Source organism: Triticum aestivum, chromosome 3D (assembly GCF_018294505.1).
Source record: "Triticum aestivum cultivar Chinese Spring chromosome 3D, IWGSC CS RefSeq v2.1, whole genome shotgun sequence".
In the NCBI taxonomy this organism is placed as follows: Eukaryota; Viridiplantae; Streptophyta; class Magnoliopsida; order Poales; family Poaceae; genus Triticum; species Triticum aestivum.
Genome location: NC_057802.1, coordinates 481,076,759 through 481,145,750, shown reverse-complemented (window position 1 = coordinate 481,145,750; position 68,992 = coordinate 481,076,759). Strand labels below are relative to the sequence as shown.

At 44.9% G+C, this 68,992-nt stretch overlaps 3 protein-coding genes and 1 pseudogene across 3 annotated transcripts; 1 reads left to right on the top strand and 3 right to left on the bottom strand.

Annotated features, from left to right (window-relative positions):
- Window positions 1-10,949: 10,949 nt before the first annotated feature.
- On the top strand, window positions 10,950-18,653 carry LOC123075015 (protein SUPPRESSOR OF GENE SILENCING 3 homolog). The gene is made up of 6 exons (XM_044497710.1): window positions 10,950-11,172; window positions 13,955-14,745; window positions 15,654-15,951; window positions 16,931-17,175; window positions 17,765-17,922; window positions 18,203-18,653. The coding sequence occupies exons 1-6, from the start codon at window positions 11,091-11,093 to the stop codon at window positions 18,426-18,428; spliced, it is 1,800 nt and encodes a 599-aa protein (XP_044353645.1). The 5' UTR covers window positions 10,950-11,090; the 3' UTR covers window positions 18,429-18,653.
- Window positions 18,654-19,923: 1,270 nt separating this feature from the next.
- Window positions 19,924-20,817, bottom strand: LOC123075014 (acidic endochitinase-like). Its single transcript, XM_044497709.1, has one exon. It carries the CDS (start codon window positions 20,815-20,817, stop codon window positions 19,924-19,926), a length of 894 nt encoding a protein of 297 aa, XP_044353644.1.
- Window positions 20,818-29,028: 8,211 nt separating this feature from the next.
- LOC123075013 (acidic endochitinase-like) lies at window positions 29,029-29,903 on the bottom strand (annotated as a pseudogene).
- Window positions 29,904-37,385: 7,482 nt separating this feature from the next.
- LOC123075012 (acidic endochitinase-like) lies at window positions 37,386-38,279 on the bottom strand. The gene has a single exon (XM_044497708.1). The coding sequence runs from the start codon at window positions 38,277-38,279 to the stop codon at window positions 37,386-37,388; it is 894 nt and encodes a 297-aa protein (XP_044353643.1).
- Between the last annotated feature and the right edge of the window lie 30,713 nt (window positions 38,280-68,992).

The window sequence follows — 68,992 nt, the reverse complement described above, 5'->3', positions numbered from 1 at the left end:
CGGAGGGGGCATTGATCACGGAGGGCTTCTACATCAACACCATAGCCCCTCCGATGATGTGTGAGTAGTTTACCTCAGACCTTCGGGTCCATAGTTATTAGCTAGATGGCTTCTTCTCTCTCTTTGGATCTCAATACCATGTTCTCCTCGATCTTCTTGGAGATCTATTCGATGTAATCTTCTTTTGCGGTGTGTTTGTCGAGATCCGATGAATTGTGGGTTTATGATCAAGTTTATCTATGAAGAATATTTGAATCTCCTCTGAATTCTTTTATGTATGATTGGTTATCTTTGCAAGTCTCTTCGAATTATCAATTTGGTTTGGCCTACTAGATTGATCTTTCTTGCAATGGGAGAAGTGCTTAGCTTTGGGTTCAATCTTGCGGTGTCCTTTCCCAGTGACAGCAGGGGCAGCAAGGCACGTATTGTATTGTTGCCATCGAGGATAAAAAGATGGAGTTTATATCATATTGCATGAGTTTATCCCTCTACATCATGTCATCTTACTTAAAGCATTACTCTGTTCTTATGAACTTAATACTCTAGATGCATGCTGGATAGGGGTCGATGTGTGTAGTAATAGTAGTAGATGCAGAATCGTTTCGGTCTACTTGTCGCAGACGTGATGCCTATATACATGATCATACCTAGATATTCTCATAACTATGCTCAATTCTATCAATTGCTCGACAGTAATTCGTTTACCCACCGTAATACTTATGCTCTTGAGAGAAGCCACTAGTGAAACCTATGGCCCCCGGGTCTATTTTTCATCATATTAATCTTCCAACACTTAGTTATTTCCATAGCCGTTTATTTTACTTTGCATCTTTATTTACTCTTTATTATAAAAATACCAAAAATATTATCTTATCATATCTATCAGATCTCACTCTCGTAAGTGACCATGAAGGGATTGACAACCCCTTTATCACGTTGGTTGCGAGGTTCTTGTTTGTTTGTGTAGGTGCGTGGGACTCGCGCGTGGTCTCCTACTGGATTGATACCTTGGTTCTCAAAAACTGAGGGAAATACTTACGCTACTTTACTGCATCACCCTTTCCTCTTCAAGGGAATACCAACGCAGTGCTCAAGAGGTAGCAGTTGTCATTTGATAATAGGATCACATCATTAGGAGAATGATGTGATGGACAAGACCCATCCGTTTGCTTAGCATAATGATCGTTCAGCTTTATTGCTATTGCTTTCTTCATGTCAAATACATATTCCTTTGACTATGAGATTATGCAACTCTCGGATACCGGAGGAATGCCTTGTGTGCTATCAAACGTCACAACGTAACTGGGTGATTATAAAGATGCTCTACAGGTATCTCCAAAGGTGTTTGTTGAGTTAGCATAGATCGAGATTAGGATTTTTCACTCCGAGTATCAGATAGGTATCTTTGGGCCCTCTTGGTAATACACATCATAAGCTTGCAAGCAAACGACTAAGTAGTTAGTCACGAGGTGATGTATTATGGAACGAGTAAAGAGACTTGCCAGTAACGAGATTGAACTAGGTATGAAGATACCATGATCGAATCCCGGGCAATTAACATACCGATAGACAAAGGGAATTACGTATGTTGTCATAACACTTCGACCGATAATGATCTTTGTAGAATATGTGGGAGCCAATATGAGCATCCAGGTTCCGCTATTGGTTATTGACCGGAGAGGTGTCTCGGTCATGTCTACATAGTTCTTGAACCCGTAGGGTCCGCATGCTTAATGTTCGATGACGATATTGTAATATATATGAGTTATGTGATTTGGTGACCGAATGTTGTTTGGAGTCCCGGATAAGGTCACAAACATGATGAGGAGTCTCAAAATGGTCGAGAGGTAAATATTGATATATACGACGATGGTATTTGGACACCAGAAGTGTTTCGGGGGTACCGGGTACTTATCGGTCACCGGAAGGGGTTCTGGGCACCCCCGGCAAAAAATATGGGCCTTATGGGCCAAGAGGGGAAACGCACCAGGAGCAAGGGGCTGGTGCGCTTCCCATATGGGCCGGCCTAGGAGGAGAAGGAAAGAGGAGAAGAGAAAGGAAAGAGTGGAATAGGATTCCCCCTTCCTTCCCTCTACCCCCTCTTTCCTTCCCCCTCCAACAAATATGGCAGGGGGGCGCGGCCAAGGGCAGGAGCCCAAGTAGGATTCGGACCTACTTGGGGTGCCCCTTGGCCTCCCCCCTCTCCCTCCCACCTATATATATGAGGGGGCGCCTAGCACACCGCAGACAATTGCCTAGCCGTGTGCGGCGCCCCCCTCCACCGTTTACACCCACGGTCATATTTTCGTAGTGCTTAGGCGAAGCCCTGCGGAGATCACTTCACCATCACCGTCACCACGCCGTCGTGCTTACGGAACTCATCTACTACCTCGACGTCTTGCTGGATCAAGAAGGCGAGGGACGTCACCGAGCTGAACGTGTGCAGAACGCGGAGGTTTTGTACGTTCGGTACTTGATCGGTTGGTGCGCGAAGAAGTTCGACTACATCAACCGCGTTGTTAAACGCTTCCGCTTACAGTCTACGAGGGTACGTAGACACACTCTCCCCCTCTCGTTGCTATGCATCTCCTTGATAGATCTTGCGTGTGCATAGAAATTTTTTGTTTTCCATGCAACGATTCCCAACAGATGCAACCAGAAAGTTTTGTCGATCCTAAAGGTGCTAACAAAGTGTGCAAGCTCCAGGGATCCATCTATGGACTGGTGCAAGCATCTCGGAGTTGGAATATACGCTTTGATGAGGTGATCAAAGCATATAGTTTTATACAGACTTTCAGAGAATCCTGTATTTGCAAGAAAGTGATTGGGAGCTCTGTAGCATTTCTAATATTATATGTGGATGACATATTGTTGATAGGAAATGATGTAGAATTTCTGGATAGCATAAAAGGATACTTGAATAAGAGTTTTTCAATGAAAGACCTCGGTGAAGCTGCATATATATTGGGCATCAAGATCTATAGAGAAAGATCAAGACGCTTAATAGGACTTCCACAAAGCACATACCTTGAGAAAGTTTTGAAGAAGTTCAAAATGGATCAGTCAAAGAAAGGGTTCTTGCCTGTGTTACAAGGTGTGAAGTTGAGTCAGACTCAAAGCCCGATCACTACAGAAGATAGAGAGAAAATGAAAGTCATTCCATATGCCTCAGCCATAGATTCTATCATGTATGCTATGCTGTGTACCAGACCTGATGTGTGCCTTGCCATAAGTTTAGCAGGGAGGTACCAAAGTAATCCAGGAGTGGATCACTGGACAGCGGTCAAGAACATCCTGAAGTATCTGAAAAGGAGCAAGGATATGTTTCTCATTTATGGAGGTGACAAAGAGCTCGTCATAAATGGTTACGTCGATGCTAGCTTTGACACTGATCCGGATGACTCTAAGTCACAAACCGGATACGTATTTGTATTGAATGGTGGAGCTGTCAGTTGGTGCAGTTCCAAGCAGAGCGTCGTGGCGGGATCTACGTGTGAAGCGGATACATAGTTGCTTCGGAAGCAGCAAATGAAGGAGTCTGGATGAAGGAGTTCATATCCGATCTAGGTGTAATACCTAGTGCATCGGGTCCAATGAAAATCTTTTGTGACAATACTAGAGCAATTGCCTTGGCGAAGGAATCTAGAATTCACAAAAGAACCAAACACATCGAAAGACGCTTCAACTCCATCTGTGATCAAGTCAAGGAGGGAGACATAGAAATTTGCAAAATATATACAGATCTGAATGTAGCAGACCCGTTGACTAAGCCTCTTCCATGAGCAAAACATGATCAACACCAAGACTCCATGGGTGTTAGATTCATTACAATGTAATCTAGATTATTGACTCTAGTGCAAGTGGGAGACTGAAGGAAATATGCCCTAGAGGCAATAATAAAGTTGTTATTTTATATTTCCTTATTCATGATAAAAGTTTATTATTCATCCTAGAATTGTATTGATCGGAAACCTAAATACATGTGTGAATATATAAACAAACATTGTGTCCCTAGTGAGCCTCTACTTGACTAGCTCGTTGATCCAAGATGGTTAAGGTTTCCAAACCATGGACATGAGTTGTCATTTGATGACGGGATCACATCATTAGGAGAATGATGTGATGGACAAGACCCATCTGTTAGCTTAGCATAATGATCGTTCAGTTTTATTGCTATTGCTTTCTTCATGTCAAATACATATTCCTTCGACTATGAGATTATGCAACTCCCGGATACCGGAGGAAGGCCTTGTGTGCTATCAAACATCACAACGTAACTGGGTGATTATAAAGATGCTCTACAAGTATCTATGAAGGTGTTTGTTGAGTTGGCATAGATCGAGATTAGGATTTGTCACTCCGAGTATCGGAGAGGTATCTCTGGGCCCTCTCGGTAATACACATCATAAGCATGCAAGCAAACGACTAAGGAGTTAGTCACGAGGTGATGTATTACGGAACGAGTAAAGAGACTTGCCGGTAACGAGATTGAACTAGGTATGAAGATACCGACGATCGAATCTCGAGCAAGTAACATACCAATAGACAAAGGGAATTACGTATGTTGTCATAACGGTTCGACCGATAAGGATCTTCGTAGAATATGTGGGAGCCAATATGAGCATCCAGGTTCCGCTATTGGTTATTGACCGGAGAGGTGTCTCGGCCATGTCTACATAGTTCTCGAACCCGTAGGGTCCGCACGCTTAACGTTCGATGACGATATTGCAATAGATATGAGTTATGTGATTTGGTGACCGAATGTTGTTCGGAGTCCCGGATGAGATCACGGACATGACAAGGGGTCTCGAAATGGTCGAGAGGTAAAGATTGATATATAGGACGATAGTATTCGGACACGGGAAGTGTTCCGGAGGGTACCGGGTACATATCGGGTCACCGGAAGGGGTTCCGGGCACCCCCGACAAAAGATACGGGCCTTATGAGCCAAGAGGGGGCACGCACCAGCCACAAGGGGCTGGTGCGCCCCCCATATGGGCCGAAGCAGAGGAGAAGGAAAGAGGGGAAGGGAGAAGTAAAGGGGGGATTCGGCCTCCCCCTTCCTTCCGTCCTCCCTCCTCTTTCCTCCCCCCCTCCGGCAAATAAGGAAGGGGGGCGCCGGCCATGGGGAGACCCCAAGTAGGATTCGACCTACTTGGGCGCCTCCTGGCTGCCTCCCCTCTCCCTCCCACCTATATATATGTGGGGGGGGCGCCCCTAGCACACCGCAGATAATTGCCTAGCCGTGTGCGGCGCCCCCTCCACAGTTTACACCCCCGGTCATATTCTCACGGTGCTTAGGCGAAGCCCTGCGAGGATCACTTCACCATCACCGTACCACGCCATCGTGCTGACGGAACCCATCTACTACCTCGACATCTTGCTGGATCAAGAAGACGAGGGACGTCACCGAGCTGAACGTGTGCAGAACTCGGAGGTGCCGTACGTTCGGTACTCGATCGGTGGAGCACGAAGAAAGTTCGACTACATCAACCACGTTGTGAAACGCTTCTGCTTACGGTCTACGAGGGTACGTAGACACACTCTTCCCCTCGTTGCTATGCATCTCCATGGATAGATCATTGCGTGTGCGTAGATTTTTTTTGTTTTCCATGCAATGTTTCCCAACAGATTACCCAAGATCAATATGAACATGCATAACAGGTTGGGATCACGATCGTTACAGTCACCGAGTTGCAGTGGAAGAAGAACGTGTCGGTGTAAATCATACTTGGAGTCCCTCGAACCGTTGATGAACGATCCCTTGTACAGCCCATGAATAGTCCATCGAACCGAAGACCGAAAGCACAACCTCTCTATTTGGTTGCAAGCGTGCAGCCTTCACGATCCAGCAGCGCTTCGCCGTCCAGAGCTAATCGTCACTGAAGAATTAGAGGAACGAGATTAGAACCACACATGGCTTCTAATTATGAGGACAAGAGGATTAGGCTAGCTCTAATTAGTCAATTAGAACCAACTAGAACTAGAACTAGAAGAACTATAGGAGGCTCCAAAACTTGTGTGTTCAGTAGAGCAAAATCCCCTAGTATATATAGTGAGGGGGAAGCCACTAAGGAGGGAAAGACCCTCCTTGGGGCACCGGCTAAGAGCAACTCTAGCAGACCCCGCATCCTCCCGGCCCGCAAAACGTTTTTGCAGTTCATGAAAAAACGCCTTTGCGGGCTGGCGCGGATGGCCACAGATGCAGACCCCGCATAATGGACCCGTAAAAAGGATATTTCCGGAATATGCTTTTTTACGGGTTGGGATTGCGGCGTCTGATCTGGCGCAGCTCCTCCCGGCCCGCAAAACTTAAATTTGCAACTTAATTTGATCTAGCATATTGCATTGCTTTGCTTTATTAACAACATTGGATACAAAGACATCACCAAATCTTTGCTAGAATAGCAAGACCAAAGAAAACAAGAACTACAAGTATGCATTTTAGAAGATTTCCAACTTCCATAACTGCTCCCACTAGTTGGACTAATATCTTCTCCATGCATTCGTTGTTGATCTGTGGATTCTTGATTTTGCATTCTTCTTTCTTCATCTTTGGTTCGGAAGAAGTAGATGTTGCTTCCCCTCTAGTTGCACATGCAGCCGCATCATTGCCTTCGATTCTACTAAGGAGTGCACTAACATCTATTAAGTTTCTTTCTATCAACAAATCAATGTATTGGCCTTCCCAAAACCAAAATGAGCATCCATCGTCCTACACAAAAGAATGAGCAAGCTCGAAGTGAGCTACCGCAATTGAACTAAAGAATGAACTATGAAACGAGCTACCGCAAGTGCACGTACCCCGTCGTTTTCGCATAAGAACACCCATCCGGGGTGCTTCGGCGTGCCCGAAGTGAGTCACACCACTTTCTGCGTGCAGTCGTCACACTCTATGAGCGGCATCGACAAGCCACAAAGACGCTGCGCGAGCGCCGAGCCCAGTGGACGGCCGGACGAGTCCATGCCCACAAACCTTCGGCGGCGGCGGGCGGACGAACCCGTACCTGCATGCGGCGATGCGCCCTTGCCTGGGCTGCGGGAGAGGCTCCCCGACCACTCCATCGCTTGGGGCAGCAACCGGCGGCCGAAAAAAGCCAAATCCGGCGGCCCGCGATGAAGTGCCGCAGATCTACAAATCCGGCGGCCAGCCGACGCAGGGGGGAGGGGGAGGCCTCGTGCGCGTGGCGGTCTTCCGGCGTGCTCCTGCCGGCTGCGGTCGCTGGAATCTTGGGCGGCGGCCGGCGGCGGCGCGGGGGGGGGGGGAGGAGAGGTGGTTGGTGGGAGAAAGCGCAGGATGAAATGTCCCCCCACCAATCGCTCCCGCTTATATGCAGGGCACCGCAGCCGCGAGGGTAAACCTGCGTTTTCCCGGGTTGGGCTCGGGATTTTGCCGCGCCCCCTAAAATTTTTTGCGGGCCGGGGCGGGATGCGGGGTCTGATCGGGCTGGTTTTTCCACCCCGACCCGCATTTTGGCGGTTATTTTACGGGTCGGGGCGGGATGCGGGGTCTGCTAGAGTTGCTCTAAGGGGGAGGAGTCTAGTAGGACTCCTCCCCAAGTCCAATTCGCCCCCTTACACCACTTCCTTATGGGCCCTTGTGGCCCATAATTCCCTCCACCTCTTGGCCTTTTTAGACCCGTCTGATATTTAAATTAAATATAAAATTTTCTAATTATTTCTAGACCATTATATATATATATATTAACATCTCAGGAAACATTTCCCACCTATATATAATATAATGGTAATACCCGGTATTACCCGATATTCACTGAAACCCTTCCGCTGACCCCAACACGCTTCCGGATTCTCTCGGAACTATTCCGAATATTAATGAAACAATTCCACAAATGTATTCTCATCACTCCCGTCCTACTAACACTCAGCAGATCATGATTGACTTAAACTTGTGACCCCGTAGGTTCGGCAACTCATAGACATGAACAAAACCGTTCGTTCAATGATAGATAGCGGGACCATGGACATCCATATCAATCCCTATGAAAACACGAATAATATTCGTGTGAACCTATGGTTATCATGTGATGTTCCCTTTGCTTCGTGATACTTCACAAAACCTAGGATTTCGGTATCCTCCTGAGTCATCACCATGCTCACTATACCGAAATCCTCGTCACCGGTTTTGTTCTTCTCTCTCGTTATTGTGTTCCGGTATCCCTGTGATGAAGTTAGCTGTGTTTGGCCAGACAATGATTGATGCGGTCACACCGAGAGGGTTCTAAAAATATCTCTCCATCGTTGGAGGAGCAAATCCCACTCTTGAGTTATCCAGTCCCTTGTCAAACTTTCTTATGTGCCTATAAGTTGTCATTATGATCACCGTGTGATAGGTGACGTTTAACAACCCCAAAGCCCATCATACGATAATAAGTGACTATGATACTCTCATGGTCTAATGAGAAAATTCATATGTTAACACTCAGTGTTATTACAACTGATGACAGACGATATTAACTCAATTCATAACATACAAGATTGGGTCGATTCAATACGATCGTTCTTCCAACGTCCTAATCTCAATGTTGTTTTAGGACTATAGTTACACTTCACGATATCGTAAGATCCGGAAAACGTGATCACCAACAACACTTGAGCTAGTCCTAGAGGTAAGACTAGGAAACCTTTTATTTAACTGTTTATCATTCCACAGGTGCATATGAGTTTTCCACTGAATCGCATATTCCAGAATCATAGCAGTTATAACATGAAGTATAAACTCTATAATTATGAATATGGAAATATAATAATACTAATATTATTGCCACTAGGGCATATTTCCAACAGACATGTACCAGGAATAACCAACATGTTGATAGAGTCGACTTCTTTCTTTGAAAAACTTCAAATGTGCTACATCTGAATTAGAATGATTCAGTAAACTTCCCTCGCAACAATAACTACAAACTGGCTATCAATGGCAACATCCATGTCAATAAAATTGAAGAACCATACTTGATTAAGTGAAAGGTATTCTTAGAATTCAAACCATCTTTAGTCGCAATTTATCAAGGTTTAGGGTTTACAGAGAGGTAGATGCGATCTCCTCCACCGCTGCCCGTGCCTAGGTAGACAAGAAGGTCTTCAGCGTCCTCCTTAGGGTTTCACCCCTGTCTTGGGCCTTGTGGGCCGTGGTGGAGTATGAGGCCGGGCTCCCTCGGATGAGCCACCCTCGGTGTATGACACTATCAGTTGCCGCTATCCTTGGCCTCCACACATGGCCTGACTAGCAGAGTGCTCACCACACATGAAGAAGAAGATCATTCCAGAGAGGTCGAATCACATGGGGAAAAGAGAGAGACCAGTTATCATGCTGCTAAGGCTTTAGGATGGTCAAGTTGATTGCATTGGAAGGAAACTCGGCAGAGTTGTGGTCGATCCGATCCTCATAGCCTTCCCCAACCTCCTGATGATGCTCCTCCGGGGCACCTCCTTCTTTGCAGTGTTCTGGGCCTGTACCTGCTAAGCCACCCCTCGATCGGATATGGAACACTGATGTGGGATCCCCACCAGCTTAGGTCACCGATATCGATGTCGTCACCCCCCACACTCATGACGATGTTGAGGAGAAGAAGGGGAAGATGCGAGGGGTAGGAGTAGAAGGTTGTGTGTGGGAGGAGAGGGGAGGAAACAAGAGGGAGGCATCGTATTAAGTGGGCTTGATGGCTTCATGTGCAAACAACTTCCAAGAACCTTCCTTTTCCCTCTCAGCCAACGTATGGAAAATGGTCCAATCAAAATGACCAAGACGAGAGGAAGGAACGAGTAGACCTGTGCATGTTTTTACCCTTTATCGCTAAATTGTTGATGATGATGAGGCATAGCCTATAGGGCACCCAAGAAGTCGCAGTTAATGGGTTTAATGCGGTGCTTTGGTGGGCCCTTGTAGGTGGTGCGGTTATGTGGTATCTATTAATCAACCAAGTGAACCCATACATATGTGGGAAAACTTCTTGTGCTGGTGACCCCGTGTACTAATATTGGTGAGGTTGCACAGAGCTGGTGTGTTTTTGTAGGCCGGTTGTTGTCGATTCAGGTTTGACGATTTGTCAAATCATTAATCTAGACCAAATCCAAATCAAATATCTTGATCGATTGGAAGAGCTCTAAACTTAGGGAGCATAGTGAATTTTAAAAAATAGTGACAGGTGACTTACATGCACCATAATGTTGGATCACGGAAGTCAGATACTCCCCCCGTCTAGATGCATAAGTCACATTAGGAGAAGCTCCGCAACCTAGGTGGTTAAGGATTGGGCGAGGCAAAAATTTGAACATAAAACCATCCAATAGCTGTACCGCGTGACCAGCCAGAAAATAGCAATTAATTCTTAATTGATAAGGATGACCGTTTGGCTAGCCCATGCAAATTAAATCCCTCGCATGCTAATCGGCTTGATTCCCTTGACTAATCAGCGCCTTCTTTCTGTGCATGCATAGGTTGTTTATTTAGCAATTAGTCCCTAATTAATAGCTGGAGGAGAGAAAACGTGGGTGGCAAAACGAAAACGAGGTTGGAAGAAAACAAAGAAACAATGAATGTTACGCGCCTAAGTGATTTGGGAATATCTGGTTTTCGTAAAGTGACTTATACCCCTAGACGAAGGGAGTACTCTTTGGCGAAGGGGCACTGAAGGATGAGAAGAGCGACATTTCCCAAGGATTGATCATGCTGACTACACCCTTTGATTCTTCACCAACTTAGTAAAAGTCAAAGGCGCGATGAAAAAGAAACAATCCCGCGCTGGCAAAGAAAAATATTCTTCCCCTGCAAAAAGAAAAATATTCACACTGTGAAACGAAGCGGGTTTGCGTGGAGGAGGAAGACCCCGTCAACCGTCGAGCGCCACCCCGCCAACTGAAACCTGGGGCGAACCTCCCGTCCCCACTGGTCAGTGTGAGGGGTGCGCCCGGCCGGGATGCGAAGCGGGCGAGGGCTCCCCCAATCAACGGGCAGTGTGTTCCGCTGGGCGCTGGCTATATAGAAGGCGCGTCCCCCTCCGGCCGCTACGGTGGCCTCCCCCCTCCCTCCCCTAAAACCCACGCCGCGAGCCGCGGAGACGCCCGAGATGTTCGGCGGCGGCGGGCCTCCCGGCAACGGCGGCAGCGGCAGCGGCAACGGCAACCCTGGAATGGCTGCCCGCGGAAGAGGTGAGGTGCTTGCCCGTACGCGTCGTCCTTGCTGTTACCTTTTTCTCAGTTGTCCGTTCGTCTCCTCCGCAAAAGATGTTGCGGCCGGGTTCGTGTTCCCCTGTTCCGCGTCTCCGGGGATCGCCGGATGTCGGTCGATTTGGCTGGTGGGGTGGGCGGATTATTCCTATACGGGTCTTGGTTTCGCTCGATCGCGGTGAGCACTGACGAGGAGGGGAGGGAGGGGCTCGGTAATGCCGATTCGTCTGGGCGTTTGGTTCATCTGGCTGGGAGTTTTATGTAGATTAACCGGTTTCTCTCTGCTTGCCGAGTAGTGGGTTTTGGGCGATGATATCTAGCCAGTTACTACTGCCTTTCCTGGTATGCAATTGAACGCCGCCGGTATGTGCCTCCTCCGTCGTCTGCTCCAGTGACTAGAGGGGGTGGGGCCCCGGTGGTTTGGCTCCCGCCGTAGATAGGGTAGGCTTTGTCTGTAGGGCGGCGCTGCTTCTGACGGTGACCGCAGCGGTGCATCCAAGAATGATGCCCGACTCAAGTCTTGTCTTGCTGGCGTCCATGCCGGTGTCGATGAGCCGTGGGCTCAGTCTCCATCGACTCTTCGGGCCTGAGGGTTTAGGTCTTCGGCCGGTGGCTGTTGTCGCTCACATTGTTACCGGTGAGCCAGCGTGGATAGCAGTTTTAGATCTGGGCTTGAGGCTTGATGGCGCAGATCTGGGGCTTGAGGATTGATGGCGGCGGATCTGGCGCTTGAGGATTGATGGAAGATCTGGCGCTTGAGGATCTGGTGATTGACTATGATGATGTCGATGGCTGACGGTGGCTATGAGACTCATGGAGGGTGGGGATGATCCCAGGTCGACGCACCACATCGACAAAGCCCTTGCCGATGGCTGGCTTCGTCATCCGCTCACAACGACCTTCTGGGCTATTGCTTTCCTACGAGCCCGGCGCCGGTTAGCGGCGGCAATGGCAGTTTCAGGATTACGTAAGGACTCCTTTGTACTTTTCTTTTCCTGGGGAGGTTTTTCTGCAAAGTTCGGTGGACACGTGTTGTCGCCTGAACCGTCTAATGGTTTCCTATTAGTCCGGCGACGGTTAGCAGCTGCAATGGTAGTTGCTAGATTACCTAAGGAATATTTTTTTACCTTCCTTTTCTTGGAGAGGTTTTTTTGCGAAGTTCTATGGGCATGTGTTGTCTCTTAAGCCTTTTGGTCGGTTCTGAGTTTGTGCTGCGGTTACCCCCAAAAAAGATTATGTGTAAATAATCAACTGATCGTGGTATAGTGGTACTGCCTGGTTTGGGAAAACTACCACTGGACTTTGATTCTGTTTTTGCCCCATGCCGGGCAAAAACCTTCCCTGTCTTTTCTTTCGCCGCTCAAGTGATATGGAAATCTTAAAATATTTGATGCATTTACTAGTAAAATCATTGAATATTAATAGACCATCCGTGAAGCCCCTCTAGAGAAGTGCCACCACATGCAATTTGTGTTGTACTCCCTCCGTCTAGGTGTGTAAGTCATCTTACGGAAACCAAATAATCCCAAAACACTTAGGCGCGGTACATTAACTCTCGTCTCGTTTCTTATTTCGTGACATATCAACCAATAAGAGATGTGGGTCATTCATGCTTTAAATGACTTGAGACTACCAAACACGACATGCAGTGGTTAGTTCATTGCATGCTATGTTATTAATTAGCAAAATAACATTAATTTATCTCGTTTTTCCCTCCACTTTGGTCACGGTGCACAACCTAAGATGACTTACACACCTAGACGGAGGGAGTACTGGTTATCAGGTCTCAAACAAAAAAGAGCGCCGCATAATCTTCTCTTTTCTGTAAATTAAGCTATGCATATTAATTTGGTCTCCTGAAAATTAACGGCGTAGGCCTTCTCTTTCTAAGTTTAGTGTGTGAGCAAAGTTTTATTTTCTTGAAAAGTTTGACCAAGACAAGTTAGAGTCTTTTTCTGGCGTAGACCACAGTATTGGGGTTAGTATAAGGGTGATACCTGACTCTCTTCGTTACTACAAGAAATCATCTTTTATTTAAGAAATTACATCGATAGCACCACTCTATGTGCCATATTGTACACTATTACGTTGGCTTTGCTAAGCTCAACTCGAAGAAAAGATTCTTCTCATACCACATCATTAATTTATCAGTTATGCAATATTTATATTTGTTGCGATTAATGTACCTGTTGGCATTTGTACCTTATTTGGCGTTTTTACTTTATATGCTACTGAGAAAAAACAAAAACTGTGTTATTGACACATCTGGAAGATAAATGGAAACCGGAAGGTATTTATTAGCAATGAGATTGGGTGATGCAGAGTCCTGCTGCTTCCCTCAAAAAAAGATTGGGTGATATAGTTATATATTTTCTTATAAAATTATTAAATTAAAATAAGTATGTTTTTGCAGCAAACTAGGCAAAATACAGAGTCTGCCATCTTAAATTTCGCAAAAACCATGGTGTAAGTGCTTGTTTTAGTAGTCATGGTCTCAGTTGATATTTAGCTTTGTTTTGGCACGCGTTGATATAAAATTAATCCACAAATGAGCATAAGAATATGGTTGCTATTCAGTTACCACTCCATCGAATGTTTACACCATTTTCTACATGTAAGTCCAGAGATCAATTCCTGTACCAGGTTCCTATAGTAAAACTTTGATTTACAATTAAGTTTTCCACACTTTTTGAATTGTTGTTCTGAAAAATATGTATCGATTGTTCTATCTAATCATGATTGCATAATCATGTCCTACATCCAGGGGAGGTTTGGAAGAAGAAATCAGGCCAGGCACCTGGGAGGGGACAATGGCCACCATCAGTCTCCTCCTCAAATGCTTCACATACTACAGCATGGCAAGCTTGCAATGGCAGTGGAGGATCTTCACTTCCTTTGAGGAACTATGGAACTCAACCTTCTGATCGTAGGCCTGCTGCCGGAGACAATCGGGGGCCATCATCACAAACATATCTGAGAGAAAATCCAGTTGTGTGGCCAGCTCTGGCAAATGGTTCGCAGTTGTCATCCAGGTCTCATCCATATGGCCCTGAAAGTAATAAGGACGATGTTCCTTCATCTAGTTTTGACCCTGAGGACAGTTCTGAAGTTGAGGATTTGTCAGATGATGACATTGATGATGATATGAGCGAGGAGACTGATTCTGATGAAAGTGAAAAAAGTTTCGAGACTCGAAAAAAGAATAAATGGTTCAAGAAATTCTTTGAACTCATTGATACTTTAAATGAGGAGCAAATACATGATCAGACTAGGCCATGGCATTGTCCGGCATGCCAAAATGGACCTGGGGCAATTGATTGGTTCAATGGGCTACAATCTTTAGTGAGACATGCTAGAACGAAGGGCTCTAGAAGGGTTAAGCTCCACAGAGAATTTGCCACATTGCTAGAACAGGAGTTAGGAACTACGCTGCTACCACCTGGTGAGCAATTTGGGAAATGGGAAGGATTGCGAGGAAGCACTGATCGCGAGATTGTATGGCCACCAATGGTTATTGTCATGAACACTTTACTGGAACAAGATAATGATGACAAGGTGATGTATTTTCTTCCTTCTGGTCATGAACCTCTTCCACATCAAATACAAATATGTCTTTCTACTGTGTTGATATGGTAGAGTTGGTGAATCCGTTGCACTTTCATGTATGTGCCTTATGGTACACTATTACGTTGGCTTTGCTTAGCCCGACTCGTAGAAAAGATTCTTCGCATACCACATCATTAATTTATCAAGTATACAAATTTACATATTCATTTATTTATATTTGTTGCTGTTAATGTACTTGTTGGCATTTGTACCATATTTGGCATTTTCACTTTATCTGCTACTGAGCAAAAACAGAAACTGTGTTATTGACACATCCGTAAGCTAAATGGAAACTGGAAGGTACTTATTAGCCTCATATGTGCTATCCTAATTTAGCAATGAGATTGGGTGATACAATTATATATTTTCTTATAAAATTATTAAATTAAAATAAGTATGTTTTTGCACCAAAATAGGCAAAATACAGATAAGGGTCCGTTGTCTTAAATTTTGCAAAAACCATGGTGTCAGTGCTTGTTTTAGTAGTTATGGTCTCAGTTGGTATTTAGCTTTGTTTTGGCACGCGTCGGTATAAAATTAATCCACAAATGAGCACAAGAATATGGTTGTTGTTCAGTTACCACTCCATCGAATGTTTACACCATTTTCTACATGTAAGTCAAGAGATCAATTCCTGTACCAGGTTCCTATAGAACATCTCTTTAATAATTATGTTTTCGACATCATTTTCTACATGTATTTAACTTTGATTACAATTATGTTTTCCACACTTTTTGAATTGTTGTCCCGAAAAATATGTTGGTTGCACTTTAATAGAACATCTCTTTAATAATCTTTCAATGATCAGCGATGATGATTATTGTATTCTGACATTGCTATACTTTGATGCTCTCTAGTGGTTAGGCATGGGCAATGAAGAGCTTCTAGAATATTTCCATGAATACGATGCAATCAAAGCACGACATGCCTATGGTCCAGGTGGGCACCGTGGCATGAGTGTGTTAATATTTGAAAGCTCTGCCGTGGGTTATATGGAGGCTGAACGTCTGCATAAGCACTTCGTCGGTGAAAGAACAGACAGGGAAGCATGGCAAGCTCCGTCTGAGCGTCGGTTCTTACCTGGTGGAAAAAGACTCTTATATGGTTTCTTAGCCAACAAAGAAGATATGGAGATTTTCAATAAGCACCACCCAGGTATACTGTTTAACTTCTTTTCATGCATTTAATGCTTTTGCTTCCATACGATCGCTCAGTTATATGGTAAATACCTGTTTGATGCTGAAATTTTGTAGCCTTAAATTCTCTGCCACCAATGATAATTGCTGCAGATGCAACATGATACACCTGTCAAGCTGCATATTTCTCTGTTCTTTCCTGCATTGACATCTTAACTTTATGAAGGAACTTGACATTTTTATTTATGTTTCGCAATTGACAATACTTGGACCTCATCCGAACTTCAGAACGTGTATTTGAAGCAGAATACACCCGATCTGTTAAGTTTTCCGATGTATTCGATTACTAACTTTTGGGGCTTGGTAGCATTTGCATTATGATCGTGTGATTGTTCAGATGGCATGTTTTCTTCATTATATTAGTAGTAGAAGCCAATATGCAACGGGTAGCTTGGGATAATTTGGAGAAGAGGGATAGATCCCTGACCCTCTCTGTTCACCTATGTATTTGCAGTTTTTTGTCTGATCATGGCATCCTTTGTTGTTTGTTCATATAATATGCATAGATTCTGCATCTATGTGGCAATTCATAGCTCATCTGTATCATTTTTGTGTGTATACTATATATGGATACCTTCTCTAATGGCAAGGGCCTGGTCACATTATATTAGTAAAAGCTATTAGTAACAAGAAGCCAATTACATCCGTAAGAAGAAACAAAGGCAGCTTTATTCTGTTTATTATGAAGACGTGGCCTGCAAGTTCAATACACACTGAAGCACTGTAAAAAAATGTATCACCCACACAATCTGTTATGCATCTACTGAACATGACCTTCAATACTAGCTGATGCTCTTAGCAGATACTCCCTCAGTAAACTAATATAAGAGCATTTAGATCACTACTTAGTGATCTAATGGCTCTTATATTTCTTCACGGAGGCAGTACATTGCCTATTGTACTATACTTTTAACATAAGTGCTTTATTATATTTTCAGGAAAAAGTTGCCTGAAATACGATATGAGATCTTATAATGAAATGGTAGTGGTAGGTATGAAACAAATGAGTCTAGACAATCAGCGACTGAATCATATGAAGAACAGGGTGGTGAAGACAGAGAAGCACTCTAAAGCTGTAGAAGAATCGCTTGGTGTCGTCACTCAGAAATGTCGAGAGACTAGTGAAGAGAATAAGGTGCTCATGCGTCGGATTAAAGAGAAGCACTTGGAGCATGAGGAAGAGGTAATGGTTTCTCAACGGTTACACCAGTATATATGACTGAGTGCAGATTTTCTTATCTCTACGGGTGTATACAACAGTATTAATTAATTTAAAGTTTGCATTATTTATGTCTCGGCACTATGCAGCATTAAACTGTCCGTGTTAAAGCAATCCATATTTAGGTCGAACTAATACATGTATATGCATGTCAGCCATTGAGTATTAGTGGTTGAGTGATAGTTACATCTAAGCAATATTGACCTTGTTCTGAATTTGACTTTATTAAGGTGTCAAATGTGGATGCGCCGCAATGAAAGTTATGAAAACATGCAAATCTCAAAACACGAAAATATGGATATAGCAAATATATTTCTCATATATATAATTTTGTGAACCTGCATATGAACATTAAACATACCATTTATTTCCAAACTCTATGCATGCCAATGACTTGAAATAAGATAGGCATGCCCAACATTAGATTGAAACTTCCTGGTGGTTCCAATTTTTTTCTATGCAATACAGATTTTTTCCAATTTGTCTTGTGTTGCTCTTTTCCTTGTTACGATTTCATCGCCTTTTTTCACCTTGTGTTTCCTACACTTTGCAGATGACGTCCCAGGAGAAGTTTGTCGATGACCAGATAGAAAACCTTTACAACGCCATGGAGGAGAAAGAAAGTGAATATGAGGAGAGACTGCAGGAGGAGCGTGCAAAGGCTAGACAGTATGATGTGGATTCGGGGACTACCGAAAATCGCAGGCTTAGGTGCGTAACTGGTACTTGACTGGATGATTCTATTTTGTCGGTCTGCGTCACAAAATATGACCGAGTCCATGATTCCTCTTGGGGTGTAAATTTTTTTTTGATGGAACACCCGTATTCCATTTTTGACACGGCAAGATCAATCTTTTTTTTAGGATATAATCTTCAAATGTGTGTTTGTGGATAGAATTCTCCTGATCAATATGCCATGTATTACTGGCTTCTCGTACCCATCTCAAAATAGCGAAACGCTATCGTTTTTAATCCATCTTACCCTCTGCAGGAAGGAGGAAGTGCAGCGTTTCATAGATTGCCAGGCTAAGGGCGTGGAGGAGTTTATGTCCAAAAGGGACGAACTGTTAAAGGCACACGAGAAGAGGAAGGTGCAGCTCAAGAGAGAGTATATGGAGAAGGAGGTGGAGCTCGAGAAGGAGCTCGATGCCGCTCTCACGGTTCTGATGGAGAAGCACGAGCCAGACACCTTCAAGGCTTCTAGCTCCAGCTTGTGAAGATCGCCATACAATTTCAGCTCAGAGCATTTTAGGCCCGACTAGGAGACCTGGACCTATGTGGGTGTCTTGTGGCCAATATCATGAAACTTAAACATGCAGGAATGTCAAGGTCTGTAGCGTGTGCTACCAACATGTAATGACCGCGTCGAAACCTTAAATTTGTTGGGATTATGTTGTTACTTGCTCCGTCGAAACCTTAAATGTGTATGTATTATGCTGTCATCTTGCTCTGCTTCCACCCTCTGCTTCAAAATCAAATCCACCCCCCTCCCCCCCCTCTCATTTTCTAACTAACCTCTCGCCAAGAGTTTCTTGTAATTCCGTTAGAGAAAAAAAAATTGGCACAGGACTAAAAATCATACATATGTGCCACTATGCCCAGTCCATGAACGCCACTTTCTAAGACTGCTGCCTGAACGAGAGTTCATTCTAGCCAAGGCCAGACCTTGACTTTTCACCCTGAAGAACACAAGGCCATGATGGTGGGTCGTTGGAGCTTCACAACAACACCTCCAAGGGAACGACATCAAAAACATCGTCACCGACTATCATTGGAGTCGAAGTTGGGGTTTCACCTTGAACTCCCTCTCTCGCTGACAGTGCGGCCGGCCAAGCCGACCAATCAACACTACTCAAGCTTCTGGACACTTGTATGCCGCCAAACATGTCGTTGCTATCGTCCACGGTCCACCATGCTTGCATGACAGGAGACACCTCGAGCCACCGTCCACGCCGACATCGAGATCAAGAGCGCCGTTGCGCCTCCTCATGCTTGGAGTCCCGCTCCTGTGCACAAACACGACACCAAGTCAGCGTGAAGCCTATTGTGAGATCAACCGGATCTATGCCCAGTGTCTCCCGCCACATAAGCTGCAAAACCAAATCACATTAGCTGCTACAATACCACCACGAGACCAGATTCACAAGCCCAGCCATGCATGCCGGCGAGCCGACCACCGCCGCCAACAAAAGAGAATGCCCCGTAGTGGAGGCCAGTGGCAGCGACGATAAGAGGGCAAGGAGGAGTCTAGTGGAGGCGACACTAGGGTTTCCACCTGGTGTTGCATGGGAGAGAGACACAAGGGGGAGGGTGCTTTGGTTGTGTTCAAATACAGCTCTCTCTCTGTATATATGTCTTAGGAGCCAAGTTAAACATATACCAAATGTAATCTCTTGTACCCGTCTTGCATATATATAAGCACGTACGAGTCCCTACTACTGGATACATCAAACTCTTTACCTAATTTCACAAGGTGAAAATACTGACACTTCCGTACTGCATACGACATGTCACAGAAACAATGATGAGCTAACAACACTAACGTCTAATTCCAACACAAGAATCACACCTCCGGTAACAAATTCGAGATATGGACAAAGAATATGCGCACACAAATACATTAGCACAAAGATGAAAAGACCAAAGAATAACATCGTACTTACAAAGATACCCACATGTAACACACTGCTCGGGAGAACATATTCGTGAGAATCACACGTTGCTCTTGATGGCAGAGCTGTAGCCCGTGCGGTCGTCATAGAACTTGGACCATAGCATTACACCACCGTACTTTGGAGAGCCCTTGATGAGCGGCAGCACACGCGAAGTGAGCTCTCCGGCAGGGACGAACCCCGTGGCCGCCGCGTCCTTGGAGGCCGGCAGCCCCAGGAAGATCTTCCCGGCCGGCACTGACTCCCACTTCTTCCACGCGTCCATGAAGTCCCCCTGTCCCGCACTGAACTGGCATTCCTCGTTGTTGTAGAACTGCACCCACACGTAGTCGAACAGCCCCGTGCTGATCGCACCGCCGTCCCATTCATCCGGGAACGGGCACTGCGGTGCCGCGCTCAGCAATACGGTCTTGCCTCCGTTCTTTCCCAAATTCTTCAGGTCAGTGGCGAGATCGTTCCAGAACTTGGCGCTGCCTTGCTCGATGTCAAAGTCAATGCCGTCGAGCGCGACGTCGCCGAGGGGACCGGACGAGGATGCACTGCCCAGGTAGTTGTTCCAGAGGTACAAGGCAACTTGCCGTGCATCGCCGGGAGAAGAGAGGCCATAACTACCATCGCCGCCGCCGATGGAGAGCAGGACTTTAACGCCGCGGCTCTGGCACGCTTTGATGTCCTTGCTCTGGCCTCTGCATCCACCGGAGGAAGGGTCGCAGTGGCTGGCAAGGTCGAGCTGCGGAGTTTGGCCCTTGCCGAATTTCGGGAGAAAAGCGAGGATGACAAACTCGTAGTTTCCGGACGCGCACGTCTCGGCCAGCGACGCCTCGCCGTCGTTCTGGCCCCAGTACACAGCGATGCTGCCGGCATGGCAGGTGGCAAGGAGTGCCACGAAGAGGGTGGCAGTGAGCTGGAAAGGGGTGAGAGAACGGCTCGCCATTGCTGGGATCAATCGGCGCGTGGCTGTGCAAGTAGCCTAGCCTAGTACAGAAACGTTGGAGACTAGTGAGGAGACGCGCTCTGTGTTTTGCCTTGTCATTGCTATGGCGCATGTTTGGATTTTATAGTGTCCTGACGGAGCGTCATGGACGCTTTTTTAGTGGCTTTCGTGCCGTCTCACGTCCGCTTCTGCATCTGAATTTAATTACCTACGGTAGTGGAGTGGTTACGGTTAAGTAAAGGTGAGGGTAGAAAAGTTCCGTTTGCGGTGGGTTGTTTCCTTGCTTAATTTACTCGGACAGATTAGTGAAACTGATTGCGTTCAAATCGCAAACGCTGCACCGTACTCAACCGAAACTCCTCTGTTTCCTGTCCCGGCATAGTGCCGGACAGAACGTATACGCAGCTTGAAGCACCCTCGACAGCTTTGTAAAAGAAAGAGTAAAATGCATTGTCGGTCGGCCGTCACCGTACTTTGTTGAAAGTTCACTTTGGTCATCGTACTCAAGAATACGATTAATATAGTCAATATATATGCCTTTCATTGATTATACTCAGTGGCCATATAATCACTGAAAGGCGTATATAGTGACCGTAGTGAGCTTTCGACACAGATATGATGACTAGATGCATTTTACTCTAAAAAAATTGAACTTGAGGCAAAAGATTTGCCTCGATGCAGCAAATAAGAAAGAAATTGACATAATACACCATGCAGAAATAAATTAGAAGAAAAGACTTTTTCCTCCGAAAATATGGCCCAAGCATCGATGACATGTTTTTTTCGCATTCTTCTTTCATGTACCATGTGTGCCCTAGCCAATCTTTAATCATGTGTCAAATTCTCAATGCCTAGCAGCATTCGAAAAGGAGTCTGGCCACCCATTTTTTGTCATTCTTTTGCATAAGGAGCAAAGACAACAAATACAGGTCACCTTCGTTCGAGCCAATCGGCCATCCAAACACGATTTTTGGATGATTAACACAGGGAAACAATTTCCCAAATCTACGAAGGATGTCATTCGTACAAGTCGAGGTTGCTCTAAAAATTGCACATTGTAGGATGAGGCCGTAGAGTATTAACAAGAAGGAGAAAGCTCCAAAAGAAAAGAGCCACATGTATCTGTATTTAGTTGATTTTTTTTTGCGAGGCAACATTTAGTTAAGCAAGATGATACCCCGACACGTTGTTGTGAGAATGTTTTGCAATATTTCAATGTGATTTGATTGTATTGAACATGAAAATTTGGAGTAATAGTATGAGCACTAAACTAAAGATACGTATGATTTATTGTGTCTGATTGTTGTATAGTTGTAAAAATATGTATTAAATATAAATGGCATAATAGAATGACAATTATCATGCATGTTTGCATGTTGAGTAAACTTTTTTTCTATGCATGGTTGCACGTTAAGGTATGTATTTTCTCATGCATATTGCCTGCTGAGGTGACATGTTTGAATGTCAAGGGAAATAGGCTAGCGAAGACCGAAGACTAGCTATTTAGATATAAAAGATTTGGAAGTCGATGACCCAAATCTTCAAAAATTCCTCAATATGATGCCCCAGAAGCCTTCGGTCTAGTCATTTTGATGGACCTATGCATTTCCTTAAAGCACATTATTAACTCACTAGTTTTCCCCTCTTTTTTTTGCAGATGGCATAGATTGGTGGAGTGATATCTTAAAGTCAATGCCCATTAGCCCACCCACACCCCAAAAGTAAGCTCCCCCTTCCATCCATTTTTACGGTCATTTAGGTGTAGAAGGGTTCCATGTCAGCATCGTCTGAAGGGTTTCCATTCGATTTTGAAGGTAGTTATGTCATTCGAACATGTGCTCAACATATTAGTGCACATTGTGGAACCAATCAGGATTTAGGTAAGCTAGACTAATGTAAAAAGAGTTTTCTACCACGTAAACCAATAATATCATTCTATTATAGACCACAAGATTACCACTAGATGCGCAGACCCAGTAGAAGTAGAGATGATGACTAGCGTCGGTGTTGCGTCCTCTGGTTTCCCTCTGGTTGTTTGTCCTAGCATCACAAAAGTGATGCCTAAAATTATCACGTGTATGAGGTGGAACATAACATGGCAGATTGCTAAATTCAATCACAAGACTTGGGTGTGGAGTTGGTGACACCTGGAGTTTCCCAAATCCCTTATCAACCAATCAATCAAGTAGCTCTTAACCAATCCATACTTCTCCATTTATATAGATCATCTTACATGCGCCGCAACACCCATAACCCAATGGAAAACGCTTGAAATCAGCCGGCAGAGTTAACGCACGCGTTGACAGTCTTCGCGACCGTCCGATCAGTGCATGATCGTGCGGTGTACAACACCCCTCCCTGTCGCACATGTGGTTTGCAACATCGGCCTTGTTGCAAACAACGGAGCACAACACATGGCATGTTGCAGACCGACCAATCCATCTGCCTACTTGTTGCTTCGCCCCATCCACAACCACCGCCAAGTCAGGGAGATGTGCCCCCCGATGGTCGATCTCCGGCGACCACCAGTGAGGTCGCCCGGCCCCACCACACGCCTCCTCTCCTCCTTGTCAGGGCCATTGGAGCCGCCCCTTCCTCGACCCTTCAGTCGAGCCCCGCCTGTAGTTCGTCGACGCTCGAGCACCTCCATGTCGGATCTCCACCGCCAAATGCCTCCCCGCCACTCGATCAACTGATCCGGCGAGATCCTACACGCTGGCGCAGAGCGCCGCCAACCTTGTTATCGTACTGTCACGCAGGCAGCAGCCACAACCACCGCGTCGGTGATCTGCGCTCTCCCTTCTCGTCCCGGTCGTGGACCGTCTTCAGCCCGCCACAGGAAAAAGGTTAGGGAAGGTGATGTTTCTACAACATGAGCTATGTTGCTACTTTTTTTGCAACAAGGGTATTGTTGCAGGAATATAGAGAAGAAACCGAAGATACTATTGCAATTTTTTGCAACAAGGGTCTTGTTACAGGAATATTTTGCAACAAAGGCCTTGTTGTAGGAAAGTAGATAAGCGGAACGATCTGGAAAATAGAAAAAAAGAAACGATCAGACGACTTGTGATTCGGTCGATCTTTTAAAAAGATCAGCTGGCTAGCACGGCCCTAACCCAACATGACTTCATTCACTTATCTACTCAGATCGAATCAAAGTGGGGGTTGTCCCCTTAAGTGTGTGTCCCCATATGTTCTTGATCAGTTACACATGTCATGAGCAGCCTATGTAAACTCAATCGACCCTCGAGTACCTAGTTAGGCCCGAGTACACTACTCGAACTCTGACTTAATCTAAATTCGACCATAGTTGGTAGTGGCCCCTAGCAGGATGTGCCAACCCACAAAGTGTTCACAACCTCTCGCAATGTGTCATATGCTGCCTCGGGATATATGTTGCCGAACCCACTGTGAGTATTTGGAATCCTTGTCAAGCAGCTCAACATCGCTCGGTCTCATGATATAGATTCCTTGATAAGGTTAGCACTTAAAGTTGGTTACACAGCCATGCATCTTTTTAGTCTAGACAATCAAGAGGCCCTAGAGTCATCTCTCCAAGTCGAAGGGAAAAATCCTATCTTGGTCGGCCATGCCTCGCGGAATGCTTGGCAGCAAGCTCTAAAGTCACCTTTATGACTATCTAGTTACGAACAAGTGTTGATAGACCCTAAGAAGGTCTATTCACATCCCGAGAATGTATGATGACCTCAGGTGTAGATCATGGCATAACACAATACTTTAGACCAACACAAATGACAATTCACACTACATCCCAAAATAGGTATGTCTCACTCTATGTTCTACCAACGCGAGTCTTATTATCATATTGGTATCACATATACTCATGACCTATGAAACAAGGTCATATCCTCAATGGCTAGCGATTGTTATCATAACATCATACAACAAAGAGTTTCACAAAAGATAAAGTATTCACCAACCTATATCAAGATGATATTGAAGTACAATATTAGTAAATCATGGATACATGGGAACAAAATCATCTCTATAATAGCCTCTAGATTATATGCCCAACCGAACATGTGACTTAAGGCCAAGGTTTGATAAATAAAGATGAGGCAACCCATTTTGTCTATGCTATGCAAATAACTTTCTCATATGGTAAAACGACCACTCATGTTCTCTTATATTACACACATCTATAATTTTTGTTGTTTGAATAATGTTTTGGCCTTTGTTGGCTAGTTCAGTTGTATTGTAAACTTTGTACTCCAGAAATTTTTGAAAATAAATCTGGCTGGTTGTTCTCCCTTCATCATCCCATGAAATATTAGAGTCTCTTTTGTCTCTTGAGATATGCAAATGACTTGTTGATGTCCTGCCAGTGCACAAGAATAATCGAATCACAATTCCAGGGAAGTATCTTCCAAAAAGTTATTCTTCTTCAAATGAATAATAACTTTCTTGTAGTTCTAGCCACTATTGAGAAAAGGGGCTTTAGTCCGGGTTGGCAATGGCCTTTAGTTCCGGGTCACCAACCGGGACAACTAAACTAGGACTAAAGGCCCCCACTCTTTAGTCCCGGTTGGCCACAACCTGGAACTAAAGTCCCTCCACGTGGCCGCGAGCGCGTGCTGGGGCTGGAGGATCTTTAGTCCTCGTTGGTGACACCAACCGGGACTAAGGGCCCTCCACGTGGTTGCGAATTAGCGCCGGGGGCTGGAGGACCTGCTCAGGACTGACCAGAGGGTTCCCGGGGACATATTGCCATGCTACATCAGCCACGGGGACTTCCTTGGTGCCCAGGAGTTGATCAACACTGATACCAAAGTCTCTAGTAGCGCCGGTTACCTTATCGGTAATCACCTTCAGCGGGGGGATCGATTGCATTACCTGTTCTCCGAGCTGGGGAACTATTTTCCCGCTTTTATTACTACTTCTACGTCTCGACTGCTGCATTTGTTCCTCATATGACTTCCTAATAGAGCGGTCATAGTCTGATGGACTACTCTCCACATGTGCCGGGGTCGCTCAAGAAAGTCCACAAAGTGCTTTACGATTTTCGTAGGTATTATCTCCTTTGGCGGTGGGGGCGGTTTTGGTGCAAAATGGGACTTCCCTACGGAAACCACGACCACTCTAGTTTCCCCATCAGTCATATCGTAAGCTAACTTCTTTTTGGCAGGGGGCTCGTTGTTGGCTTTCTTCTTTCATGCTTTCTTCCGCTTTTGGCCCTACTGCTGGGACATAGGAGGTGGAGTCGGCTGACGCGGCGTAGATCGATATGGTGGACTCACGCTGGGGCCCCTCTCGAGGTGGGGTGGACTTAGAGGTGTATTGCTACTCGGAGGAGTCGGTGGCCTTGACGCCGAGTTTGGAAACACGATGCATTCCTTTCTCCATACAATGACACCATGTATGACTTCTGCCAGTGTATGCTCCCCTTCACCTCCAGGAATGTCAAGCTCTAGTGAGTCATATCCCGGCAGAACTTCATCCACCCCGACACGAGCATACCCAGCTGGAATCGGATTGCCATGGATGGTTGCTTTAGGTGCATTTGGTAAAGCAAAGCCGGCCGCCACCTTCATGGATATGTTCTTCATTTTTTGGTGTAGCTCACAATTTGTCCTCTCTTTAACATCATCCATGGGGTAGAGAGCTAGCAGTGCATCATTGGCCCGACCCCCGTGGAACCCACGCTGCTTTTCCGCATAGATGGGATGGTACTATCCAATGTTGGATTTGCTTGCTCCTGTCGTGTAGACGCCATTTGCTGGCTAATTCCGTGCAGTTGCTCCTGCTGCCGCTTTAAAATGTGTTCCAACTCCTCGTTCTTTGTTTCTACCTTCTGAAGCCGCTCTGCATCCTGCTTCTTTTTTCTCTGACAGCTTATATAAGTGTCGGGCAATTCGTTATCCTTTGGAAGCATCTTCTTTATCATTTTCAACAACTTTTCAAATCCCTTATCAGATACACCATTCTCTGCCTTCCATTGCAGCAATTCCAGTGTGGTACCCAGCTTTTTCTTGTCATCTTCGCAATTTGGGTACAACAATTTTTTGTGATCCTCTAACATGCGCTCCAACTCCAAATCTCTCCTTTTCACTTTCGCAGTTTCTCTTTGCATCAGCAATGGCCTGACCAAGATCATCAGCGGGCTCATCTGATGCCTCTTCTTCAGCTTCCCCCATTGTAGTACCATCGTATTCAGGGAACATAGGATAGTTGTCATCATTCTCTTCTTCTTCATTGTCTTCCATTATAACCCCTCTTTCTCCGTGCTTGGTCCAACAGTTATAGCCGGACATGAAACCGGACTGAAGCAGGTGGCTGTGAAGGATTTTTGAGGTAGATTAATCCTTATCATTCTTACAGACACCACATGGACAACACATAAAACCATTCCGCTTGTTTGCCCCAGCCACACGCGGACAATTATGCACGCCATTAATGAACTCGGGAGAGCGTCGGTCATCGTACATCCATTGCCGGCTCATCTTCATTACACAACATCGAAGTGATCAAATTAATACAAGTTCATCACATTAAAACCAAAGTAGAGTAGTGACCAAATGTTATTACTGCAAAAATATATACATAAAGTTCATACATACTTCTCATAAAACATCATACAACTATCTAGCTAAAGCATTTAAATGCAACAACAGATGCAATCAAAATCGCAACTAAGGTAATAATTGATCCAACATCATAATGATACCAAGCCTCTTTATTAATGGCATATTTTCTAATCTTTCTAATCTTCAAGCGCACTGCATCCATCTTGATCTTGTGATCATCGACGACATTGGCAACATACAACTCCAATTTCATCTTCTCTTCTGCAATTCTTTTCAAAAAAATAATTCAAATAATCATTTTCTTTTTCAACTAAATTTAACTTCTCGACAAGAGGGTCGGTTGCAATTTCCGGTTCACATACCTCCTAGATGAAAATACCTATGTCAACTTGATGGGCATAATTGTCATAAACACGAAATAAAACAAATAGTTATAAAAGATAATATACCGCATCCGAATCATAAACCGGACGAGGGCCGACGTGGACGGATATCAAAACCATGGCACTATATATAACAAACAATCATACAAGTAAGAAAATTATACAAATAACTATATAAATCATACAAATAAGATTTTTTTTACAAAAAAGATAAGAACAAGAGGCTCAACAAGGTGGTGCCGGCGACGGGACGGCGTGGGCGATCGACGGCGGTGAGGACGGGGACGAGAAGGCACTAAGTAAACCACACCTACACATATGCAAACTAAGAAGTTAATTTGAGCTCAAATTGCATATAAATCAAATAAACTCCCACATAATTACTCCCAAACTAAAACCCATAAATCACTATACTATAGAGCATGAAACGAGCTAAACTAGCAATGAGAGATGAAAGGATGAAGTTGCTAAACTTTTAGAACCCTTGGATAGATGGGGTGCCTCCAATCTTGACAAATCTTGGCAAAAATGGAGGATGAACTCGAGCTTGGGGAAGGAAACAGAGAGGAGAGAAAGCTTGGACTCGGGCTGGACGAAGCAGCTTTATATAGGGATATCTTTTGTCCCGGTTGGTGATACCAACTGGGACTAAAGGTGCTCGCAGGGGCCCCAACCTGCCGCAACCCCTTTAGTCCCGGTTGGTATCACCAACCGGGACTGGAGGTCTCATTTGAACTGGGACTAATCCTAGACGTGCCCCCGTCCGCTTCTAACCGTTGAAACCAGGACTAATGCTCACATTACTTCCGGGCCCAAACCCAGCCGGGACTAGTGCTCCGGATGAAAGGTCAATTTTCTACTAGTGAGTTCTAGTTCTAGCTCTAGTCCTAGTCCTAGTTCAACATCATCTATAAAATTTCTTCTAGTTGCAAGATGGCGAAAGTCATTATTCTTAAAAGTCGAGGAGTCATGTTGTCGGTTAATTGTATTCAAACCGAGGGACCAATATTGAACTAGAACCACAGTTGATTCACCAAATATTGTACACTTACTTTTCTATAGAATCAACAGCAGTGTAGTGCATGATGTAAATTATGGAGTTCAAAGTTTGATGTAATATGAGACTTGGTTCAAAGAAAATATACTGTGTTTTTATTCATATATTTACATATGGTAGTATATGTTGCCATCTCAAACAATTAACACATGATCCTACGTATGATACATGACACAAGACACACAATAATAACAACTCAGCCAAACAAAACACACTAGAGAGACTATCACACATCGCTCTTGATGGCGGAGCTGTAGCCTGTGTGGTCATCATAGAACTTGGACCACAGCAAGACACCACCGTACTTTGAAGAGTCCTTGATGAGCGGCAGCACACGCGAAGTGAGCTCGCCGGCAGGGATGAACCCCGTGCCCGCCGCGTCCTTGGAGGCCGGAAGCCCCAAGAAGATCTTCCCAGCCGGCACTGACTCCCACTTCTTCCACGCGTCCATGAATGCCCCCCTTCCCGCACTGAACTGGCATTCTTCGTTGTTGTAGAATTGCACCCCGTGCTGATCGCACCGCCGTCCCATTCGCCCGGGAATGGGCACTGCGGTGCCGTGCTCAGCAATACGGTTTTGCCTCCGTTCTTTCCCAAATTCTTTAGGTCAGTGGCGAGATCGTTCCAGAACTTGGCGCTGCCTTGCTCGATGTCAAAGTTGATGCCGTCGAGCACGACGTCGCCCAGGGGAACGGACGAGGATGCACCGCCCAGGTAGTTGTTCCAGAGGTACAAGGCAACCTGCCGTGCGTCGCCAGGAGAAGAGAGGCCATAACTACCATCGCCGCCGCCGATGGAGAGCAGGACTTTAACGCCACGACCCTGACACGATTTGATGTCCTTGCTCTGCCCTCTGCACCCACCGGAGGAAGGGTCGCAGTGGTTGGCAAGGTCGAGCTGCGGCGTTTGGCCCTTGCCGAATTTCGGGAGAAAAGCAAGGATGACGAACTCGTAGTTCCCGGAGGTGCACGTCTCGGCCAGCGACGCCTCGCCGTCGTTCTGGCCCCAGTACACGGCGATGCTGCCGGCGTGGCACGTGGCAAGGAGTGCTAGGAAGAGGGTGGTGGTGAGCTGGAAGGGAGTGAGAGAACGGCTCGCCATTGCTGGGATCAACCGGTGCGTGCCTGTACAGGAAACGGTGGAGACTAGTGAGGAGACGTGCTCTGTGTTTTGCTTTGTGGTGGCTATGGCGCATGTTTGGATTTTATAGTGTCTTGACGGAGCGTCATGGACGCTTTTTTAGTGGCTTTCGTGCCGTCTCACGTCCGCTTCTGCATCTGAATTTAATTACCTATGGTAGTAGAATGGTTACGGTTAAGTAAAGTTGAGGGTAGAAAAATTCCGTCTGCGGTGGGTTGTTTCCTTGCTTAATTTACTCGGACAGATTAGTGAAACGGGCTGCGTTCAAATCGCAAACGCTGCACCGTACTGAACCGAAACTCCTATGTTTCCTGTCCCGACAGAGTGCCGGACAGAACGTATACGTAGCTTCAAGCACCCTGTAAAATGCATCGGCGGTCGGCGGTCACCGTACTTTGTCCAAAGTTTACTTTGGTCATCATACTCAAGAATACGGTCAATATAGTCAATATATACGGTTAACATAGTCAATATATATGTCTTTTGGTGATTATACTCAGTGACCATATAATCACTAAAAGGCGTATATAGCGACCATAGTGAGCTTTCGACACAAATATGATGATCCGATGCATTTTACTCTAAAAAAATGAACTTGAGGCGAAAGATTTGCCTCGATGCGGCAAATAAGAAAGAAATTGACATAGTACATCATGCGGAAATAAATTAGAAGAAAAGACTTTTTCCTCCGATAAATATGGCCCAAGCATCGATGACATGTTTTTTCGCATTCTTCTTTCATGTACCATGTGTGCCCTTTTTCGATAAAGGGCGATGTTATTATTAACTTAAAATCTTGTATCAAGCGAATATAAAGTATAATGAGTAACATCCGGTCTCTGCATAATTAAGATGTACACAACCATTCTCAGACAGTCCGACATAAGAAAAAAACAACATATTGGCACCAGTAAAGTCGTAGAAGTCCAACACTATGCCTATGTCTAAGGAGGTGGTGGACCGATCTGGAAATTATGCTGCCACCCATGCATGTTGGGTGAAAATATCCCTAGCCACCTGCTCCAGCCGCATACACACCATCTTGAATAACGGTTGGTACTCCGTTCGATGTAGCATAGACCACGTACGGAACTAGTGCGTACAACAAAAAATTACCTGCAAAGGAGTAGAGTTTTTGCCATTGAAAATCAAATCATTTCTACATAGCCACATCGACCATAATAAGGCATACGCTCCCACCCTTGTTAGTGTTCTGAACCTATTTGGAATACCTTCCAACTAGTGACCAAAAATATTGGCAACACTTATGGGCGGATACAAATTTGACGCTAGTTGGATGACTGACTGATACGTCTCCAACGTATATAATTTTTGATTATTCCATGCTATTATATTATCTATTTTGGATGTTTTATATGCATTAGTATGCTATTTTATATTATTTTGGGGACTAACCTATTAACCTAGAGCCCAGTGCCAGTTCATGTTTTTCTCCTGTTTTTGAGTTTCGCAGAAAAGGAATACCAAAAAGAGTCCAAACGGAATGAAACCTTCGTGATGATTTTTCTTAGACCAGAAGACAACCAGGAGACTTGGAGATGAAGTCGGAGGAGCCACGAGGCGGCCACAAGGACGGAGGGCGTGCCCAGGGGGGTAGGGCGTGCCCCCCACCCTTGTGCCCCCTCCCCCCGCCCCCCCCCCCCTGAGCCTCCTGATCTAATTCTTTCACCTATATATTCCCATATATCCCCAAACCACCAGAGGCATCTGCGAAAACACTTTTTCACCGCCGCAACCTTCTGTACCCGTGAGATCCCATCTAGGAACCTTTTCCGGCACCTTGCCGGAGGGGGATTCGATCACGAAGGGCTTCTACATCAACTCTATTGCCCTTCCGATGAAGCGTGAGTAGTTTACCACAGACCTACGGGTCCATAGCTAGTAGCTAGATGGCTTCTTCTCTCTCTTTGATTCTCAATACCATGTTCTCCTCGATGTTCTTTGAGATCTATTCGATGTAATACTTTTTGCGGTGTGTTTGCCGAGATCCGATGAATTGTGGATTTATGATCAGCTTATCTATGAATATTATTTGAATCTTCTCTGAATTCTTTTATGCATGATTTGATATCTTTGTAATTATATTCGAACTATCGGTTTGGTTTGGACAACTAGATTGGTTTTTCTTGCAATGGGAGAAGTGCTTAGCTTTGGGTTCAATCTTGCGGTGTCCTTTCCTAGTGACAGTAGGGTCAGCAAGGCACATATTGTATTGTTGCCATCGAGGATAAAAAGATGAGGTTTTCATCATATTGCTTGAGTTAATTCCTCTACATCATGTCATCTTACTTAATACGTTACTCCATTCTTTATGAACTTAATACTCTAGATGCATGCTGGATAGCGGTCGATGTGTGGAGTAATAGTAGTAGATGCAGAATCGTTTCGGTCTACTTGACACGGACGTGATGCCTATATTCATGATCATTGCCTTAGATATCGTCATAACTTTGCACTTTTCTATTAATTGCTCGGCAGTAATTTGTTCGCCCACCATATTATTTGCTATCTTGAGAGAAGCCTCTATTTTCCATCATATAAATTTCCGATCTATTATTTTGGAATCTTTTATTTTCCGATCTATAAACCAAAAATACCAAAAATATTTACTTTATCATTTATCTATCTTTATCAGATCTCACTTTTGCAAGTAACCGTGAAGGGATTGACAACCCCTTTATCGCGTTGGGTGCAAGTTGTTTGATTGTTTGTGCAGGTATTTGGTGATTTGTGCGTTATCTCCTACTGGATTGATACCTTGGTTCTAAAACTGAGGAAAAAAAATACTTATCTCTACTTTGCTGCATCACCCTTTCCTCTTCAAGGGAAAAACCAACGCAAGCTCAAGAAGTAGCACTGACCGTGTAGAACGCGCAAACTTGCACCGGAAAAGGAGGTGTTTAATTATCTCATCGTGAGTACAAAAGATGCACTTCTTGCTTCCTTACCAGTTGCGATGGGCGAGGTTGCCTTTCGTTAGCACAACTCCCCTTCGAAGATACCACATGAAAATCTTAACTTTTAGTGGAATCTTCGACTTCCAAAATTTCATGTTGTTATCCGCTGGGACCTTTGACTGCATGAGCGCATGGTACATAGAGTCAACTGTGAAGGACCCAGATGTAGTGAGGTTCCAGTGGAAAACATCCCGCCATTGTATCAGGTTAATCGAAACCAAACGGGATAACAATTTTGCCATGACATAAAACGGGGGCCAATTAAATCCCGCCTGAAAGAAATATTCGGTGGGAAAGAATTGAGCACATGCGCAAGAGCATCGTTCTTATGACGAACAATGCGGTACAAAGATGGGTATTCGGCGGGAAAAAACTGAGCATATAAGCACAAGTGTGCCCTAGCCAATCTTTAGTCATGTGCCAAATTCTCAATGCCTAAAGGGATTCGAAAAAGGAGGTTGGCCACCATTTTCTGACATTCTTTTGCATAAGGAGCAAAGGCAACAAATACAGGTACCTTCGTTCGAGCCAATCGGCCATCCAAACACGATTTTTGGATGATTAACACATGGAAACAATTTCGCAAATCTACGAAGGGTGTCATTCATACAAGTCGAGGTTGCTCTGAAAATTATACATTGTAGGATGAGGCCGTAGAATATTGACAAGAAGGAGAAAGCTCCAAAAGAATAGAGTCACATGTGTCTGTATTTAGTTGTTTTTTTTTTGTGATGCAACATTTAGTTAAGCAAGATGATACCCCGACGCGTTGTTGTGAGAATGTTTTGCAATATTTCAATGTGATTTGATTGTATTGAACATGAATATTTGGAGTAATAGTATGAGTACTAAACTAAAGATACATATGATTTATTGTGTCTGATTGTTGTATAGTTGTAAAAATATGTATTAAATATAAATGGCATAATATAATGACAATTATCATGCATGTTTGCATGTTGAGTAGACTTTTTTTCTATGCATCATTGCACGTTCAGGTGCGTATTCTCTCATGCATATTGCCTGCTGAGGGTGACATGTTTGAATGTCGAGAGAAATAGGGCAGCGAAGACAGAAGACTAGCTATTTAGATATAAAAGATTTGAAAGGCGATGATCCAAATCTTCACAATTTCTTCAATATGTTGCCCAAGAAGCCTTCGGTCTAGTCTTTTTGATGGACCTATGCATTTCCTTAAAGCACATTATTAACTCACTAGTTTCCCCCTCTCTTTTTTTGCAGATGGCATAGATTGGTGGAGCGATATCTTAAAGTCAACGCCCATTAGCCCAGCCACATCCCAAAAGTAAGCTCCCCCTTCCATCCATTTTTATGGTCATTTAGGTGTAGAAGGGTTCCACGTCAGCATCATCTCAAGGGTTTCCATTTGATTTGAAGGTAGTTTTGTCATTCGAACATGTGCTCAACATATTAGTGCACATTGTGGAACCAATCGGGATTCAGGTAAGCTAGACTAATGTAAAAAAGATTTTTCTACCACGTAAACCAATAATATCATCCTATTATATACCACAAGATTACCACTAGATGCAGACCCAGCAGAAGTAGAGATGATGACTAGCGTCGGTGTTGTGTCCTCGTGGTGTCCCTTGTGTTGTTTGTCCTAGCATCATAGAAGTGATGCCTACAAGTTATTCATGTGTATGAGGCGGAACATAACATCGCAGATTGCTAGATTCGATAACAAGACTTGGGTGTGGAGTTGGTGATAGCCGGAGTTTCCCAAATCCCTTATCAGACAATCAATCAAGAAGCTCTTAACCAATCCATACTTCTCCATTTATATAGATCTTCTTAGATGGGCCGCCAAACATATAACCTAACGGAAAACACTTCAAATCAGCCGGCAGATTTATCGGGCTCGTCGACATTCTCCGATTAGTGTCTGATCGTGCGGCGTACAACACCCTTCCCTATCGCACATGTTTTTTTTGCAACATCGGCCTTGTTGCAAACAGTGGAGCGCAACACATGGCGTGTTGCAGACCGACCAATCCAGCTGCCTACTTGTTGCTTCGCCCCATCCACAACCACTGCCAAGTCAGGGAGATGCGCCCCACGATGGCCAATCTCAGGCGACCACCGGCGACGTCGCCCGACCCCACCACGCGCCTCCTCTCCTCCTTGTCAACGTCGCCGGAGCCGTCCCTTCCTCGACCCTTTAGTCGATCCCCGTCTGTAGGTCGTCTTCACTCGAGCGCCTCCATGTCAGGGCTCCACCGCCAAACGCCTCCCCGCCACTAGATCGACTAATCCGGCAAGATCCAACACACCAGCGCAGAGCGCCCCAACCTTGTTATCGTCATGTCACGCCGGCAGCGGCCACAACCACTGTGTCGTTCATCTATGCTCTCCCTTCTCGGTCGGGTCGCGGACCGTCTCTAGCCCGCCACGGGAAAAAGGTTAGGAAAGGTGACATTTATACAACATGAGCTATGTTGCAACTTTTTTTGCAACAAGGCTATTGTTGCAGGAATACAGAGAAGAAACCGAAGATGCTATTACAATTTTTTGTAATAAGGGTCTTATTACAAGAATATTTTGCAACAAAGGCCTTGTTGTAGGAAAGTAGCTAAGCGAAACGATCGGGAAAATAGATGAAAAGAATCGATCGGATGGCTCGTGATCCGGCCGATCTTTTAAAAAGATCAGCTGGCTAGCACGACCCTAACCCAACATGACTTCATTCACTTATCTACTCAGATCGAATCAGAGTGGGGGTTGCCCCCTTAAGTGTGTGAACCCATATGTTCTTGATCAGTTACCCATGTCATCAGCGGCCTACGTGAACTCAATCGACCCTCGAGTACCTAGTCAGGCTCAAGTACACTACTCGAACTCTGACTTACTCTAACATGGACAATAATTGGTAGTGGCCCCTAGAAGGATGTGCCAACTCACAAGTGCTCACAAAGTCATGTAGAAGAACCTCACAATGTGTCATATGCTGCCTCAAGATATATGTTGCCGAACCCACTGTGAGTATTTAGAATCCTTGTCGAGCGGCTCAACATCTCCGGAACTCATGATATAGATTCCTCGATAAGGTTAGCACTTAAACTTGGCTACACAGCCATGCATCATTTTAGTCTAGCCAATCGAGAGGCCCAAGAGTCATCTCTCTGAGGGAAAAATCCTATCTTAGTCGGCCATGCCTTGCGGAATGCTTGGCAGCAAGCTCTAAAATCACCTTTATGACTATTCAGGTACGAACAAGTGTTGATAGACCCTAAGAAGGCCTATTCAGTATTCACATCCCAAGAATGTATGGTGACCTCAGGTGTAGATCATGGCATATACACTATACTTTAGACCAACAAATGACAAAATTCGCACTACATCTCAAAATAGGTATGTCACACACTATGTTCTACCAACGCAAGTCTTATTATCATACTGATATCACATATACTCGCGACCTACGAACAAGGTCATCAACAAATGATATGCTAATCTTCGAATATGTGCGCTCATATCCTCAATGGCTAGGAATTGTTATCATAACATCATACTAAAAAGAATTTCACAAAAACTAAAGTATTCACCAACCTATGTCAAGATGATATTGAAGGACAATATTAGTAAATCATGGACACATGGGAGCATAATCATCACCATAATTGCCTCTAGATCATATTCCCAACCGAACATGTGACGTAAGGCCAAGGTTTGATAAATGAAGATGAGGCAACCTATTTTTTCTATGCTATGCAAATAACTTTCTCATATGGTAAAACAAACCACTCATGTTCTCTTATGTTATGTACCTCTGTAAAAAAATGTTGTTTCAATAGTGTTTTGGCCTTTGTTGGCTAGTTCAGTTGTATTGTAAACTTTCTGCTCCGGAAATATTGGAAAATAAATCTGGCCGGTTGTTCTCCCTTCATCGTCCCACAAAATATTAGAGTCTCTTTTGTCTCTTGAGATATGCAAATGACTTGTTGATGTCCTGCAAGTGCACAGGAATAATTGGATCAAAATTCAAGGGAGTATTTTCCAAAAACTTATTATTTGTAAAAAGGAATAATCACTTTCTTCCAGATCTGTTCTAGCTCTAGTCCTAGTTCAGCATCATCTATAAAATTTCTTCTAGTTGCTAGATGGCGAAAGTTATTATTCTTAAAAAGTCGACAAGTCATGTGGTCGATTAATGGTATTCAAACTGACCAATATTGAACTAGAACCACAGTTGATTGACCAGATATTGTACACTTACTTTTCTATAGAATCAAAAGCAGTGCAGTGCATAATGAAAAATATGGAGTTCAAAATTTGATGTAATATGGGACTTGGCTCAAAGAAACTATACAGTGTTTTTATTCATATATTCACATATGGCAATATCAGATGTCATCTCAAACAATTAACACATGATCCTATGATACATAATAGAAGACACACAATAATAACAACTCAACCAAACCAAATAGACTAGAGAGAACTATCACACATCGCTCTTGATGGCAGAGCTATAGCCGGTTTGGTCATCATAGAACTTGGACCATAGCATGACACCACCGTACTTTGAAGAGCCCTTGATGAGTGGCAGCACACGCGAAGTGAGCTCGCTGGCAGGGACGAACCCCGTGCCCGCCGCGTCCTTGGAGGCCGGAAGCCCCAAGAAGATCTTCCCCGCCGGTACTGACTCCCACTTCTTCCACGCGTCCATGAATGCCCCCCGCCCCGCACTGAACTGGCATTCTTCGTTGTTGTAGAACTGCACCCACACGTAGTCGAACAACCCTGTGCTGATCGCACCGCCGTCCCATTCATCCGGGAACGGGCACTGTGGTGCCGCGCTCAGCAGTACGGTCTTGCCTCCGTTCTTTCCCAAATTCTTCAGGTCAGTGGCGAGATCGTTCCAGAACTTGGCGCTGCCTTGCTCGATGTCAAAGTCAATGCCGTCGAGCGCGACGTCGCCGAGGGGACCGGACGAGGATGCACTGCCCAGGTAGTTGTTCCAGAGGTACAAGGCAACTTGCCGTGCATCGCCGGGAGAAGAGAGGCCATAACTACCATCGCCGCCGCCGATGGAGAGCAGGACTTTAACGCCGCGGCCCTGGCACGCTTTGATGTCCTTGCTCTGGCCTCTGCATCCACCGGAGGAAGGGTCGCAGTGGCTGGCTAGGTCGAGCTGCGGCGTTTGGCCCTTGCCGAATTTCGGGAGAAAAGCGAGGATGACGAACTCGTAGTTCCCGGACGCACACGTCTCGGCTAGCGACGCCTCGCCGTCGTTTTGGCCCCAATACACGGCTATGCTGCCGGCGTGGCATGTGGCGAGGAGTGCCACGAAGAGTGTGGCAGTGAGCTGGAAAGGGGTGAGAGAACGGCTCGCCATTGCTGGGATCAATCGGCGCCTGTGCAAGTAGCCTAGCCTAGTACAGGAAACGGTGGAGACTAGTGAGGAGTAGACGTGCTCTGTGTTTTGAGTTGTGATGGCTATTGCGTATGTTTGGATTTTATAGTGGTTTGGGAGCGTCAGTGATACTTTTTTACTGGCTTTCGTGCCGTCTCACGCCCGCTTCTGCGTCTGAATTTAATTACCTAGGCTAGTAGAATGGGTTGCTTCATTTACTCGGACAGATTAGTTAAACGGACTGCGTTGAAAACGCAAACGCCGCACCGTACTCAACCGATACTCCTTTGTTTCCTGTCCCGGCAGAGTGCCGAACAGAACGTATACGCAGCTTCAAGCCCCCTCGACAGTCATTGCTAGTGTTTTTTTTAATAAAAGAGGCCATTGGTAGCTTTGTAAAAGAAACAATAATATGTATCGGCGATCATTGTGTCGAAATCTCTCTTTGATCATTGTACTCAAGAATAGTGACCAAATTCTTAAGTATATTGAGCAAAGTATGCTTTCGACACAAATACAATGACCGCCGACGCATTTTACTCTAAATCTTTTTGAACTTAAGACAAAAGATTTGCCTCGGTGCAGTAAACAAGAATGAGTTTAACATTGTACATCATGCAGAAATTAATCGGAAGAAAAGACCGTTTCCTCGGAAAAATATGGCCCCAGCGTCAATGACGCCATGTTCTTTTCGAAATCTTCTTTCATGTATCATATGTGCCTCAGCCAATTTTCAATCAGAGCAACTCTAATGGGGCGACCCATTTCGTCTGCCGTCGTCCGTTTGGGTCGGTGCGGACACAAAAGGCAGCCCAATGCACCGACTCAAATGGACGCGCGCCCGCTTTTCGTCCGCGGGGCATCCATTCCCGACCCATTTTTAAGTCGGATTTGCGTCGATGCAGACACGAGACGGACGCGCGCGCCCTCTTCCCTCCTCGGGCCCGCTGGTCGGTGGCACATTGCCCTCTTCCCATCCAGCAACGCACCCTCGCCCGCCTCCTTCGTCGGCCACCGGCCAGTTCAACATAGATAGCACCAAGGATCAACTGTTAAAAGAAAAGAGCATAGACTGTTAAAAGAAAAGATCAACTACTCGCCGTTTTCCGACTCCGACTTGGTAATGTCCTCCTCCGACGTCTGAATGTAGGCGTCAGCATACCGCTCGTCCTGGAAGTCCCAGGAGGACACTTCTCCTAGCTTCATTTTCAATTGAGCGGCCTGCTTTCGCGCACGCTTGTCCTCCCGATAGGCGGCTCGCTCCGTCCTCCTCGCCTCCCTCTCCGTCCTCCTTTATTTGTAGAATTGGTGCTCGTCGATGATGTCCTGCGGGAAGCATTCGCACCACACCACCATGGCTTCCACGTCCATCTCGGCGATGGCGAGGCGACGCTACCGCCTCCGGTGGTCACGACGATCCATGTCGGTGAAAAGCCGCGGGAGAGGCGCGAGATCCTGCGCCCGCTGGCTCGACACGTCTGGAAAATTTATCTCCCGACGAGGCCTCAGGAGGCGCCACGCCGCCGCGTCATGCGCGCGGGCTGCCTCCTCTGCGGTGTCGAAGGTGCCGAGAATGAGGCGTTTCTCGCCAAACCAGATCTCGGAGGAGAAGGCGCCGGAGCGGCGCTCGCGGACTCCGCGAAAATCCGAAACGCCCAGGCGGCGCATCGACATGGTGGCGCAGAGGCGGCGAGGCTAGTGAGAGGGGGCGAGATGAGTGGGCGGCGGACAGAGTGTGGAGGGAGCGCCTTCTTAATAACGAGCGCCGGCCGCGGCGCGCCAAAACCAGCGCGCGAACCTTTCCCACGCGCTGGAGCACCAAAACCATCGCGCGCTAGGCCGATTTTTTCCCGCGCGTGCGAACCTGTCCCGCGCGCTGGAGCGCCAAAACCATGGCGACGACATGGCTGCTGGCATGATCTATGCGCGCGAAGTCATGAAATGGGTCGGTGCGTTGGGCACACTGCGGACCCAAATCTAAAAAAGGGTGGACGCCGGGCGGGCGGCCGACCCAAACAGACAAAAAGCGGATAAAAGCGCCGTCCGTTTAGGTCGGCCCGTTGGAGTTGCTCTCATGTGTCAAATTCTCAATGCCTAGCGGCGTTCAGAAAGGAGGTTGGCCACCATTTTCTGAGATTCTTTTGCATAAGGAGCAAAGACAACAAATACAGGCCACCCTCGGCGTTTGAGCCATCAGCCATCCAAACTTTGATTGTATTGGACATGGATATTTGGAGTAATAATATGATTACTAAACTAAAGGTACATATGATTTTTTTTCTTTTTTGATAAAGGATGAATTTTATTGGCTTAAAGAGGAGCATCAAAGAGGATACAAACCCAGAGAGTACACACTCGGCCTCTGCATAGTTAGGCTGCACACGGCCAATACACACACACACACAAAGTAGGCCAGATAGCAAAGTCATATAAGACCAAAGTTATGTGTAGGCGAGTAAAAGAAAAACCGGAAGCGATCAGATCCATGATCGGCAAACTACATCAATGACCATATCCGCACCAACCATCTCATGACACCACACAGACGACGAGGTTCTTTAATAGTAACGCCTTCAAGAAGGGAGCGACACTCAAGTGTTGCTGTCATCAGATCCAACCACCAAGGTTTGAATCTAGGTTTCAGCATGAAGAATCAGTCCAAGCATATCCGAGCAATGTCTTCAACAAGGTAATGACATAAAAGAACATCGCTAATGCCAGGTATAACCCGCTCAAGTGTTAGCGGTCACCATCAAAGTTACTCAAGTGTTGTCGCCACCACTTTTTGCAATCCCAGTAGCTACATACGATGCAACTGCCGCCACTGCACAACCATTCCTTTGCGTCAAGCCACCGTCCATGCCTCTCACTGCCGAAATCAACCATTGGACATAGAGAGATAATCCCTCCTAAAGATCCCTCGGTGATCACCGCCGCCGTGGAGCCGCAGGAGGTCGCTGCAACATAGTCTGCAGTCACCCCACTCGACCGACCGAATTTGAATCACCACCACCAAGCCGTCCAGATCTGAATCAAGCAACCACCCCGGGTTGGTCATGAATGACACCGAAATTGCGACTGCCAACGAGGGAGGGCAACCCCAGTCATGCGCCGCGCCCCGAACGAGTGGCAGACCACCGGGACAGGACACGCCGGATCCGAGCAACTGCTACACCACGCCGTCTCCAGAGAGGCTCCACCGTGCTGGTAGACAGTTAGGTTTCGGGTGTAGTCACCTGGGTCGCCCGCATGGGAGCGACGACGCGAGGGCGTTTCCCTTGTTTTCCAGCGAAGCCCAACATAAGAAGACCATGAACCTCCACGATTCAGAGTCGCCAGAGCCCACAACCTCGTTGCCCCCATGCCCTGCTGCAAGCCGGAGTCAAGCCACAGGAAGAGACAAGCTGGCATGCACATATGATTTATTGTGTCTGATTGTTGTATAATTGTAAATATATGTATTAAATATAAATAGCATAATAGAATGACAATTAATTATCATACATGTTTGCATGTTGAGGTAGAACTTTTTCTATGCATGGTTGCATGTTGAGGTGCATATTTTTTCATGCATATTGCATGCTGATATGACATGTTTGAATGTTCAGAGGAAGAGGCTAGCGAAGACTAGTTATTTAGATATAAAAGATTTGGAAGGCGATGACTCAAATCTTCTTGAAACCTTGAATGTGATGCCCGAGAGGCCTTCCGTCTAGTCACTTTGATAGACCTATGCATTTCCTTAAAACACATCATTAACACACTCGTTTTCCCCTCTCTCTTTTTATAGATGGCATAGATTGGTGGAGTGATATCTTAAAGTTGCAGCCCATTAGCCCACACTGCATACCAAAAGTAACCTCCCCCTTCCATCCATTTTTATGGTCATTTAGGTGTAGAAGGGTTCCATATTAGCATCATCTCAAGGGTTTCCATTTTTGATTTTGAAGGTAGTTTCGTCTATTTCAAACATGTGCTCAACATATTAGTGCACATTGTGGAACCTATTGGGATTCAGGTAAGCTAGACTAATGTAAAAAAGAGTTTTCTACCATGTAAACCAATAATATCATCCTATTATAGACGACAAGGTTACAACTAGATGTGCAGATCCAACGAAAGTAGAGATAACGACGAGCATCGATGTTGCATCACTACTGCAGGATGCTGCTAACGCGACACTATGATTAGAGACCCTTTGACGAAACTGTGTGTGATGCATTAATCGCAAATGGTGATGTAAAATAACCGTCAAAAAAGATGCAAAACGTTTGCGATGAAGGATACATCAAACACGGTTCAGATTTTAGTTGCGTGTGCGATGAGGGACATACGATTCAGTTCAATGAATTGTTTGCGATGAGGCAGAACAAAAGAAACAGGCAGCCAGATGAAGACATGTGCAATATACGACATATAGTTCACTCGGATAAACTGTTTGTGATGAGGCGGAACAATAAAAACGGGCAGCCAGATGAAGGTGTGTGCGATATACGTCATATAGTTCACTCGGATGAACTGTTTGCGTCGAGCCAAGAGAACAGAAACGGTTCAACTTAATAAGATGTGTGTGATACGTGGCAAACAGGTTTGTAATCAGAAATGTGTGGGAAGACTGATAACAACATAGACGATTCCTGTTAACAAGTTGTGTGTGTTGTGATCAAACGATTGCTGGTATACAATTATCAGTGATTGATGAAATCATCACCGACGGGTTCCATTGTTTAGTCCGTGTGCGATGTGATTTGCTCTGTCTACAGAGTATCAACATATATACTTAAAAAGACAGCACTGCAAAACCAAATTAAGCATACAATTACACAAGTGACTACACACATAACATTTCCACACACCAAAGTAAGCAATTACATGCATACTAAACTAGGAGAAATAAGGATCTAATCATCTACTTATTGTTGCAACGACGCTTGCCATTGCTCTGCTTCCGGATGGATCCCTGGCCGTTTTGGAGAAGGAGGCACTTCCTCATGTCAACGATCCGCCTGTACATGTCATAGCTCGTGTACGCCTCCTTGGCCGCATACACGACGTGAGCTTTGTCGAGTTTCTCCATCCAGGCCGAGTGCCAGGCACGCTTGTCCTTGTTGCAGGAATCCTTCATGTCTCTGTAGTAGGGGTCGATGATGGCCTCGGCGAGGTGAACCAGTTAGTCCTTCTCATGCTCCTTGCTGCCCCAGATCTTGTATTGGCCCTGGATGTCGACAAGATTCTGGCAGGCGATGCCCGAATTCTTGAGCACCTTTATATCGTTGGTGATGTCCATCGTAGCGAACATGTAGTGGGGGCTGTTGACAAACCTGACAAAACGCTTGCAAGGCCTTGTGGTCAGGCAGTAGTGGTAGACGAGGACATGGTTGCGCACGCACATCTGGGCAACGATGACCTTGGGACGAGACCCGGCACGAGCGCGGGTGTACTCGAGGTCGAACCCGACCACCTTGTACTTCTCCTCGGCAAGAAACAACTCCATGATGTGGATGGAGTTCTCCACCCAGACCGTGTTGTTCGTGTACACCACCGAGAACTCCGTGAACCTTCTATGGGTGTCCACCACGGCATGCATGGTGAACTACTGCTCGTTGTCGGCAGCCGCTCGGAGCGCCATTGGAGCCGCACAGGATACCCTCTAAGAATTTGTCGTGGTGGGTGTGCTTCTTGCAATGGTGGGGCGTGATCGAAAGGTTGAAGAGACACAAGGGTTAAATGGCCGCTGTAATAAATGGGGGCCGGCCGGCCTGTAATCGTCACGTCTTGTCACGACATTCGTAGCGGAGGATTCCTGTGCACGCTTGACAACACCGCACCACACGCGTTTCGTTTGACCACGCGTGGGCTCGAAGAGGCACCAAATGTATCGTCGGTGAGCCTGTTCCCGCGCTACCGTGTAGTTATCGTGCAAGCTTCCTGCCCGGCTAGTTTGGCCATGCGTCGGCTAGAAGAGGGACAAATTGTGGGCGTTTATTGGCAAAAAGCTTTGTAAAAACGAAGTGTGTGGAATGACTTTGGTCATAAGTTTACCGGTGGGTGATGAGGTCAAAGTTATACAGAAGGGTGATGATGGACACTCGAGTGCGATAATTAATTCTGTGCTCTACAGGGCACACGGTTGAAGAAACCAACTGTGTGCAATAATGTCGAAGATCGCAGTCGAGTTAGCTATACAGATCGTGTGCTATGAGATCGACAAGGTAAACAGATTCGAGAATGGTTAATAAAATCTATGTCCATTGCATATTAAGGTCAAAATAGTGCTACCAATATACGAGTCTCATACGATGCCATTTCAACGATTGTACCACAAAAGCTCGAAATATTACAAGGTTCAAATTCCAGAGTTATATGGCCCAAATTCAAAGAAGGTTCAAACAGATATTACAAATGAAATTCAGCTCATCAGCTGCAAACGCTCGCGCTGATCCGCTGAACATGGATATCAGAGAGGTTCAAACTAATATTATCACTTCTAAGTCTAGTTTCAAAACCTCATAATTTTTGCAAAGGGGTCAGCCACTGAGAAGTCATGTATGGGGTTGACATGATGACTTCCGATTACTCTGTCATCTGAAGTTCCAAAATAAAATTCAGCATTTTCAGAGCCTATTCCATTCTGTCGCAGCCGCCGGCGCTGATCAACAAACCATTCATTTTTGCGAAATAAATATAGGGCAAACCTCATTACCTTCATCACCCTTGCTCTCACAACAAAGAACCTGGTGAATATAATCTCTGGTAAGGTCCCTCGGTAGGAGTTTAAAGTAATTTCTAAGAGATGCAGATCTAGGCATTCGACGTGATTGTTATATTGTATCACAGTATCCACCATCAGGCCTAATCTTATCTGCAAAAGAAGAAAACGTGTTAGTGCCTACATGCAGTTTTGAACACTACTACATGCCTATTTGGTTTGCAGGATTTGTAAAATGCACTAACATGCCATCTTCGATCCGACATGATTAACATGGGCATTTGATTATAATCTAGAAAAATGTAGCCTTGTTCACAAGAGGTTGGAGTGGATGAAAAGTTTCCTAGGAAAACTAGTATAGATGAACCCAAAGGAGAAATGCTTATGGATTGTAACCATATGGATCAAGCAGCCAATATGAGGGGGAAACATGTATGTACTGAAATCCTCCAAAAAATCCTTCAGAAATCGTAGTATATTGTCATTGTAAACTTGGAAAAAAGGTGTCACAAATTGAACTCCCATATGGTTAACATGTAACAGGAAAGGAACATCACCTTGATATATATAGCTTCTCCAGGCACGGAAATCATCTCAGTAAACTGACAACTTGCTCCAGGTTGGGGCCGATAGATTCTAGTGCCAAGACCTTCATTGTGCGCAGTTTTGGGGTCAAGCTTGTCGGAATCATTTTCTGGATGACAGACGAACATACCTCTTCAAAATTAGAAATAATGTTGAATTACTTGAAGGAGAGGTAGAAGGCGGCTGTTGTACCTGAATGGTTGTGGATCCAATAACAAGTTTAGAGTATTTGTCAGACGAGTAGCCCACCACTGTCAATTTTGGCGTAGAAATGACATTGATTCTTGTTGGACATTCTTGATCAACTACAAGTAACCTCTCAAGTGAAGGTGTGTCCTCAATGACCATACCGTGGTACACATCTTGTGATGTCTTCTTGCCGCACCAACAACACATATAAATAGTCCGAAGAGTCATGTGGGTGATGTGGAAGCTACTCAACCCATTGAACGCGTGTAGACGAAGATACTCGAGTGCAATACAACCACGGAGTAGGCGCTCCATGTCACCGTTTGGGAGGCAGACGGCGACGAGCTTGAGGTGCTTTAGTCGTGGTAGAATAAAAGCGGGCATATCATTAAGGGGGGATGGCAGTTCCTGAACTTGGTGAGGCGCAGCATGGGCGGGAGGCGGAGCGTGGACGTTGGCAACGAGCGCATATGCCCATCATCAAAAGTGAGCTCCTCGAGCTGATCTAGGGCGGGGGGTCGGAACCAGCCGACAAGCTTGGCTCGGTCGTTTCCGTTGGAACAGAACTTTCCCATTCTAAGGCCTCTGGTTGGGCCAGGGTGACTGATACGTCTCCAACGTATCTTTAATTTTTGATTGTTCCATGCTATTATATTATCCATCTAGGATGTTTTATATGCATTTATATGCTATTTTGTATGATTTTTGGGACTAACCTATTAACCTAGAGCCCAGTGCCAGTTTATGTTTTTTTCCTTGTTTTTGAGTATCGCAGAAAAAGAAAACCAAATGGAGTCCAATTGACCTGAAATTTCATGGAGATTATTTTTGGACCAGAAGAAGCCCACGGAGTATCGGAGATGGACCAGAAGAGTCCCGAGGCACCCACGAGGGTGGGGGCGCCCTACCCCTGGCGCGCCCCTACCTCGTGGCTGCCTCGGAGACCCCCCTGACTTGTTCCCGACGCCAACACCTCTTATATATACCCAAACTCCCAGAACATAACCTAGATCGGGAGTTCCGCCGCCGCAAGCCTCTGTAGCCACCAAAAACCAATCGGGACCCTGTTCCGGCACCCTGCCGGAGGGGGGATCCCTCACCGGTGGCCATCTTCATCATCCCGACGCTCTCCATGACGAGGAGGTAGTAGTTCACCCTCGGGCTGAGGGTATGTACCAGTAGCTATGTGTTTGATCTCTCTCCTCTCTCTCGTGTTCTTGATTTGGCACGATCTTGATGTATCGCGAGCTTTGCTATTATAGTTAGATCTTATGATGTTTCTCCCCCTCTACTCTCTTGTAATGGATTGAGTTTTCCCTTTGAAGTTATCTTATCGGATTGAGTCTTTAAGGATTTGAGAACACTTGATGTATGTCTTGCGTGGGATACCCGTGGTGACAATGGGGTATTCTATTGATTCACTTGATGTATGTTTTGGTGATCAACTTGCGGGTTCCGTGACCTTGGGAATCTATGCATAGGGGTTGGCACACGTTTTCGTCTTGACTCTCCGGTAGAAACTTTGGGGCACTCTTTGAAGTTCTTTGTGTTGGTTGAATAGATGAATCTGAGATTGTGTGATGCATATCGTATAATCATACCCACGGATACTTGAGGTGACATTGGAGTATCTAGGTGACATTAGGGTTTTGGTTGATTTGTGTCTTAAGGTGTTATTCTAGTACGAACTCTAGGATAGATCGAACGGAAAGAATAGCTTCGTGTTATTTTACTACGGACTCTTGAATAGATCGATCAGAAAGGATAACTTTGAGGTGGTTTCGTACCCAACAATAATCTCTTCGTTTGTTCTCCGCTATTAGTGACTTTGGAGTGACTCTTTGTTGCATGTTGAGGGATAGTTATATGATCCAATTATGTTATTATTGTTGAGAGAACTTGCACTAGTGAAAGTATGAACCCTAGGCCTTGTTTCAACGCATTGCAATACCGTTTTGCTCACTTTTATCATTAGTTACCTTGCTGTTTTTATATTTTAAGATTACAAAAACCTATATCTACCATCCATATTGCACTTGTATCACCATCTCTTCGCCGAACTAGTGCACCTATACAATTTACCATTGTATTGGGTGTGTTGGGGACACAAGAGACTCTTTGTTATTTGGTTGCAGGGTTGCTTGAGAGAGACCATCTTCATCCTATGCCTCCCACAGATTGATAAACCTTAGGTCATCCACTTGAGGGAAATTTGCTACTGTCCTACAAACCTCTGCACTTGGAGGCCCAACAACGTCTACAAGAAGAAGGTTGTGTAGCAGACATCAAGCTCTTTTCTGGCGCTGTTGCCGGGGAGGTGAGTGCTTGAAGGTATATCTTTAGATCTTGCAATCGAATCTTTTAGTTTCTTGTTTTATCACTAGTTTAGTTTATAAAAGAAAACTACAAAAAAATGGAATTGAGGGTGCCTCATATGCTTCATCTTTTTAGTGTCTTCCGTGAAAATAAGGATTCCGATAATTTTGCTCAATTGCTAGAGGAAGAATGCATTAGAATGTTTGGCACTAAATCTTTGAATGATGAGCATGATTGCAATGTTGTTAGTACGAATTCCTTGAATGTCCATGATGCTAATGATATGAAAAGCCACAAGCTTGGGGATGCTATGTTTGATGAAGATGATATTTTTTGTCCCCCAAGTTTTGATGAGAAAATTTATTATGATGATAGCATGCCTCCTATTTATGATGATTATATTGATGAAAGTGGGTTTGGAAGAGTGTCAACTTTAGGAAGTAATTATCCCACTATTTTGGAGGGTGTTGAATCTTATTGTGACAATTATGAAAGTGGATTTAGAGAGGTCATGACTTTATTTAGTGATGAATCCACTATTTCGAAAGAGGTTCCAATTGATTATGAGAATAAAGTTGCTATCTATGATGATTATTGTGATGACATGTATGCTATAAAGAATAATGATAACCATGAAACTTGTCATCATGATTTTAGTTTTCAATTGGATTATGCCTCACATGATAGTTATTTTTGTTGAGTTTGCTCCCACTATTATTCATGAGAAGAAATTTGCTTATGTGGAGAGTAATAAAAATTCTATGCTTGTAGATCATGAAAAGAATGCTTTATGTGATGGTTATATTTTTGAATTCATTCATGATGCTACTGAAAATTATTATGAGGGAGGAATATATGCTTGTAGGAATTGCAATAATATCAAGTTTCCTCTCTATGTGTTGAAAATCTTGAAGCTATGCCTGTTTTGCTTTCCTATGCTAGTTGATTATTGTTCCCATGAGTTGTTTGCTCACAAAATCCCTATGCATAGGAAGTGGGTTAGACATAAATGTGCTAGTCATATTCTTCATGATGCTCTCTTTATGTTTCAATTCTTATCTTTTATGTGAGCATCATTAAAATCATCATGCCTAGCTAGGGGCGTTAAACGTTAGCGCTTGTTGGGAGCCAACTCAATTTTATTTTTGTTCTTTGATTTTTGCTCCTTTTTAGTAATAAATAATTCATCTAGCCTCTGTTTATATGTGATTTTATGTTTTAATTAGTGTTTGTGCCAAGTAGAACCTTTGGGAAGACTTGGCTGAAGTCTTTGCGATCTTGCTGTAAAAAACAGAAACTTTTGTGCTCACGAGATTAGCTGCCATTTTTTACTGGAGAGTGATTTTAGGTTTATTCTTTTTGCAGATGATTAATAGACAAATTCCTCAGGTCTACCAATTTATTTCAGAATTTTTTGAGTTACAGAAGTATTCGAATGATACAGATTACTACAGACTGTTCTGTTTTTGACAGATTCTGTTTTCTATGTGTTGTTTGCTTATTTTGATGAATCTATGAGTAGTATCGGAGGGTATGAACCATACAGAAGTTGAAATATAGTAGATATTACACCAATATGAATTTAGAATGAGTTCACAACAGTACCTAAGTGGTGATTTATGTTCTTATACTAACGGAGCTTACGAGTTTTCTGTTAAGTTTTGTGTTGTGAAGTTTTCAAGTTTTGGGTAAAGATTCGATGGACTATGGAATAAGGAGTGGAAAGAGCCTAAGCTTGGGGATTCCCAAGGCACTCCAAGGTAATATTCAAGAACAACCAAGAGCCTAAGCTTGGGGATGCCCCGGATGGCATCCCCTCTTTCTTCTTCGTTCATCGGTAACTTTACTTGGAGCTATATTTTTATTCACCACATGATATGTGTTTTGCTTGGAGCGTCATTTTATTTTCTTTTGTTTTGCTTGCTGTTTGAATAAAATACCAAGATCTGAAATTCTTAAATGTTAGATATTCTTCACATAGTTACATAATTTTTCAACTACTCATTGATCTTCACTTATATCTTTTGGAGTAGTTTGTCATTTTCTCCAGTGCTTCACTTATATCTTCTTAGAGCATGGCGGTAGTTTTATTTTGAAGAAATCATGCTTCACTTATATTATTTTGAGAGTCTTTTAGAACAGCATGGTAATTTGCTTTGGTTATAAAACTAGTCCTAATATGATGGGCATCCAAGATGGGTATAATAAAAACTTCCATATAGAGTGCATTGAATACTATGAGAAGTTTGATACTTGATAATTGTTTTGAGATATAAAGATGGTGATATTAGAGTCGTGCTAGTTGAGTAATTGTGAAATTGAGAAATACTTGTGTTGAGGTTTGCAAGTCCCGTAGCATGCACGTATGGTAACCGTTGTGTGACAAATTTGAAGCATGCGGTGTTCTTTGATTGCCTTCCTTATGAGTGGCGGTCGGGGACGAGCGATGGTCTTTTCCTACCAATCTATCTGCCTAGGAGCATGCGCGTAGTGCTTGATTTTTATGACTTGTAGATTTTTGCAATAAGTATGCGAGTTCTTTATGACTAATGTTGAGTCCATGGATTATACGCACTCTCACCCTTCCATTATTGCTAGCCTCTTCGGTACCGTGCATTGCCCTTTCTCACCTCGAGAGTTGGTGCAAACTTCGCCGGTGCATCCAAACCCCGTGATATGATACGCTCTATCACACACAAGCCTCCTTATATCTTCCTCAAAACAGCCACCATACCTACCTATTATGGCATTTCCATAGCCATTCTGAGATATATTGCCATGCAACTTTCCACCGTTCCGTTTATTATGACACGCTTCATCATTGTCATATTGCCTTGCATGATCATGTAGTTGACATCGTATTTGTGGCAAGGCCACCATGCATAATTTTTCATACATGTCACTCTTGATTCATTGCCCATCCCGGTACACCGCCGGAGGCACTCATATAGAGTCATATTTTGTTCTAGTATCGAGTTGTAATCCTTGAGTTGTAAATAAATAGAAGAGTGATGATCATCATTATTAGAGCATTGTCCCATGTGAGGAAAAAAAGAGAAATGCCAAATAAAAAAAGGGAGGCCCAAAAAAAATGAGAGAAAAAGAGAGAAGGGACAATGCTACTATCCTTTTTCCACACTTGTGCTTCAAAGTAGCACCATGATCTTCATGATAGAGAGTCTCTTATTTTGTCACTTTCATATACTAGTGGGAATTTTTCATTATAGAACTTGGCTTGTATATTCCAACAATGGGCTTCCTCAAATGCCCTAGGTCTTCGTGAGCAAGCAAGTTGGACGCACACCCACTTAGTTTCTTTTGTTGAGCTTTCATACATTTATAGCTCTAGTGCATCCGTTGCATGGCAATCCCTACTGCTCGCATTGACATCAATTGATGAGCATCTCCATAGCCCGTTGATTAGCCGCGTCGATGTGAGACTTTCTCCTTTTTTTGTCTTCTCTACACAACCTCCATCATCATATTCTGTTCCACCTATAGTGCTATGTCCATGGCTCGCGCTCATATATTGCGTGAAAGTTGAAAAAGTTTGAGAATACTAAAGTATGAAACAATTGCTTGGCTTGTCATCGGGGTTGTGCATGATGGGATCATTTTGTGTGACGAAAATGAAGCATGGCCAAACTATATGATTTTGTAGGGATGAGCTTTCTTTGGCTATGTTATTTTGAGAAGACATAATTGCTTGGTTAGTATACTTGAAGTATTATTATTTTTATGTCAATATTAAACTTTTGTCTTGAATCTTATGGATCTGAATATTCTTGCCACAATAAAGAAGATTACATTGAAAATTATGTTAGGTAGCATTCCACATCAAAAATTCTGTTTTTATCATTTACCTACTCGAGGACGGGCAGGAATTAAGCTTGGGGATGCTTGAAGCGTCTCCAACGTATCTATAATTTCGGATTGTTCCATGCTATTATATTATCCATCTAGGATGTTTTATATTCATTTATATGCTATTTTATATGATTTTTGGGACTAACCTATTAAGCTAGAGCCAGTGCCAGTTTATGTTTTTCCTTGTTTTTGAGTATCGCAGAAAAGGAATACCAAACGGAGTCCAATTGACCTGAAATTTCATGGAGATTATTTTTGGACCAGAAGAAGCCCACGGAGTATAAGAGATGGACCAGAAGAGTCCCGAGGCACCCACGAGGGTGGGGGCGCGCCCTACACCCCTGGGCGCGCCCCCTACCTCGTGGCCGCTTCGGAGACCCCCTAACTTGTCCCCGACGCCAACACCTCTTATATATACCCAAACTTCCAGAACATAACCTAGATCGGGAGTTCCGCCGCCGCAAGCCTCTGTAGCCACCAAAAACCAATCGGGACCCTGTTCCGACACCCTGCCGGAGGGGGGGGGGATCCCTCACCGGTGGCCATATTCATCATCCCGGAGCTCTCCATGACGAGGAGGGAGTAGTTCACCCTCGGGGCTGAGGGTATGTACCAGGTAGCTATGTGTTTGATCTCTCTCTCTCTCTCTCGTGTTCTTGATTTGGCACGATCTTGATGTATCGCGAGCTTTGCTATTGTAGTTGGATCTTATGATGTTTCTCCCCCTCTACTCTCTTGTAATGGATTGAGTTTTCCCTTTGAAGTTATCTTATTGGATTGAGTCTTTAAGGATTTGAGAACACTTGATGTATGTCTTGCGTGGGATACCCGTGGTGACAATGGGGTATTCTATTGATTCACTTGATGTATGTTTTGGTGATCAACTTGCGGGTTTGGTGACCTTGGGAATCTATGCATAGGGGTTGGCACACGTTTTCGTCTTGACTCTCCGGTAGAAACTTTGGGGCACTCTTTGAAGTTCTTTGTGTTGGTTGAATAGAAGAATCTGAGATTGTGTGATGCATATCGTATAATCATACCCACAGATACTTGAGGTGACATTGGAGTATCTAGGTGACATTAGGGTTTTGGTTGATTTGTGTCTTAAGGTGTTATTCTAGTACGAACTCTTGGATAGATCGAATGGAAAAAATAGCTTCGTGTTATTTTACTACAGACTCTTGAATAGATCAATCAAAAAGGATAACTTTGAGGTGGTTTCGTACCCTATAATAATCTCTTCGTTTGTTCTCCGCTATTAGTGACTTTGGACTGACTCTTTGTTGCATGTTGAGGGATAGTTATATGATCCAATTATGTTATCCTTGTTGAGAGAACTTGCACTAGTGAAAGTATGAACCCTAGGCCTTGTTTCAACGCATTGCAATACCGTTTTCGCTCACTTTTATCATTAGTTACCTTGCTGTTTTTATATTTTCAGATTACAAAAACCTATATCCACCATCCATATATTGCACTTTTATCACCATCTCTTCGCCGAACTAGTGCACCTATACAATTTACCATTGTATTGGGTGTGTTGGGGACACAAGAGACTCTTTGTTATTTGGTTGCAGGGTTTGTTGAGAGAGACCATCTTCATCCTACGCCTCCCACAGATTGATAAACCTTAGGTCAGCCACTTGAGGGAAATTTGCTACTGTCCTACAAACTTCTGCACTTGGAGGCCCAACAACGTCTACAAGAAGAAGGTTGTGTAGTAGACATCAGTGACTGCCGAGGATCTTGGAGAATGTATCCAAGTTTTTGCGATAGCTATGGCAGAGCTCATGGGTGTCGATGAGGTCGAGGGGGTGGAGTTCCATAGGGGACGCCACCGCCGGGAAATGATGGTTGTCCGCGCCCGATATTTGATTGGGAGGAGGGAGATGATGACTGTCAACATAGCATCGGGGAGGCTGCTGATGAAGTCTAGGCCTGCTGGAGTCGCTTGCGGTTCTGGCTCGCCCCGCCTCCGCTTGTTGGCAGCCTCGTTCTCCACCTCTGGAGTCTCCTTGTCAGCAGCGCTTTCTGATAGAAGTGGGAGTACAGGGAATATTTAGTTAAAACAGGGCAACAGAAAAGTGTATTGGTAACTAGAAGTTAGTAGGTAGGAATATAGTAAGAAAATGGAATAAGAATTGGTTGCTTAAATACTACACAATTCATTTGATATTGCTGGGTAAGTCAACATGCAGATACTTGAAAAGAAAACTTCGAACAAAGTCTGGATGAATGATATCGTCGGGGAAGTTAGCATATATCTCATGACCAGGCTCTTTTATGTGCAGTGCAATTTTAGTGCCAGCTTTCAGTACATAAAACTTAGAAATTTCTTTCCAAAGGCCAGTGCCAAAATAGGAGTCACCACGTTCATCAAGTCTTACAGTAGCAACGATTGTAGATCCATGGTTTGTGTTCAGTATGACATCCATGCAGTCTTGATTTATGTAAAGGGAAAGATTGTGCACTACAGATTCTGTTGCATAGCAAGGGACGCACAGCAGAAAATGGTAGGATTGTTAAAGAAAATAGGGTAACATGCAAATATGGGCCCAAATTGAAAAAATTGTACAGCAGTTGAAATCGAAGGACAAAAATCTATAATTAAACAGATAGGATAGACATGATGTCATGGAAATATGAGAGTAATCGAAAGAACAATACATCATTAATTTTCCTAATATAGAAAGAAGAGGAAAAAATCCCCTTTGACGTATATGGTGCATGTGGCACATTTTATCCAAATGTAGCAATATTTAGTATATGTTCAGAAAAGTAGGCCGTGCCGACCGATTTAGGGTGAGATTGAACATACCGCGCGCATCCTCAAGTCATCTAGTACAGTGAGACAGAACTTCATGGATGTCTGGTGGAGGCCGCAAAGTCCTGATGTGTCCGCGCACTGTGCACTCTACGAATGAAAGAAAACCCTCAACTCAGCTCGAATAAAAATGAATTCACGGCGATTTTGGCCGGGTGATTAAAGGAGGCAGATGAACTGGGAGAAGAGATGAGATAATATCTCATTAAATTAGTTACCTTGTTGTTCATGAGAATAAAAAACCTCAGTACGGCGGATTCCCCAACTGGGCGGAGCTGGGTCGACCGCAAGCAGCATCGAGAAAGTCGATGACGATAGGCGGCGGCAAGCGGAAGTGGCGAAATGTGGTGGGGTTTGTCGGCAGCCTGGCAGCGGTGGCAGACATAGAGCTAAGTTGTTGCCGCCGCGATAGGCAGTGCCATACATAGACGCGAAGGAGCTTGTGTAGGTGTGAATGGGGACCGGAGGGGGTGGCGGGCGGGGTGAGGGTTTTTGTGATGTGGGGATGGTGAGGTTTGCTTTTTCTTTTTTGAATTGGGTGGTGAGGGTTTTCTGTCCCACAAAGAGTTTCGGAGGCAACAATTTGCTAGAGCCAACCGCGTGCGATTGACGTAACAAGCATAATGAAAGTCATTGCACACGGTTCCAATTTTGGGAACCGTGTGCGATTGACGTACTACCTCCATCCTAGTTTATCGGTCCCCTTTGTAATTTGTACCAAATTTTGACCAAATATTTAACTAACAAATGTTTGTGCGTGTCACCAAAAATTAAATCATTGAACACTATGTTCAAATACGCATCCAATGTTATGATTTTTGCTGACCTACACTAACATTTTGTCAGTTAAATCTTTGGTCAAAATTTAACACAAATTACAAAGGGGGCCAATAAATTAGGACAGAGGTAGATTCCATCAATCGAACTGATTGCATCCATATCCCACAATTAGACATAAGTAAACATAGATTAAACATACTCAGACATACATAATAAGTGAACACAAGCATAGTTAATCATAAGTACATAGTTCAACCGTCATTAAGACACTACATAGCCATACATAGTTTGATCCCACATCTCATCTCATCTGCCGGCACGATCCTGAAGTTTCTCCAGGTACTCGGCGTACGCGCCGTGCGCCACCCTGTGAGAATACTTCTGCTTGAAGGAGCCAATGGCTCGTCCTCTTGTATGCGTTAGAACACTTTGATACGCGTCATGAAGCTTGTGGTTGCAAAATGGGCATCGATAGCCGCCGTCCCAGGTCCTAATATGCATGTTTTGCATTCCCGCATAAAGCTTCCTCAGGATTTGCCTCTTGTACCTCCTATGGCTATCTTCATCCTCGATGTCCACATCGTCAGACAACACCTATACAAATAGTAAAAAAAATTGGCATCAAATCAATGTTTACATGCCATGAAGTAGGATTAGGAATTTATGGCTATTTTTTATACATTTCCAGAGATTATGGTTCGATTTTTAAGTACAGTTGTCTATGTACAGCCAATCTTGAAGAAAATAATGGCACAAACACACACACACACACACACACACACACACACACACACACACACACACACACACACACACACACACATATATATATATATATATATATATATATATATATATGCAGGCCATTCAAAATCAATTGTCAAGTCCTGGCTAGGAATTATTAGCAGGAACACTAACCCTAGTCGGATTACTAGCAGAAATCATTTGCACAGATGAAACAACCAATCACTTATCACTTGTACCATTCAAACAATTAATACACTACATGGATCTAACGTAACTTACTTAGATTTAATGGATTGGGAGAACATAACCATATGATTTCTATTCCAAAAAGGGGGAGGCAGGAGTAAACAGAGAAACCCTAGGATCTATTTGACACATAAATGGGTATAGATGACTAACCAGTTGTCCGTCGTTGTCGGAGTCGTCGTCGGAGTGGTCGTCGGAGTGGTCGTCGGAGTCATCGCCGGGGCCGTCGCCTGAGTCGTCACCGGAGTGGTGCGGAACTCCGGCTCCGGCTGTGGAAGCTCGACGATGTCAGGGTGCAACGATACCTCACCGGTGGTGACGGCAACCTCTATCTCCATATCCATGCCATGCTCTCGTGCTTCAGCAGCCCCGGGGTCGCCACTCCCTCTGATAGGGTGCTTCGGCAGCATCCTCATACACTGACGGCTTTGAGGACTGAGAGTGGCGTTAAGGATGCAAGCGGATAGAGAGGATTGTGTGTGTGGAGAGGATGGGGGTGCGGCTGCTCGGGCGTGCCATTAATATGGAGTAGTGAGAGAGAGGTGGGCGGCGATCAAACCGCTGGCTAGCCTCCCGGTGAGCCTGCGCACTGGACTGCTGGCATGCATACCGTCGTTTCACACAGCTACTCGCACGCCTCCCGATGACACTGTGCAGCAAGCATGCCTCCCGTTAATTCACACACCTGCACGCACGCCTCCCGGTCTACCTGCGCGGTGGACTGCTCGCATGTGTCCCGTCAACTCATGCCTGCTCGCATGGCACATGTGTCGTGTAGTGGCACATATATTGTTTTTCTATTTGAATGATTAATGCTGCCGCTTTATTGCTTAACGGAAGCATGGCACGTATCCATTGTTGGTCTAATGCTCACGGTTCAGATAAATAATCCGTTTGGGATATTGATTCCCAATTATTAATAATCTCCCGTTTGTAAGAAGATAAAGATTACATCAAAATTGATCTCAAATTTGACCCAAAAAGTACAATGCCACTTTGTATTGGTGTCCATATGACAATACGATAAGTTTCATGAATTTCAAATAAGTTTTGGATGTAATAGAATTTAAAAATCAAGATTCTCAATATTTTAAATTTCTTGCACGGGAAACATGCACCCAATGAGACACATGTGTTTTTGCAATCCATTTAGGTGCACTGTCACGTGTGCATGTAGCTCAAATTTGATTTTTGCACACGATACCCCTAGAAAATCAATCAATGCACTAAAACGTCTTAATGATCTCTCTTTTTTTCAAAATTAAAACGTCCCTCCTTTGGTAACATATGTTCACCGCGGGATAATTTAACATGCATCGTAGTTGCGCTGGATTTGCAGTGTGTGTGTTTTTGTGTGTCTGGGGGGTGGCGGGTGGCTCACAGTACACTACGAGTCATGAGCCACCGTGTGGGTTGGCCGTTTTGTGAGGCAGGTGCCACATCAGAGTCGTGAATTCGTTATTTAAAAAATTACACAACCCTTTCATACATACATGTTTAGGCTACATGCAGTCGATGGTTGTCCTACACGACACTCGATACTCGCGTGTGACGCTTTCTGTGGGCCAGCGAGGTCGTCGTCCATCACTTTGATGAATAGCCGACAGTGAGGTTAATTTGACCAGCAAGGTAGAATCTTTTTTGTTTCTATTATGGTGGGAGTATACATATAGTACGCGTCGAAGTGGTGGGAGGGGACTAGCATATATATTATACGTATGCGTCCGTGAACAAGTACACCTCACTCAGTGTCGGGACTTTTCGGTTTCTGAGGCACGTGCCACATCAAAGTTGTGAAATTGGCTATTCAAACATCACATAACACCTCTTTGGGCCACATGCATGCAGGCGGTGGTTATCCTAGGACACTCACGTGTGACGCTTCCATCTGTGGGCCCACGAGGCCATCGTCGATGCATGCATCACTTTGACCTACATCGGAAGAGGTTAATTAATTTCACCATCAAGGAGGATTCTTTTTGGGTCGAAGAGGGGGAAGGGGACCATCATATGTAGTACGCTTCATGAACCTCGCTCTGTGTGGGGACTTTACGGTTTTCGAGGCATGTGCCACATCAAAGTTGTGCGTTTTGGGTATTCAACATATGTTTGGCCCACACCCCACATGCAAAGGGATGGTGGTTGTCCTCTCGCACCCACTTAAGCGGTTATCAGCGATATCGATGCTTTCCATCTGTGGGCCCGCTTGGTCTACTTTGCCCGACAACGAGAGAGGTTAATTTGACTTAGGAGGGGATTATTAGTTTTGTTTGTAATACGATATATATATATAGGTCATGCTCTGGGATGACATGATACAGTTTGAGCACACACATGCATGTGTACGCATGAATCCCTCCCATCAAGTCGAAGTGGCTAGTACCACGACACATCATGAACCGATCTCGCTCTGTGTGGGGACTGTACGATTTTTGATGCACGCGCCACATCAATGTTGTGAAATGGTATTCAAGCATGCATGCATGCATCACCTCCATACATATGCATGTAGTGGTTGTCTTCGAAAGGTACACTCCCTTGCGTGGTTATCGGCGACAAGCCTATATATTCGTGGGCCCGCGTGGACATCCATGATCACCTTGACCGACAACAAGATAGGTTACCATGGTGGATTCTTCCTTTGGTTCGTGTTATCGTAGTACAGGTCATGGTGAGATTCAGACCTAATTAAGTTTGAGCGCATACTATGCACGCATGCATGCATGAATCCCCATCATCAGCTTGAAGTGTGGTGTGACACACATATGCATCGTCAACCGAACCCTCACTCGGTGTGGGGATTTCTGATTCGAAAGCACGGTGCCACATCAAAGTTGTTCCATTGTGTATTCAAAACACACCTCTCCATACATATGTTTGGGCCACACACAGGCAGTGGTTGTCTTCGGGGACTAGCTACTTGCGTGATTATTGGCGAGCTAGCCCATCTTCGGGGTCGCATGGATGGCCATCACTTTGACCAACAACAAGAGAGAGGTTGTCCGACCAAGGTGGATTATTCTTGGTCCATTTTACGATCCATCTTGGTGAGATGCCTCTTTGGCCCGCCGACTGAAAGTGGGTGGGTGTGTTGGGGGGGGGGGCTGCTACTTCGCACTTTGCTAGGTGAACCTCCATGGGGGGCATGCATTCATAGCTTAGGATTCCCTTCCTGCCGACACGAGGGGGGGAAAGCAATACCGTGCGCTTTGCGAGATAGGTGCCACATCGAAGTTGCATTTGGTATTTGAACATCAAACCACCCTTTTCGTACATATATTTGGTCCACATGCAAGTGTGTTCGTGTTATGACCCTCTCCCGCGTTATTTTTCGCCAAATTTATGAACATCAGACAAGTTGGATGACGCAACAGACACAGTTCACTCACACTAACCGTGTGCCACGCTGGTGCCCCTGTCACGCTCATCCGCACAGTACATTGGGCTCCACAAGGCTTCCCCTCTTAAAAATATCTACCCGCCTGCAGCTTTTTCTATTTGATAACACATAGTTATTATGTTTCGACCGTGTGTGGTGTTCCTTGTTCCCGCTCCCGCATGCATCCCTCGAAAATATCTGCCCGCCTCAAGGGTTTTTCTGTTTCATAACACACGGTTGTTATTTCCAGACCGTGTGCGATGCATCATCATCCAAATTTTCAATAGCCCCGGCATTTCACTCCCGCGTAGTAAAATTGTCAGTAGCCGCGTCATTTCCTTAAACACACCCCCCGCCCCCTCCACACACACACATACACCAAAACCTCCTCGAGCGCGCGCGCGCACACACACACACACACACCCTCCCTCACTTGAAACCCTAGCAAGGTCGCCGTCGCCGCAAGGCCTCCATTGTCAACATCTGCCGGTTTGCCCGTGCAGCTTACCCACCGATCTCCATACCCAGGCCACCCTGATTTTCTTAGATGACGCCTGCCAAATGCCCCCTTTCCCATAGATCCCCATCCCCATCCCCCACTCCAGAGTGTCGCAGCCTAAGCCCGGCTATGCTTCCCGTGGAGCTCGAGGAGCGACTGGCCCAAAAGAGGTGTATCATGGTCTCTTCGCCCGGCGTCGCCGAGGAAGCTGATGACCATTACTGGCCGCAGGCACTCAATCAGCGGGCTAGAGTATGCGGGTATGTCGCAGACACCGGCTATGAGATCGAGGTCGTCGAGCGACGACCTGAGGCGGGCTATGTCACAGGTTAAGTGGCCCACCCCAAACCCCTCGGGTTCAACCGCCGTCGATCTCATCCATGGCCCCGCTGCTGATCTCCTCTGGTTCGCTATCAATAATTTACCATCCTACATCGCCATTGAGCCCCTTTTGTCATATCTGAAGGACACGTTCTGCGACGTTGGCTTGGGATCCACAGCTTCCAAGTCAGACCTCATCGACGGCGACCACGAGGAGGGCACCCTCTCCAGCTCTTCCAAGGGGAAAGAGCCCGTCTGCGACATTAGGGAGGGCACCCTACAGCCGTGCTCTTCCTAGGGGAAGGAGCCCATCTGTGACAACATGGAGCGCGTCCAGGGTCCGTGCTCTTCCCACGGGAACGAGCCCATCTGTGACAAGTGAGGAAACCCATGATTTGTTTTGCCGTGCCTCTTCACAAGGGGGAACCCATGATTTGTTTTGTTGAGTCCCTTTTGTAGTGTAGTGAGAATATGTCTAGTTTTAATTGCCATATTTGGTTGTTTGCAGTATGCCTTGTTTATTTTAGTTGTTCACAATGTGATGCTCTATATGTGCAATTATTTACTGTGCAGTACATTTCATCAATCCAATTTTGAACATACTGATAGGAATGCATATACTTGCTTGCTGTTAAGCCTGTTATACTCTTTTAAATTTTTTTGATTGTTCGGTTGTTTGTAGTTAGCATATGTCCAGTTTCAAATGCTATCTTTGGTTATTCGTAGTATGCCTTATTTATTCTAGCTATTCACAACATGATGTTCTATATGTGCAAGTATGAACTGTGCAGTTCAATTTCATCAATACCAGTTTCAACAATACCACTATGAATGACTACATTTGGTTGCTGCATATTGTAGTTAACACGTCTTTCCATTTTTATTTAACAATAACCAGTGTACTTATACCGGCAGAATACCAGTTTGAATGACTATGTTTGCTTATTGTTAAATGTTAGGCCTGTTGCAGTTAACACACCTTTCCACTTGTTTTGCTTTACTAGCATGCTTAAACCTGCACACTGAAGCTATCTTTTGGAGATTATTTTGTCTGCCATGGATATATATGGTTGATGCTTAGCCTGTTGTGCTTAACATGCCTCTCGATGTACCTACACAGGACAATTTTGGGAACGACTGTGGTTTTCCATCGAGGTTAGTTTCATCCAATGGCTTATATATACTCATTGTTCAGGATATCGGTAGCTGGTACCATATAGGCCAAGGGCTGATAAGGGACTAATCGGTGAATCAGACTTTTAACTGAATATATCTGTAACCCATTTATTGTTAGGTTAACTAGGGCCATATGTAATATATCTGAGGCTACATAGCAACATGCATTGTACTTAATGTCTAAATATGCAATCCTGGGCTACATAGCTGTTGGGGAACGTAGTAATTTCAAAAAAAATTCCTACGCACACGCAAGATCATGGTGATGCATAGCAACGAGAGGGGAGAGTGTTGTCCACGTACCCTCGTAGACCGATAGCGGAAGCGTTATCACAACGCGGTTGATGTAGTCGTACGTCTTCACGATCCGACCGATTAAGTACCGAACGTACGGCACCTCCGAGTTCTACACACGTTCAGCTCGATGACGTCCCTCGAACTCCAATCCAGCCGAGTGTTGAGGGAGAGTTTCGTCAGCACGACGGCGTGGTGACGATGATGATGTTCCACCGACGCAGGGCTTCGCCTAAGCTCCGCAACGGTATTATCGAGGTGTAATATGGTGGAGGGGGCACCGCACACGGCTAAGAGATCTCAAGGATCAATTGTTGTCTCTCTGGGGTGCCCCCCTGCCCCCGTATATAAACGAGCAAGGGAGGAGGAGGCCGGCCCTAGGAGGGGGCGCACCAAGTGTGGAGTCCTACTAGGACTCCCTAGTCCTAGTAGGATTCCACCTCCCATATGGAATAGGAAAAGAGGAAGGGAAAAAGAGAAGGAAGGAAGGGGGCGCCCCCCTTCCCTAGTCCAATTCGGACCAGACCAAGGGGAGGGGTGCGGCCACCCTTGAGGCCCTTTTTCTTCTTTCCCGTATGGCCCAATAAGGCCCAATACGTATTCCCGTAAGTCTCCGGTACTCCGAAAAATACCCGAATCACTTGGAACCTTTCCGAAGTCCGAATATAGTCGTCCAATATATCGATCTTTACGTCTCGGCCATTTCGAGACTCCTCGTCATGTCCCCGATCTCATCCGGGACTCCGAACTCCTTCGGTACATCAAAACTCAATAAAACTGTCATCGTAACGTTAAGCGTGCGGACCCTACGGGTTCGAGAACTATGTAGACATGACCGAGACACGTCTCCGGTCAACAACCAATAGCGGGACCTGGATGCCCATATTGGCTCCCACATATTCTACGAAGATCTTTATCGGTCAGACCGCATAACAACATACGTTGTTCCCTTTGTCACCGGTATGTTACTTGCCCGGGATTTGATCGTCGGTATCTCGATACCTAGTTCAATCTCGTTACCGGCAAGTCTCTTTACTCGTTCTGTAATACATCATCCCGCAACTAACTCATTAGTCACAATGGTTGCAAGGCTTATAGTGATGTGCATTACCGAGTGGGCCCAGAGATACCTCTCCGACAATCGGAGTGACAAATCCTAATCTCGAAATACGCCAACCCAACAAGTACCTTTGGAGACACCTGTAGAGCACCTTTATAATCACCCATTTACATTGTGACGTTTGGTAGCACACAAAGTGTTCCTCCGGTAAACGGGAGTTGCATAATCTCATAGTCATAGGAACATGTATAAGTCATGAAGAAAGCAATAGCAACATACTAAACGATCGGGTGCTAAGCTAACGGAATGGGTCAAGTCAATCACGTCATTCTCCTAATGAGGTGATCTCGTTAATCAAATGACAACTTATATCTATGGCTAGGAAACATAACCATCTTTGATTAACGAGCTAGTCAAGTAGAGGCATACTAGTGACACTCTGTTTGTCTATATATTCACACATGTATTATGTTTCCGGTTAATACAATTCTAGCATGAATAATAAACATTTATCATGATATAAGGAAATATATATAATACTTTATTATTGCCTCTAGGGCATATTTCCTTCAATAGCAACAAGGAAGAGTGTTACAACAACAGCAACAGCAACAACAACAGCAACAGCAACAGCAACAACAACAGCAACAGCAACAGCAACAGCAACAACAACAACAACAACAACAACAACAACAACAACAATAGCAACAACAACAACAGCAGCAGCAACAACAATAGCAACAACAACAGTAGCAACAACAACAACAACAACAACAGCAACAACAACAACAACAACAATCCTCTTTGGATACTCAACTTAGCTAGAGGTTAGAATTAGTTTCTAGCTCATGACTAACCCTGAACTAACTCCATCCAAAGAGGTGTTTGGATGACAGGGTTAGATTGACAATAAATGCACTAGGAGAACTAGCTCCAATTAGCCCCTATTGGGTTGGATAGTTTTTTTGGTGGGTTAGATGTGTTGGAAATATGCCCTAGAGGCAATAATAAATTGGTTATTATTATATTTCCTTGTTCATGATAATCGTTTATTATCCATGCTAGAATTGTATTGATAGGAAACTCAGATACATGTGTGGATACATAGACAACACCATGTCCCTAGTAAGCCTCTAGTTGACTAGCTCGTTGATCAATAGATGGTTATGGTTTCCTGACCATGGACATTGGATGTCGTTGATAACGGGATCACATCATTAGGAGAATGATGTGATGGACAAGACCCAATCCTAAGCCTAGCACAAGATCGTGTAGTTCGTTTGCTAAGAGCTTTTCTAATGTCAAGTATCATTTCCTTAGACCATGAGATTGTGCAACTCCCGGATACCGTAGGAATGCTTTGGGTGTACCAAACGTCACAACGTAACTGGGTGGCTATAAAGGTGCACTACAGGTATCTCCGAAAGTGTCTGTTGGGTTGGCACGAATCGAGACTGGGATTTGTCACTCCGTGTAAACGGAGAGGTATCTCTGGGCCCACTCGGTAGGACATCATCATAATGTGCACAATGTGACCAAGGAGTTGATCATGGGATGATGTGTTACAGAACGAGTAAAGAGACTTGCCGATAACGAGATTGAACAAGGTATCGGGATACCGACGATCGAATCTCGGGCAAGTACCATACCGATAGACAAAAGGAATTGTATACGGGATTGATTGAATCCTCGACATCGTGGTTCATCCGATGAGATCATCGAGGAGCATGTGGGAGCCAACATGGGTATCCAGATCCCGCTATTGGTTATTGACCGGAGAGTCGTCTCGGTCATGTCTGCATGTCTCCCGAACCCGTAGGGTCTACACACTTAAGGTTCGGTGACGCTAGGGTTATAGAGATATTAGTATGCGGTAACCCGAAAGTTGTTCGGAGTCCCGGATGAGATCCCGGACGTCACGAGGAGTTCCGGAATGGTCCGGAGGTAAAGATTTATATATGGGAAGTCTTATTTTGGTCGCCGGAAAAGTTTCGCACTTTATCGGTATTGTACCGGGAGTGCCGAAAGGGGTCCGGGGGTCCACCAAGGGGTCCACCAGCCCCGGGGGGGCCACATGGGCTGTGGGGTGTGCGCCTTGGCCTATATGGGCCAAGGGAACCAGCCCCAAGAGGCCCATGCGCCAAGAGATAAGATAAAGGGAGAGTCCTAAAGGGGGAAGGCACCTCCGAGGTGCCTTGGGGAGGATGGACTCCTCCCTGGCCGCACCCTTCCTTGGAGGAAGGGCCAAGGCTGCGCCCCCCTCTCCCTTGGTCCTATATATAGTGGGGGGGAGGGAGGGCAGCAATACAGAAGCCCTGGCGCCTCCCTCTCCCTCCCGTGACACATCTCCCTCCTCCCGCAGCGCTTGGCGAAGCCCTGTTGGAATCCCGCTACTTCCACCACCACGCCGTCGTGCTGCTGGATCTCCATCAACCTCTCCTTCCCCCTTGCTGGATCAAGAAGGAGGAGACGTCGCTGCTCCGTATGTGTGTTGAACGCGGAGGTGCCGTCCGTTCGGCGCTAGGATCATCGGTGATTTGGATCACGACGAGTACGACTCCATCAACCCCGTTCTCTTGAACGCTTCCGCTCGCGATCTACAAGGGTATGTAGATGCACTCCTTCCCTCTCGTTGCTAGTAAACTCCATAGATTGATCTTGGTGATGCGTAGAAAATTTTGAATTATTGCTACGTTCCCCAACAGTGGTATCTGAGCTAGGTCTATGCGTAGTTTCTATGCATGAGTAGAACACAAAGTAGTTGTGGGTGTCGATTTTGTCAATTTACTTGCCGTTACTAGTCTTATCTTGATTCGGCGGCATCGTGGGATGAAGCGGCCCGGACCGACCTTACACGTACACTTACGTGAGACAGGTTCCACCGACTGACATGCACTAGTTGCATAAGGTGGCTAGCGGGTGTCTGTTTCTCCCACTTTAGTCGGATCGGATTCGATGAAAAGGGTCCTTATGAAGGGTAAATAGAAATTGGCATATCACGTTGTGGCTTTGCGTAGGTAAGAAACGTTCTTGCTAGAATCCCATAGCAGCCACGTAAAACATGCAACAACAATTAGAGGACGTCTAACTTGTTTTTGCAGGGTATGCTATGTGATGTGATATGGCCAAAACGATGTGATGAATGATATATGTGATGTATGAGATTGATCATGTTCTTGTAATAGGAATCACGACTTGCATGTCGATGAGTATGACAACCGGCAGGAGCCATAGGAGTTGTCTTAATTTATTGTATGACCTGCGTGTCAATGAAAACGCCATGTAATTACTTTACTTTATTGCTAACCGTTAGCCATAGTAGTAGAAGTAATAGTTGGCGAGACAACTTCATGAAGACACAATGATGGAGATCATGGTGTCATGCCGGTGACGAAGGTGATCATGCCGCGCCTCGAAGATGGAGATCAAAGGCGCAGGATGATATTGGCCATATCACGTCATTTTATGATTTGCATGTGATGTTTATCATGTTTACATCTTATTTGCTTAGAACGACGGTAGCATAAATAAGATGATCCCTCACTAAAATTTCAAGAGACGTGTTCCCCCTAACTGTGCACCGTTGCGAAGGTTCGTTGTTTCGAAGCACCACGTGATGATCGGGTGTGATAGATTCTAACGTTCGAATACAACGGGTGTTGACGAGCCTAGCATGTACAGACATGTCCTCGGAACACATGCAAAACACTTAGGTTGACTTGACGAGCCTAGCATGTATAGACATGGCCTCGGAACACAAGAGACCAAAAGGTCGAACATGAGTCGTATAGTAGATACGATCAACATGGAGATGTTCACCGATGATGACTAGTCCGTCTCACGTGATGATTGGACACGACCTAGTTTGACTCGGATCATGTATCACTTAGATGACTAGAGGGATGTCTATCTGAGTGGGAGTTCATTAAATAATCAGATGAACTTAATTATCATGAACATAGTCAAAAGGTCTTTGCAAATTATGTCAAAGCTTACGCTTTAGTTCTACTGTTTAAGATATGTTCCTAGAGAAAATTTAGTTGGAAGTTGATAGTAGCAATTATGCGGACTGGGTCCGTGAACTGAGGATTGTCCTCATTGCTGCACAGAAGGCTTATGTCCTTAATGCACCGCTCGGTGTGCTGAACCTCAGCATCGTCTATAGATGTTGCGAAACATCTGACATACACGTTTTGATGACTACGTGATAGTTCAGTGCGTATTGCTAACAGTTTAGAATTGTGGCACCAAAGACGTTTTTGAAACGTTGCAAAACATATGAGATGTTCTGAAGACTGAAATTGGGATTTCAGACTAGTGCCCACGTCAAGAGGTATGAGACCCCTGACAAGTTTCTTAAGCCTGCAAACTAAGGGAGAAAAGCTCAATCGTTGGGCATGTGCTCAGATTGTCTGAGTACCACAATCGCTTGAATCGAGTGGGAGTTAATCTTCCAGATGAGATAGTGATGGTTCTCCATAAGTCACTGCCACCAAGCTATTAGAGCTTCGTGATGAACTATAACATATCAGGGATGGATGATGATCCTTGAGCAACTCGCGATGTTTGACACCGCGAAAGTAGAAATCAAATAGGAGCATCAATTGTTGATGGTTAGTAAAACCACTAGTTTCAAGAAGGGTAAGGGCAAAAGGGATACTTCATGAAACAGCAAATCATTTGCTGCTCTAGTGAAGAATCCCAAGGTTGAACCCAAACCCGAGACTAAGTGCTTCTGTAATGAGGGGAACGGTCACTGAAGCAGAACTACCCTAGATACTTGGTAGATGAGAAGGCAGGCAAGGTCGACAGAAATATATTGGATATACATTATGTGTACTTTACTAGTACTCCTAACAGCACCAGGGTATTAGATACTGGTTCGGTTGCTAAGTGTTAGTAACTCGAAGTAAAAGCTGCGGAATAAACGGAGACTAGCTAAAGGTGAGATGACGATATGTGTTGGAAGTGTTTCCAAGGTTGATATGATCAAGCATCGCATGCTCCCTCTACCATCGAGATTGGTGTTAAACCTAAATAATTGTTATTTGGTGTTTGCGTTGAGCATAAACATGATTGGATTATGTTTATCGCAATACGGTTATTCATTTAAGGAGAATAATGGTTACTCTGTTTATTTGAATAATACCTTCAATGGTCTTGCACATAAAATGAATCTCGATCGCAGTGATACACATGTTCGTGCCAAAAGATATTAAATAGTAATGATAGTACCACATACTTGTGGCACTGCCATTTGAGTTACATTGGTATAGAACGCATGAAGAAGCTCCATGTAGATGGATCTTTGGACTCACTCATTTTTGAAAAGATTGAGACATGCGAACCATGTCTATTGGTATATATGCATGAAGAAACTCCATGCAGATGGATAGTTTGGACTCACTTGATTTTGAATCACTTGAGACATGCAAATCATACCACATGGGCAAGATGACTGAAAGGCCTCATTTTCAGTAAGATAGAACAAGAGAGCAACTTGTTGGAAGTAATACATTTTGATGTTTGCAGTCCAATGAGTGCTGAGGCATGCGGTGGATATTGTTATGTTCTTACTTCACAGATGATTTGAGTAGATGCTGAGTGTATTTACTTGATGAAACACAAGTCTGAATTATTGAAAGGTTCAAGTAATTTCAGAGTGAAGTTGAAGATCGTCGTGACAAGAGGATAAAATGTCTA

Bases quoted from the DNA above. Each gene is read 5' to 3' on its own strand.
- LOC123075015 (XM_044497710.1), top strand. From the start codon at position 11,091: ATGTTCGGCGGCGGCGGGCCTCCCGGCAACGGCGGCAGCGGCAGCGGC. The intron at 11,173-13,954 runs GTGAGGTGCTTG...TCCTACATCCAG, and splicing joins AATGGCTGCCCGCGGAAGAG to GGGAGGTTTGGAAGAAGAAA. The intron at 17,923-18,202 runs GTGCGTAACTGG...TACCCTCTGCAG, and splicing joins ACCGAAAATCGCAGGCTTAG to GAAGGAGGAAGTGCAGCGTT.
- LOC123075014 (XM_044497709.1), bottom strand. From the start codon at position 20,817: ATGGCGAGCCGTTCTCTCACCCCTTTCCAGCTCACTGCCACCCTCTTC.
- LOC123075012 (XM_044497708.1), bottom strand. From the start codon at position 38,279: ATGGCGAGCCGTTCTCTCACCCCTTTCCAGCTCACTGCCACACTCTTC.